This window comes from Melospiza georgiana, chromosome 13, assembly GCF_028018845.1.
Source record: "Melospiza georgiana isolate bMelGeo1 chromosome 13, bMelGeo1.pri, whole genome shotgun sequence".
Taxonomy (NCBI): domain Eukaryota; kingdom Metazoa; phylum Chordata; class Aves; order Passeriformes; family Passerellidae; genus Melospiza; species Melospiza georgiana.
This window is the reverse complement of record NC_080442.1, coordinates 19,835,123-19,904,371: the sequence shown is the minus strand read 5'-3', so window position 1 is coordinate 19,904,371 and position 69,249 is coordinate 19,835,123. Positions and strand designations below refer to the sequence as shown.

The following is a 69,249-nucleotide window of genomic DNA, read 5'->3' as shown; positions in this document are numbered from 1 at the left end:
CCTCCAATTTTGGTTCCCTTCTCCCCCAGTTCTGGATCTCTTTCCCAGTTTTGGGTCCCTTCTTCCCCCATTCCTGAGGCCCCTTCTTCCCCCAGTTTTGGATCCCTTCTCCCCACAGTTCTGGATCCCTTCTTCCCCAGTTCTGGGTCCTTTCTCCCCCACTTTTGGGTCCCTTCTTCCCCCATTCTTGGGGCCCTTCTCCCCCCAATTTTGGATCCCTTTTCCCCTAGTTCTGAATCCCTTCTCCCCCAGTTCCAGATCCCTTCTCCCCACAGTTCTGGATCCCTTCTCCATCCAGTTCTGGATCCCTTCTCCCCCAGTTCTGGATCCTTTCTCCCCCAGTTTTGGGTCCCTTCTCCCCCCATTCCTGGGGCCCTTTTCCACCCAATTTTGGGTCTCTCCTCCCCCAGTTCTGGATCCTTTCTCCTCCAGTTTTGGGTCCCATTTCCCCTCAGTTTTGGATCCCTTCTGCCCCCAGTCCTGGATCACTTCTTCCCCCAGTTTTGAGTCCCTTCTCTTTTGGGTCCCCTCTCCCCCAGTTTTGGGTCCCTTCTCCCCATCCCTCCCAGCCCAGGGAATCTCTTCTCTCTCCCCAATCCATCCCTGCCATTACTGCCACGGAGCTCATTGGGAAAACAAAAGTGCTTTTTCCACTCGCTGGCTGCCCTTTTATTTTTGGAAGCCACACATGCAATCAGAGGCACATGGCCTCAGCAATTAGGGAGAAAAGCACTTTTCTTCTGCAGGCCCAATTACCCATCCTCTAATTGACATAATTATTATCTTGCGCTTTTCTAATAATATTTATTGAACGCCACAAATCCTCGCTGGCAGCGGAGCTCGGCAATTTTCCCTCCTGACAGGGGCCGGGCTGGAAGGGGGGATCGATGGGGTGAGGAACAGGGGAGGAATTCCTCAGGGCCTGGCGCAGGATTTCCATGGAATTGGCTGCTCCTGCATCCCGGGAGCGTCCAAGGGGGTTGGGATGGGGAGAGGCGTCCGTGCCACCTCAGGGCTGGGTCTGGATGGGCTTTGGGCTCCTTTCCAACCCAGCCATTCCCCGATTCCGTGGATGCTCCCGGTGATTCCCAGCAGGCCCAGCCAGGGTGGCCACCACCATCACCATCCCTCACGCTCCCCTGGGGCCTTTGTTTTCGCTCAGTGGTAAATAAAAGTATAAAAGTGGCTGTGATCCCGGCGGGAGGATGGATGGATGGCTGGGAGGAGGCTCGGGGGGAGGCAGCGCTGATTTATTCCCTCCTTGCCGGAGCCGCCGCTGGGGCTGTTTGTGTGAACGTGTTTGCTCCGAGCCCTCCGGAGCCGCCTGGAGCTCGGCACGGCCCCACGGCCCGGGCTGGATCCTGCTGGGAGCCCCCCAGAGCGGGGGCACCGTGCCGGGGTGGGTTTGGGGGGCTCTGCTGATCCCCGCTGTGGTTTTCCCCATGGGATGGAGCCTTTGCCCGGTGCCAGGAGGAGCTGGGGGTGCTCAGCCTGCGGTTCGGGCCGTGGGACGATGCCAGGGCTGGGGACCCTGCCTTGGGCTGCCATGGATCCAGGGTATCCCAGACCTCCAGGACATGGATCCAGGGTACCCCAGACCTCCAGGACATGGATCCAGGGTATCCCAGACCTCCAGGACATGGATCCAGGGTATCCCAGACCTCCAGGACATGGATCCAGGGTGTCCCAGGCCTCCAGGACATGGATCCAGGGTATCCCAGGCCTCCAGGACATGGATCCGGGGTGTCCCAGGCCTCCAGGACATGGATCCGGGGTATCCCAGACCTCCAGGACATGGATCCGGGGTATCCCAGGCCTCCAGGACATGGATCCGGGGTATCCCAGGCCTCCAGGACATGGATCCGGGGTATCCCAGGCCTCCAGGACATGGATCCGGGGTGTCCCAGGCCTCCAGGACATGGATCCGGGGTGTCCCAGGCCTCCAGGACATGGATCCGGGGTATCCCAGACCTCCAGGACAGGGATCCGGGGTACCCCAGACCTCCAGCACACCCCGATATCCTCCCTGGCAGCTCCAGGGCACCCTCAGGCCGCTGAGCCCCCTCAGGGTGCCTGGCAGAGGTGCCCCGGATCTCGGGGACGCCTCCCAAACACCCTCCGGAGCTCCCTATCCCGGTTCCCTTCCCGCATGCAGGGGCACAGCAAGGTTGGCAACCTGAGCTCGGGGCGAGGCCCGGCCCGTGCCGGGGGCTGCAGGGGTGGCACTGAGGGCACAGCACGCCCTGGGGTGCCCAACCCTGCCCGCAGCCATCCCTGGGAGCAGGTCCCGGGGTGTTCTCCAGCTCCCGGGACATGCCCAGCTCCCGGAATGTTCCTCAGCTCCCAGGATGTGCCCGGCTCAGGATGTGCCCGGTTCCCGGGATGTGCCCAGTTCCCGGGATGTGCCCGGCTCAGGATGTGCCCGGTTCCCAGGATGTTCCCATCTCCCGGGATGTGCCCGGTTCCCGGGATGTGCCCGGCTCAGGATGTGCCCGGTTCCCGGGATGTTCCCAGTTCCCGGGATGTTCCCATCCCCCGGGATGTTCCCATCTCCCGGGATGTGCCCTGCTCCCATCCCCTCGCCGCTCCTCTCCCCGAGCCCGTCTGCCGCCGAGCCCATCTGTTTGCCTGGAGAAGGCGAGGTTTATTTTCCTCCCCCTGCACTATAAATAGACATTTCAGCGCCGCTCCCGCTGCCAGCTCTCCGTCGGCACATCCCCATTTCCATAATTACCGCCGCGAATCCCCAGTCCCGGCAGGAGCTGGCGCAGGTTGGAGCGGCGGAGCAGCTCCCGAACGGTGTAATTCGGGTCTTTAGTCAAGTGACAGATCTGCGGGCGAACCGCAGCGGCGAGCCGGGAACCTCCCGCAATTCTCACCCGCCATCGCTCCGGAGCGCGGCGGCGACAGGCGAGGTGGGAACGATGAATTATCCGAGCCACGAATCCCCGGGGAGGGGCGGGATGCGCTGCCGGGAGAGCCGGGCATCAATCTTTCATCTTGCCTGGTTTGTTTGCAAATGGCCCTGAAGGACGGCGCTGGAGCCGCGCCAGGACTGGCACCGGGCTTGTTCCGGAGCCTTTGCCAGCTGCCGGCTCTGACGGCTTTCCGGGGAGCTGCTCATCCTGGGGGTGATGCCCGGGCCTGCCGTGTCCCCAGCATGTGCCACAGCGGCCTTGGCACGGCTCGGCCCTGTCCCCGTGTCACCTCCCTTGGGCTGGAGCCACGGGCACAGCAGCGAAGGCACAGAGAGCCACAGCCCTGCCCTGGATCCGTGGGATGGCACAGAGAGCCACAGCTCTGCCCTGCCCATCCATGGGATGGCACAGAGAGCCACAGCCCTGCCCTGGATCCACGGGATGGCACAGAGAGCCACAGCTCTGCCCTGGATCCACGGGATGGCACAGAGAGCCACAGCTCTGCCCTGGATCCACGGGATGGCACAGAGAGCCACAGCTCTGCCCTGGATCCACGGGATGGCACAGAGAGCCACAGCTCTGCCCTGGATCCATGGGATGGCACAGAGAGCCACATCTGTGCCATGCCATGGGATGGCACAGAGAGCCACAGCTGTGCCCTGGATCCATGGGATGGCACAGAGAGCCACAGCTCTGCCCTGGATCCATGGGATGGCACAGAGAGCCACAGCTGTGCCATGCCATGGGATGGCACAGAGAGCCACAGCTGTGCCCTGGATCCATGGGATGGCACAGAGAGCCACAGCTCTGCCCTGGATCCAAGGGATGGCACAGAGAGCCACAGCTGTGCCCTGGATCCATGGGATGGCACAGAGAGCCACAGCTCTGCCATGCCATGGGATGGCACAGAGAGCCACAGCTCTGCCCTGGATCCATGGGATGGCACAGAGAGCCACAGCTCTGCCCTGGATCCATGGGATGGCACAGAGAGCCACAGCTCTGCCCTGGATCCATGGGATGGCACAGAGAGCCACACTTGGGCACTGCCATGGGATCCATGTGATCAGGCCTGGATCCACGGGATGGCACAGAGAGCCACAGCTCTGCCCTGGATCCATGGGATGGCACAGAGAGCCACCCCTGTGCCCTGCCCATCCATGGGCTGGCACAGCCCTGTGAACATCACTGAGCCCTGCGCTGCCGTGGTCACCCCCAAACCATGTCCCCAGTGCCACATCCCCATGTGTTTCACAATGTGGCACTGCCAAGAGACCCACGTCCCCTTTTCCCAGGGATGGGATGAGGCAAGGTGGAATTGTCCCCATGATGCCCCCAAGGCAGGGAACACCTCAGGGCAGGAGCTCCTCAGTGTCCCTGTCACACCGTGCATGGGGACAGGAGCTCCTCAGTGTCCCTGTCACACCGTGCATGGGGACAGGAGCTCCTCAGTGTCCCTGTCACACTCTGTGTGGGGACAGGAGCTCCTCAGTGTCCCTGTCACCCCTCCCATGGGGACAGGAGCTCCTCAGTGTCCCTGTCACACCTCCCATGGGGACAGGAGCTCCTCAGTGTCCCTGTCACCCCTCCCATGGGGACAGGAGCTCCTCAGTGTCCCTGTCACACCTCCCATGGGGACAGGAGCTCCTCAGTGTCCCTGTCACACCTCCCATGGGGACAGGAGCTCCTCAGTGTCCCTGTCACCCCTCCCATGGGGACAGGAGCTCCTCAGTGTCCCTGTCACACCTCCCATGGGGACAGGAGCTCCTCAGTGTCCCTGTCACACTGTGCATGGGGACAGGAGCTCCTCAGTGTCCCTGTCACACCTCCCATGGGGACAGGAGCTCCTCAGTGTCCCTGTCACACCGTCCATGGGGACAGGAGCTCCTCAGTGTCCCTGTCACACCTCCCATGGGGACAGGAGCTCCTCAGTGTCCCTGTCACACTGTCCATGGGGACAGGAGCTCCTCAGTGTCCCTGTCACACCTCCCATGGGGACAGGAGCTCCTCAGTGTCCCTGTCACACCTCCCATGGGGACAGGAGCTCCTCAGTGTCCCTGTCACACCTCCCATGGGGACAGGAGCTCCTCAGTGTCCCTGTCACACCGTGTGTGGGGACAGGAGCTCCTCAGTGTCCCTGTCACACATCCCATGGGGACAGGAGCTCCTCAGTGTCCCTGTCACACCTCCCATGGGGACAGGAGCTCCTCAGTGTCCCTGTCACACCGTGCATGGGGACAGGAGCTCCTCAGTGTCCCTGTCACACCTCCCATGGGGACAGGAGCTCCTCAGTGTCCCTGTCACACATCCCATGGGGACAGGAGCTCCTCAGTGTCCCTGTCACACCGTGCATGGGGACAGGAGCTCCTCAGTGTCCCTGTCACACCTCCCATGGGGACAGGAGCTCCTCAGTGTCCCTGTCACACCGTCCATGGGGACAGGAGCTCCTCAGTGTCCCTGTCACACCTCCCATGGGGACAGGAGCTCCTCAGTGTCCCTGTCACACATCCCATGGGGACAGGAGCTCCTCAGTGTCCCTGTCACACCTCCCATGGGGACAGGAGCTCCTCAGTGTCCCTGTCACACCGTCCATGGGGACAGGAGCTCCTCAGTGTCCCTGTCACCCCTCCCATGGGGACAGGAGCTCCTCAGTGTCCCTGTCACACCTCCCATGGGGACAGGAGCTCCTCAGTGTCCCTGTCACACTGTGCATGGGGACAGGAGCTCCTCAGTGTCCCTGTCACACCGTGCATGGGGACAGGAGCTCCTCAGTGTCCCTGTCACACATCCCATGGGGACAGGAGCTCCTCAGTGTCCCTGTCACACCGTGTGTGGGGACAGGAGCCCCTCAGTGTCCCTGTCACACATCCCATGGGGACAGGAGCTCCTCAGTGTCCCTGTCACACTGTGCATGGGGACAGGAGCTCCTCAGTGTCCCTGTCACCCCTCCCATGGGGACAGGAGCTCCTGAGTGTCCCTGTCACACCGTCCATGGGGACAGGAGCTCCTCAGTGTCCCTGTCACACTGTCCATGGGGACAGGAGCTCCTCAGTGTCCCTGTCACACCTCCCATGGGGACAGGAGCTCCTCAGTGTCCCTGTCACACTGTGCATGGGGACAGGAGCTCCTCAGTGTCCCTGTCACACCTCCCATGGGGACAGGAGCTCCTCAGTGTCCCTGTCACACCGTGCATGGGGACAGGAGCTCCTCAGTGTCCCTGTCACACCGTCCATGGGGACAGGAGCTCCTCAGTGTCCCTGTCACACATCCCATGGGGACAGGAGCTCCTCAGTGTCCCTGTCACACCGTGTGTGGGGACAGGAGCTCCTCAGTGTCCCTGTCACACTGTGCATGGGGACAGGAGCTCCTCAGTGTCCCTGTCACACCGTCCATGGGGACAGGAGCTCCTCAGTGTCCCTGTCACACCGTCCATGGGGACAGGAGCTCCTCAGTGTCCCTGTCACACCTCCCATGGGGACAGGAGCTCCTCAGTGTCCCTGTCACACTGTGCATGGGGACAGGAGCTCCTCAGTGTCCCTGTCACACCGTGCATGGGGACAGGAGCTCCTCAGTGTCCCTGTCACACCTCCCATGGGGACAGGAGCTCCTCAGTGTCCCTGTCACACTGTGCATGGGGACAGGAGCTCCTCAGTGTCCCTGTCACACCGTGCATGGGGACAGGAGCTCCTCAGTGTCCCTGTCACACCTCCCATGGGGACAGGAGCTCCTCAGTGTCCCTGTCACACCGTGCATGGGGACAGGAGCTCCTCAGTGTCCCTGTCACACCTCCCATGGGGACAGGAGCTCCTCAGTGTCCCTGTCACACATCCCATGGGGACAGGAGCTCCTCAGTGTCCCTGTCACACCGTGTGTGGGGACAGGAGCTCCTCAGTGTCCCTGTCACACTGTGCATGGGGACAGGAGCTCCTCAGTGTCCCTGTCACACTGTCCATGGGGACAGGAGCTCCTCAGTGTCCCTGTCACACCGTGCATGGGGACAGGAGCTCCTCAGTGTCCCTGTCACACTGTCCATGGGTTCAGGAGTCCCTCAGTGTCCCTGTCACACCGTGTGTGGGGACAGGAGCTCCTCAGTGTCCCTGTCACACCTCCCATGGGGACAGGAGCCCCTCAGTGTCCCTGTCACACCGTGCATGGGGACAGGAGCTCCTCAGTGTCCCTGTCACACCTCCCATGGGGACAGGAGCTCCTCAGTGTCCCTGTCACACTGTGCGTGGGGACAGGAGCTCCTCAGTGTCCCTGTCACCCCTCCCATGGGGACAGGAGCTCCTCAGTGTCCCTGTCACACATCCCATGGGGACAGGAGCTCCTCAGTGTCCCTGTCACACCGTGCATGGGGACAGGAGCTCCTCAGTGTCCCTGTCACACCGTCCATGGGGACAGGAGCTCCTCAGTGTCCCTGTCACACATCCCATGGGGACAGGAGCTCCTCAGTGTCCCTGTCACACCTCCCATGGGGACAGGAGCTCCTCAGTGTCCCTGTCACACATCCCATGGGGACAGGAGCTCCTCAGTGTCCCTGTCACACCGTCCATGGGGACAGGAGCTCCTCAGTGTCCCTGTCACACCGTCCATGGGGACAGGAGCTCCTCAGTGTCCCTGTCACACATCCCATGGGGACAGGAGCTCCTCAGTGTCCCTGTCACACCGTCCATGGGGACAGGAGCTCCTCAGTGTCCCTGTCACACCGTGCATGGGGACAGGAGCTCCTCAGTGTCCCTGTCACACATCCCATGGGGACAGGAGCTCCTCAGTGTCCCTGTCACACCGTGCATGGGGACAGGAGCTCCTCAGTGTCCCTGTCACACCTCCCATGGGGACAGGAGCTCCTCAGTGTCCCTGTCACACATCCCATGGGGACAGGAGCTCCTCAGTGTCCCTGTCACACATCCCATGGGGACAGGAGCTCCTCAGTGTCCCTGTCACACATCCCATGGGGACAGGAGCTCCTCAGTGTCCCTGTCACACTGTGCATGGGGACAGGAGCTCCTCAGTGTCCCTGTCACACCGTGCATGGGGACAGGAGCTCCTCAGTGTCCCTGTCACACTGTGCATGGGGACAGGAGCTCCTCAGTGTCCCTGTCACACCGTCCATGGGGACAGGAGCTCCTCAGTGTCCCTGTCACACCATCCATGGGGACAGGAGCTCCTCAGTGTCCCTGTCACACCGTCCATGGGGACAGGAGCTCCTCAGTGTCCCTGTCACACTGTGCATGGGGACAGGAGCTCCTCAGTGTCCCTGTCACACATCCCATGGGGACAGGAGCTCCTCAGTGTCCCTGTCACACCTCCCATGGGGACAGGAGCTCCTCAGTGTCCCTGTCACACATCCCATGGGGACAGGAGCTCCTCAGTGTCCCTGTCACACTGTGCATGGGGACAGGAGCTCCTCAGTGTCCCTGTCACACCGTCCATGGGGACAGGAGCTCCTCAGTGTCCCTGTCACACCGTGCATGGGGACAGGAGCTCCTCAGTGTCCCTGTCACACTGTCCATGGGGACAGGAGCTCCTCAGTGTCCCTGTCACACCTCCCATGGGGACAGGAGCTCCTCAGTGTCCCTGTCACCCCTCCCATGGGTTCAGGAGCTCCTCAGTGTCCCTGTCACACATCCCATGGGGACAGGAGCTCCTCAGTGTCCCTGTCACACCGTGCATGGGGACAGGAGCTCCTCAGTGTCCCTGTCACACCGTGCATGGGGACAGGAGCTCCTCAGTGTCCCTGTCACACTGTCCATGGGGACAGGAGCTCCTCAGTGTCCCTGTCACACCTCCCATGGGGACAGGAGCTCCTCAGTGTCCCTGTCACACTGTGCATGGGGACAGGAGCTCCTCAGTGTCCCTGTCACACCTCCCATGGGGACAGGAGCTCCTCAGTGTCCCTGTCACACTGTGCATGGGGACAGGAGCTCCTCAGTGTCCCTGTCACACTGTGCGTGGGGACAGGAGCTCCTCAGTGTCCCTGTCACACATCCCATGGGGACAGGAGCTCCTCAGTGTCCCTGTCACACCTCCCATGGGGACAGGAGCTCCTCAGTGTCCCTGTCACACCGTGTGTGGGGACAGGAGCTCCTCAGTGTCCCTGTCACACCATCCATGGGGACAGGAGCTCCTCAGTGTCCCTGTCACACCGTGCATGGGGACAGGAGCTCCTCAGTGTCCCTGTCACACCTCCCATGGGGACAGGAGCTCCTCAGTGTCCCTGTCACACCGTGTGTGGGGACAGGAGCTCCTCAGTGTCCCTGTCACACTGTCCATGGGGACAGGAGCTCCTCAGTGTCCCTGTCACCCCTCCCATGGGGACAGGAGCTCCTCAGTGTCCCTGTCACACCGTGCATGGGGACAGGAGCTCCTCAGTGTCCCTGTCACACCGTCCATGGGGACAGGAGCTCCTCAGTGTCCCTGTCACACCGTCCATGGGGACAGGAGCTCCTCAGTGTCCCTGTCACACCTCCCATGGGGACAGGAGCTCCTCAGTGTCCCTGTCACACCGTGCATGGGGACAGGAGCTCCTCAGTGTCCCTGTCACCCCTCCCATGGGGACAGGAGCTCCTCAGTGTCCCTGTCACACCATCCATGGGGACAGGAGCTCCTCAGTGTCCCTGTCACACCGTGCATGGGGACAGGAGCTCCTCAGTGTCCCTGTCACACTGTCCATGGGTTCAGGAGTCCCTCAGTGTCCCTGTCACACCGTGCATGGGGACAGGAGCTCCTCAGTGTCCCTGTCACACCGTCCATGGGGACAGGAGCTCCTCAGTGTCCCTGTCACACCGTCCATGGGGACAGGAGCTCCTCAGTGTCCCTGTCACACCGTGCATGGGGACAGGAGCTCCTCAGTGTCCCTGTCACACTGTGCATGGGGACAGGAGCTCCTCAGTGTCCCTGTCACACATCCCATGGGGACAGGAGCTCCTCAGTGTCCCTGTCACACTGTGCATGGGGACAGGAGCTCCTCAGTGTCCCTGTCACACCGTGCATGGGGACAGGAGCTCCTCAGTGTCCCTGTCACACCTCCCATGGGGACAGGAGCTCCTCAGTGTCCCTGTCACACCTCCCATGGGGACAGGAGCTCCTCAGTGTCCCTGTCACACTGTCCATGGGGACAGGAGCTCCTCAGTGTCCCTGTCACACTGTGCATGGGGACAGGAGCTCCTCAGTGTCCCTGTCACACCGTCCATGGGGACAGGAGCTCCTCAGTGTCCCTGTCACACCTCCCATGGGGACAGGAGCTCCTCAGTGTCCCTGTCACACCGTCCATGGGGACAGGAGCTCCTCAGTGTCCCTGTCACACCGTGTGTGGGGACAGGAGCTCCTCAGTGTCCCTGTCACACCTCCCATGGGGACAGGAGCTCCTCAGTGTCCCTGTCACACCGTGCATGGGGACAGGAGCTCCTCAGTGTCCCTGTCACACTGTGCATGGGGACAGGAGCTCCTCAGTGTCCCTGTCACACCTCCCATGGGTTCAGGAGTCCCTCAGTGTCCCTGTCACACCTCCCATGGGGACAGGAGCTCCTCAGTGTCCCTGTCACACCGTCCATGGGGACAGGAGCTCCTCAGTGTCCCTGGGAGCCACACGAGCCCTCAGCTCCAGCCTTTGCAGGCCTCACAGCCCCATCCCGCTGCAATTCCAGCTGCACCCGCTGGCTCCATGCCTGGGGACCAGGACGGGGCAGAGGGGCTGCAGAGTGTGTGGGGAGGCTGGGCCGGGCTTGGTTTGTTTTCCTGAGGAAGAAGACAGGAGGGAGCCTTCAAAACGCTGCTGGGACGCTCCCTGGGGACGTTCCTGCTCCCAGCATCCCTCCCATCCCTCGCTGTGCCAGCTGTGGTCCCCCTGGCACGCAGGAGCAGCAGGAGCCTTATCTCCTGTCCCCAGCACCCCAAATCCCAGGGGATGGAGCCGGAGCCGCCTTTGCCGCACGTTTGGTGGGGATGCCTGGCACAAACCCGCTCAAAGCTTCATCGCTTTGATTCCCAACAAAGGCAAGGAGCCGGCTGAGCTAAATGCCTTCCCTCTGATGTGCTGTTTAGTTGTTTTGCTTTCAAGAGAACTAAATCCCCCCTCGGCGTGTTTGCAGAGCTGATTTGGGGCCACGAACACGCCGCGATTGGAGGGCGAGAAAGGGGCAGGAAAACAGGGATGGGGAGGGCTCTGGGGGCTGGGATGGGGCAGGAGGGGCCCTGGGGGTTGTTCTTGGGGAGGGAAACCCCAGCTAGGCTTGGAGATCCCTGCGTCCCTCTGTGTCCCCCTGGTGTCCCCCAGTGTCCCCCTGGTGTCCCCCAGGCCCCCCTGCAGCCCTCTGCCTGCCCCAGGCTCCCCATTTGCATTGGTTTCCATCCGCCCTTGGCTCCATTTGGGTTGGGTTTGCATCCAGCCCCGGCTCCCCCCGCGTGTGGCTGCCCCTCCCCGTGCAGATGTGCCAGATGTGCCAGATGTTGGTCCCCAGGGATGGGGCAGGGATGGAGTAAGGATGGGGCAGGGATGGGGCAGGGATGGAGCAGGGATGGGGTAAGGATGGAGCAGGGATGGGGCAGGGAGGGAGCAAAGACAGAACAGGGATGGAGTAAGGATGGAGTAAGGATGGAGTAAGGATGGATTGGGGATGGGGCAGGGATGGAGCAAAGACAGAACAGGGATGGAGTAAGGATGGAGCAGGGATGGAGAAGGAATGGGGCAGGGATGGAGCAGGGATGGAGCAAAGACAGAACAGGGATGGAGCAGAGACACCACAGTGATGACAATCACGGAGCTCTCCGGGGTTTGAGGGTTGTTTTCCTTCCCCAGGGCTCCCGAGGCTGCGCCAGCGGCTCTGACAGCGGAATCTCCTGCCTGGTGTCATCACCGTGGAAAGGAGCTGCAAATCTTCCCTCGGTGCAGCCCCGGGATGCCTCGGGAGCAGCCGCGCTGGGGAACTCCGGGACTGAGACTCTGCAAGGGCTCATTTATGGAAGGAGCTGCCCGGGCCGGGGGCTGCCGACCCCTCATGGTCACCTTTTGTGTTTTTCTATTTCCCCCTCGGCTGCTGGGCGGCGGGAGGAAGGGGATGCGGTCCCCAGGAAAAGCCGCTGTTTGTGTATTTGCAGCGCGGCTCTGCTGACCCGCAGACACCTTCGCTGGCCGCAGCTCCCAGACCTGTCATCTTCCCACCTGCTCCCGTTTAATGCTGCTCGGGGGGAGTGCCCCGAGGCGCCCCTGCTCCCCTCCGCCAGCCCTTTAATCTCGGCGAGGAGGGGAATTTTCCTCTCCCTCCGACATCCCTGCCTCTCCTGTGAAATGCAAATTAATTAGATTCTAATTACTCGCTGCGCGCCGGAGCTGTTTCCCGCTCGTGTTAGGTTTAGCGGAACATCTTTGTTGTCAGCTGCGCCTTGCAGGTACCGAGCCCATGAAAGCCGAGCCTGGCTGGGCGGGCACGGGCAGAGCAGCGGCGCTTCCCCTCCCGCTGTGCCCTGCCCGCTCTGCCAGCGCTGCCCGGGGAAAACTCCCCGCGGTTATTGCTCCCTTCTCCTCCTGGGTCTGGGGAAACGCTGGGGAAACACTGGCGAGACATTGGGGAGACATTGGGGAAACATTGAGGAAACACTGGGGAAACATGGAGGAAATATTGAGGGAACATTGAGGGAACATTGAGGGAACATTGAGGAAACGTTGAGGAAACACAGAGGAAACATTGGGGAAACACTGAGGAAACATTGAGGAAGCATTGGGGAAATATTGAGGAAATGTTGAAGAAATATTGAGGGGAAATATTGGGGAAACATTGAGGGAACATTGAGGGAACATTAAGGAAACATTGAGGAAGCATTGAGGAAACTTTAAGGAAACATTGAGGAAACATTGAGGGAACACTGAGGGAACATTGAGGGAACATTGAGGAAACATTGAGGAAACATTGAGGGAACATTGAGGGAACATTGAGGGAACATTGGGGAAACATTGAGGGAACATTGAGGGAACATTGGGGAAACATTGAGGGAACATTGAGGGAACATTGAGGGAACATTGGGGAAACATTGAGGGAACATTGGGGAAACATTGAGGGAACATTGAGGGAACATTGGGGAAACATTGAGGGAACATTGAGGAAACATTGGGGAGACATTGAGGGAACTTTAAGGAATCATTAAGGAAACATTGAGGGAACATTGAGGGAACACTGAGGGAACATTGAGGGAACATTGAGGAAACATTGAGGGAAGATTGAGGGAACATTAAGGGAACGTTTAGGGAACATTGAGGAAATATTGGGGAGACATTGAGGGAACATTAAGGGAACATTGGGGAAACATTGAGGAAACATTGAGGGAACATTGAGGAAATATTGGGGAGACATTGAGGGAACATTGAGGGAACATTGAGGGAACATTGGGGAAACATTGAGGGAACACTGAGGACCCCCAGCTGGCCCTGCTGGGCTTTGCCCCACACGGGGTCTGTGGGGTCCTGGGCATGGGGAAAGCCCCTGGGACCCCAAAGTGAGACAGGGGCTCCTGCCTGGGACCTGGGACCCCTGACAGGGACCCCAATTCAAGATCTGAGACCCCTGTCCAGGACCTGGAATCCCTGTCCAGAGCCTGGGATCTCTGACACAGAACCCTATTCAGAGCCTGGAATCCCTGTCCAGAGCCTGGGATCCCTGTCCAGGACATGGAGTCTCCACCTGGGATCCTGTTCAGGACCTGGCACCTCTCCATGTGCCCCCATCCCACCCCTGGCCCCCTCCACCTCTGCCCAGGGTGTCTGGGGGTGATGCTGCTGTTTGGGGATGGTGCTGGTGCTGGGGGTGGTGCTGATATTTGGGAATGATGTCAGTGTTTGAGGTGATGCTGATATTTGGGAATGATGTCAGCATTTGGGGGTGATGCTGATATTTGGGAATGATGTCAGTGTTTGAGGTGATGCTGCTGTTTGGGGTGGTGCTGCTGTTTGGGGTCTCGCTGGTATTTAGGGATGGTGCTGGTATTTCAGGGTGTTGGTGGATTTGGAGGATGATGCAGATATTTTGGGATGATGACAGTGCTTGGGAGGGATGATATTTGGGGATGACACTGATGTTTAGAGATGATGCTGGTATTTAGAGATGATGGTGGTGTTTGGGGGTGATGATGATATTTGGGAATGATGCTGATATTTGGGGGTGATACAGATGCTTGGAATGATGCTGATGTTTGGGGATTATGCTGAAATTGGGGAATGATGAAGATGTTTGGGATGATACTGATATTTGGGGGTGATGCTAATATTGGGGGTGATGCTGATATTTGGGGGTGATACAGATGTTGGGGGTGATGCAGATGTTTGGGAATTATTCTGATATTTGGGGATGATGCTGATTTTTGGGGTGATGCTGATATTTGGTGATGATGCTGATATTTGGGGTGATGCTGATATTTGGGATTGATGCTGATATTTGGGAATGACACTGATATTTGGGGTGATGCTGATATTTGGGGTGATGCTGATATTTGGGATTGATGCTGATATTTGGGGTGATGCTGATATTTGGGATTGATGCTGATATTTGGGGATGATGCTGATATTTGGGATTGATGCTGATATTTGGGATTGACGCTGATATTTCAGGATGATGCTGATATTTGGGATTGATGCTGATATTTGGGATTGATGCTGATATTTGGGGGTGACGCTGATGTTTGGGGTGATGCTGATATTTGGGATTGATGCTGATATTTGGGATTGATGCTGATATTTGGGGTGATGCTGCTATTTGGGATTGATGCTGATATTTGGTGGTGATGCTGATATTTGGAGATGATGCTGATATTTGGGATTGATGCTGATATTTCAGGATGATGCTGATATTTGGGAATGACACTGATATTTGGGAAGATGCTGGTGTTTGGGAATGACGCTGATATTTGGTGGTAATGCTGATATTTGGAGATGATGCTGATATTTGGGATTGATGCTGGTATTTGGGAATGACGCTGATATTTGGGGGTGACGCTGACGTTTGGGGGTGACACCGCCGTGGCCACAGCTCTCTGGCAATGCCCACAGCACCCACCACCCCTGGGGGAATTTGGGAACCATCCCAGTGGGAGAAACCTCAGTGGGAAGCTGGGATGAGCCCCCAGAACCAGCATTTATCCCCTGCCCCGGGATCCCTGCTGCTGTGGGAGGGCCGGGGACAGGCAGAGCTCCCTCCTGCCCCACACCTGGCGCCCCACATCCCTCTGTTCCCACAGCTCCGGGTTCTTCCCCGTGATGTGGGGCCGGGCTGGGAGCGCTCCCGTTCCCGCAGCTCCTCCCTCCCTGCCCTCGGCTCGGGAACTCTGCTGAGGATTTGCATGGGGCCGTCATTAGGCTGTAAGTCTCATTTCAGGCAATAGAGGTGCTTAATTTCACAGGGAAAAACTTAATGGAGCCCTCGGTTCCCAGGCGCTGCTCCCCTGACATTTCACAGCCTTTGGAATCGGCGCTTAATGACGGCCGCAATCCCGAATCCCGCGTTCTCCTGACCCTCAGGAAACAAAATAAATCTGCTCGGAGGGGAAAAAACACAACCCAACAACAAAAAACAACGGAGCAGGTGTTGTGGAAAAGTCGGGAGATGCAAATTCCTCCTCCTCATTAATGAGTGTATTTATTCCACGATTCCACCTGTCCGGGTGCCGTCTCTCCCTCCCGGAGCCTTCTCACAGCAGATTAAAGCGCGCTTTTATCACCATCCTGAAAGGCGTTTCAGGAGGGAACATTAGTTCTCCTACATTATTCCCGCATGTTAGAAAAAGTGTCTTTTTAAAATATTAGACAGCGATCGAGGTTAATTTAAACCACATCAAACACGCGCGGCTGCTCTGCCGGAATCCTCCGCCGGCAGCTCCGGGATGCTCCGGCCGCAGGCACCGGGAGGGGCGGGACAGGGGCGGGGGAACCCAAAATCCGCACAGGGGAGTGCGGAGAGGGCCCGGAGCATCGGGGCAAAATCCTTCGGGAGCCGATGGAAAATGCATGCAGCGCCTTGGCAGCTCATCCAGGTGTCTGCTCATCCAGGGGTGCCCTTCATCCAGGTGTCTGCTCATCCAGGTGTCTTTTCATCCAGATGTCCACTCATCCAGGTGTTCCCTCATCCAGGTGTGCCTTCATCCAGGTGTCCCTCAGCCAGGGATGCCTTCATCGAAGTGTCTCTTCATTCAGGTGTCCCCTCATCCAGCTGTCCCCTCATCCAGGTGTTCCCTTGTCCAGGTGTCTCCTCATCCAGGTGTGTCCTCATCCAAGTGTCTCCTCATACAGGTGCCTGCTCACCCAGATGTCCCCTCATCCAGGTGTCCATCCGTCCAGGTGTCCCCTCATCCCGAGGGCAGGGCTGGATGGGATTTTGGGCAGGAATTCCTGCCTGGGAGGGGATGAGGCCCTGGCGCAGGTGCCCAGAGCAGCTGGGGCTGCCCCTGGATCCCTGGCAGTGGCCCAGGCCAGGCTGGAGCAGCCTGGGACAGTGGGAGCTGTCCTTTTCCATGGAACAGGACAAGATTTAATGTCCCGTTCCAGCACAACCCATGTCTCCCATCCCATCCCATCCCATCCCATCCCATCCCATCCCATCCCATCCCACCCCATCCCATCCCATCCATGGGGATGTGAAGCTGCTCCGCCACCAAAGTTTTCAGGGCAGCCCTTTCATCTGGTGAATAATTCCTGGTGGATTTGCATGAGGGCTCAGCTCCTGAGCCGGGCCTGCTTCAAAGGCTCGGAGTGGGAATTGTGCATCCTCGGAGCAGCCCGTAACCAGTCTGCCCTGTTTGGGAATGCCAGCACCTTCCGAGCTGCTTATTTAAGGCTTTAAAAAGCACCCGACTTCCTTGAAGTCATTAAAGCCTAACCTTTAAACTCCAGGAGTCTAATGGTTCAAGCCAAGCATAATGTTGAGGCACATCTGTGATAAATCTGCTTTTAATCTGCACGGAGTGCTTTCCGTGGGTTCCGAGGTGAACGTATGAGGTGTTGGCTGAGCACACTGAGTGCCAGTAAAGCCCCCCCGATCGTAATCTATTACCTTTTACACAAAGCAGCATTTAGTTTTATTAACTACTGAAATATACTGAAAACTGTTAAGAAAGCAGCGTGTAAATCTCGGAGATTCATGCTGCTTGATTTTATGGAGGCCTAATTCCTCGCCGGAGCAGCAGCCAAGCGCTGGGGCCAATGGCTTAATGGTTTGTAGCTGATTAACAGCGACCTCCCGCCTCATCCCGGGGGTGCTGCTGCCTAACCAGGGGTGGAGGGGGCTCTGGTGGGACCCCCCTGCACCCCAAAATCCTCCCTGCAGAGCCCCAGGTGCGGCCGTGCAGGTGGGGACTGGAAATGGGGTGTGCCCGGCTGCAGGCGAGGGCCGGAATTTGGGGTGATGCTGATATTTGGGGTGATGCTGATGTTTGGGGTGATGCTGATATTTGGGGTGATGCTGATGTTTGGGGTGATGCTGATGTTTGAGGTGATGCTGATATTTGGGGTGATGCTGATATTTGGGGTGATGCTGATATTTGGGGTGATGCTGATGTTTGGGGTGATGCTGATATTTGGGATGATGCTGATATTTGGGGTGATGCTGATATTTGGGAGGGCCGGAATCCTGGGATGGTGGGGGTGGGAAGGGACCTGAATGTCACCCAGTGCCACCCCTGGCGTGGCAGGGACACCTCGCAGTGTCCCAGGGTGATGGCAGCAGAGAGGTTTGGGCTGCGGCACTGAGCTCCATCCCTGATCCCTGATTCTCAGCTAATTGTGGGGGAAAACAGGGGAAAAACAGGCAGCAAACCCCAAACATGGGAATAATTAACAGATAGAGAAAGTCAGCACGGGGGTGGGTGATCGGGGGACGTGCCCAGGGCTCTCGCAGGGGCAGGGGGTGCCAGTCCAGGTGCCAGCAGCAGAGCAGGAGCTGCAGAGCCGGGCACGGCCCTGGCAGGAGGAGGCAGCTCTGCACGGATCTTCCAGGGCACGGCTTGATTTTAATAAAAAGCTAAATTGAAAAGGGGTTGTTGGGAAAGCTGCTCCAGATCTAGAGGGAAATAACTCCGGCTCAGGGCTGAGGAAGCCAAAATGTGTTTTGGTTCTTTCCGCTTTTGGAAGAACTGTCGAGCGTTGTTGGGTTTTGGTTTTTTTTTTTCTTTTTTTCTCTTGCTCTCTCCCCGTTCCTCCCCCTCCTGTGATTATTCAATTTGCCATGAAGGCTGGGACCAAACCAAACCCTCGCTGCCAAAACCTCCGCGCTTGGAGAACATTTGGGCCCGGAGCTGGAGCTTCAATTACACCTCGCACATGGCCCCAGCCGCAGCGCTTCCCGTCCCAGACACACGCGGGTCCTGCTTGCTGGAACCTCTGAGGGAGCCGCTCTCTGCCCGGGGGCTCTCTGCCTTCCCAAAGCCAGGGCAAAATTCAAATCTTCTGCATCGAGCTGGGGCTCCCATCTCCCGCAGCCCCAGGGCGTGTCCGGGCACGCTGCGGGCTCCGGGCCCGGCTCTGGGCCAGCAGCGATCCCGGGCCGTGCCAGGCCGGGCCGTGCCAGCCCCGCTCGCCTTTGAACGCGCTCGTCCCAATTATCCCCGATCCCCAGGAGCCAGACAGCTTTGAACCTGCGGGAGCATTTGTGCCGGTTCCAGGCAGGAGCAGCCCCGGCCACATGAGAAAAAAAAAAAAAAAAAAAAAAAGAAATAAGGTATTTCTGGAGCTATTAAAGAAGTGCCTTTTAATGGTTTAATGAAATAACAGCGCGGGAACGAGGCCTCTCTGATGTCCAGAGCGGATTCCTCCAGAGCATCGTCCGGGAAGGATTTTCCAAGCCTGGGATGTCCCTAATGAGGGAGCTGAAAGGGACCCGGGAGGCTCCTCACGGTCACTCTGAGCCCGCCCAGAAGGACGAGGCGAGGGAGCATCCGAAGGTGGAACAGCAGGGCTGTAATCCCATTTATTTTGGGATTTATCTGGTGCCCCTTTGCAGGCCCCCCTGATAAATGCTGGCTCGGGCAGCGTTCATTGCTCTCTCAAAGCAAGAAATAGGAACGTTCATCATCCAAGCAGGAATTTCTCGTGCTCCAGAGGCATCATTTGGTGTTTTATCCTTTCCCTCGGCTTTGGGGGCCATGCAGGTTGGGTTCCAAACCTCCTCAATGAGCTGGAACTGAGGAGACAGAGCTGTTGGAGGGGCTGATGGTGCCACAGCACGAGGGTGATGGCACCTAAAGGGAGGCCCCAAAGAGCCCAGCAGCTGCAGCGAGCCCAGAGCCCTCAGAGGAGCCAGTCTGGCTCTGGCGAGGAGCAGGGCTCCCCCTGGAATCCCAGAACCCCAGAACGGTTTGGGTTGGAAGGGAAACCCAAAGGCCTTCCAGCACACCCAGGGACCCCTTCCCCAGCCCAGGCTGTGACTGCCCACCCTGGAAATGTTCCAGGCCAGGCTGGCCAGGCCTTGGAGCAGCCTGGGACAGCGAGAGGTGTCCCTGCCGTGGCACGGATTGGATGGGATGAGCTTTAATGCCCCTTTCCACCCAAACCATTGGGAATCCCACGGTTCTGTGACTTGACACAGACTGGAGAGCCCTGGCTCCTCAGGAGCTGCTCCCAAACACCGCAGGGAGAGGCAGCTCTGCCCTTCCAGAGGCGGGCACGGCCTCCGTGGCCGGGATGATTCACTGGGAGCTGGGCTGGGCCCCGGGGCCGGGGCAGCTCCGCGGGCTGGGCTCAGCTCCTGCTGCAGCATCACCCGCGGGCCCTGAGCAGCTCCCAGCCCTGCCTCGCCAGGCTGAACGGGGAGCAGGGCTGCCTTACCTGGGCTGTTCCCCTGGGAATTCCCATCCAGGCCGGGCTGGGCCGTGCCAGAGCCCCCATGGAAAGCTCCTGGCGCTGGGCTGGCACGGTGGCTCCCAGGCTCCTCGGGGATGCCACAGCGATTCCTCTGCTCCCAAAGCCGTTCCTAGCAGTGTCCTGTCCTTCCCAAACTCCCCGGCTGGCTGACAAAGCTCTCTGGGACGCAGCACTCGTAAGGATTTGCTGGATATTCCCAGAATGGCCCCACGCAGTCACTGCCCTCAGAGAGAGGGCACAGAGGGGACAGAGGGGAGCACAGAGGGCACAGAGGGGACAGAGGGGAGCACAGAGGGCAGAGCAGGCTGCTCCCTCCCTCAGCTGACAAGTGCCAGCCGTGCTGCCAAATCCCCAGGCCTGGCATTCCCCGCAGTGCTGGTCACACACTGAAATCCATTCATTTGCCCAAAAACAACCCCGCAGGGCTCTCCTCGTCCCACAAGGGGACAAAGCCACTCCCTGTCTGCTCCCGGTGCTCTGCCCACGGCGACAGCGGGCACAGCCCCCTGCCAGCCCCACAGATGGCACTGGGGGATGTTGTGCTGCCCACCTGGAGGGATGGGTGGATGGATGGATGGATGGATGGATGGATGGATGGATGGATGGATGGATGGATGATGGATGGATGGATGGATGGATGGATGGATGGATGGATGGATGATGGATGGATGGATGGATGGATGGATGGATGGATGGATGGATGATGGATGGATGGATGGATGATGGATGGATGGATGGATGGATGATGGAGGGATGGGTGGATGGATGGATGGATGGATGGATGATGGATGGATGGATGGATGGATGGATGGATGGATGGATGGATGGATGATGGAGGGATGGATGGATGGATGGATGGATGGATGGATGATGGATGGATGGATGGATGGATGGATGAGGGATGGATGGATGGATGGATGGATGGATGGATGGATGGATGATGGATGGATGGATGGATGGATGGATGGATGATGGATGGATGGATGGATGGATGGATGCCCCAATCCCAGCAGTGCTGGCTTTGGATGAGCCATGGGATCAGTGCTACCAGCTCCACAGTAGCAATCCCCCAACAGAGAGATTCCCAAGGAGCCCAGCGGGTCCCGGGAGCAGGAACAGAGACCCCAAGGAGCCTAGCGGGTCCCCGGAGCAGGAACAGAGACCCCAAGGAGCCCAGCGGGTCCCTGGAGCAGGAACAGAGACCCCAAGGAGCCCAGCGGGTCCCGGGAGCAGCGCTGAGCCCGGGCCGCTCCCGCTGCCGGCACTCTCGTGTCTCGGCGGTGAAAGTCTTCCTGCTTAAAAGCTCTCCAAATCGCAGGGGCAGCTTGTTTTGACATTTGATTAGCCACAGAGCACAACTCGAGAGTGCTTGAGCGGCGGAGGGAGGGAGCGGAGCGCCCCGGGAGCGGCACCGGGCAGGGGCGGCGGGCACCGCTCCAGGCCGGGATCAGCGCGGCGGCCGGGAGAGGCGAGGGCGACGAGAGGAAGTGGTGAGTGAAGGCAGCTGAAAACAGCTTCTTCTGCTCGCTCTGACTCAGAAATTTCATTAATAGCCAGGCAGCAGCAGCAGCAGCATCCCCCCAGCCTTGCACACAGCCGGAGCGGGATCCGGGATGGAAACCCCGCTAAGCCGAGGGGCGACATCCCTGTCCCGACCCCCTGTCCCGATCCCCCTGTCCCGATCCCCTGTCCCGACCCCCTGTCCCGATCCCCCTGTCCCGATCCCCTGTCCGACCCCCTGTCCCGATCCCCTGTCCCGATCCCCCTGTCCCGACCCTCCTGTCCCGACCCCCTGTCCCGACCCCCTGTCCCGATCCCCCTGTCCCGACCTCCCGTTGGCCTCACAGGTCCCTGAGCGTGCCCACCTCGTGTCCACCTCGTGCCCACCTCGTGTCCGGCCGGCCCTGGGCCGGGAGGGCTTTGGGACCGTCCCCGCGGTGCCGGAGCCTGGGCCGGGGGGGTTTTGGGACCGTCCCCCCTCCCCGCAGCCCCGGGGTTTGTTTTCCTTCTCTGCCCAGACGAACAACGAGTCGTGTCAGGCCCGCGGTGACACTGCGGGGCTGTTTTGCTTTCCCTCGCTATCATCGCTATCAAGTAGGAGTTAACAGCTCTTGTTTATACAATGCCTATCTGGCCAGGGGCTGATTTAATACCTCCCACTTCTTTTAAGTGCAAATAGACTCTAATGTGTGTATTAGGCTACTTGAGCGGCTGTTCTGCTGAAATACTCGCTTTCCAAATAACTTATCTGCAGTTAATGCCGGCCGGAGGAGGAGAGCAAACTCCTTAAGAATTTAGCAATAAGAAAAAGAAAACAATCGCTTCAATATTGCCCCCGGCCCCGGGCTCAGCCTTTGGCCGCACGGAGCTCGCTGGGATTTCTCGGGCGGGGTCCTGGGATGGTTCGGGGGTCACAGCCCCGCTGCGGCTCCTCCCGAGCATCCCGAAGCCGCTCGGGGACGCGGAGCTGGGGCTGCGGTCCCGGTGCCGGTGCCGGTGCCGGCCCCGCCGTCCCGCGGCCCTGCCCGCCGCTCAGGCAGCGTCCGCAGCCACGCTTGGCAGGAGAGACACAGAGAAACCTCATCCCTGAGCGAAACTGCGGAGTTTCTGCTGAGTCACAGCCACCGGGGAACGGGGAGAGCAATTACAGCCGAAAACTGGGAAGGCATCCCAAACAAATTGGTGATAATTAACAAGTAGAAGAATAACACCAGTAATACCATTAGCAGGCCCAAAAGCCATTTGCAATATAATATCTATAATTAGACAGAGCTCAGCAAAAGCCGGGGCTGAGCTGTTTGCCCCGGCAGGGGAGGGAGGGAGGGAGGGAGGGAGGACAGGTGAGCCCGAGGCACCGCGGGCCGGGATCCGGGGGCGGCGGGCACGGGACAGCACCCAGGAGCGGCCAGGAACAGCCAGGAGGATCCAGGAGCACCCAGGGGCAGCCAGGAGCATTCGGGACCATCCAGGTGCTCCCAGGAACATCCAGGGGCAGCCAGGAGGATCCAGGAACATCCGAGAGTACCCAGGAGGATCCAGGAACATCCAGGAGCAGCCAGGAACATCCCGGCCCACCCAGGAGGATCCAGGAGCACCCAGGAGTGTCTAGGAACACCCAGGAGGTTTCAGGAACACCCAGGAGCTCCCAGGAGCATCCATGAGGATCCCAGAGAGTCCTGGCTCCAGCCACAGGGCATGAGTGGGATGTGCAGGGCACAGCTGAACCTGCCTTCTCTCCCACATCCTCAAGAGGATTTAGCATTCCCATCCCTGGAATGTCCCAGGCCAAGCTGCCCGAGGCTCGGGACACCCTGGGACACTGGGAGGTGTCCCTGCCATGGTGGCGCTGGATGGGCTCTCCAGCCCAAACGGGAGCTGCTGGGATGGGATGGGGCCCGGGCTGCAGTGTGAGTCCCGGGCAGATCCCGCTCCCTGTGAGTCCCGGGCAGATCCCCCTCCCTGCTGTCCCCCATCCTGGGCAGAACTTTGCAATTCCCGCTCCTTGGAGCTGCAATATCCAGGCAGAGAAGTGTCGGGTGTGGTGCCGGGGGCTCGGGGGGTTCCGGGGGGTCCCGGGCCGGGGTGCTGCCCCCAGGGCCCCCCCGGGCCGGGCTCTGGCCTTGCTCAAGCAAACCCGCGGCTGAGGGCGAGCTCCGGGCAGCCGGGCTTGTGAAGGCAATCGGGGCCTGTTGTGGCAACAGCGGCACCCGCCTGGACACCTCGGCATGCTCCGGGGGGAAAGGGACCCCAAAGGGCTCGGCCAGCTCCCCGCAAAGCCAACTATCCAAATACCCAAATACCCAAATATGCGAATACCCAAATATCCCAATATCCAAATATCCAAATATCCGAATATCCAAATACCCCAATATCCAAATAAATACCCAAATAAATATCCAAATAAATATCCAAATATCCAAATAAATATCCAAATCTCCGGGCTCGCAGGCTCCCGAGCGCCGCGCTGCCTGCCCGCTCCGAGCTCGCTGTTTAGATAACCGTGCGAGCTGAAGGGAGTTTGGCAGGCAGGGTCCTGCCCTGCGCGGAGGGCACAGAGTGTCACCTGCAGTGTAAACACACACCGGTGACCGGGGCTGCCACCGCCTTGTCAGCGATAAAGGCACCTCTGGGGCGGCTCCCGTCACGCCGGGCTGCGCCTCGGGGAGGAGGGGACACCGGGGGACACCGGGGACACACGTGGGAGCGGCTGGCAGCGGTGTCTGTGCGCGCACGTGTGCGCCGGCCAGCGCCTCCGGGCCCGCAGCGCAACGGGGAGAGGCAGCTCCTTCCTGAGCCGGGGGGACATCCCGGGGGTCCCGGGGGACAGGGACATTCCGGGGGTCCTGTGAGACAGGGACATTCCGGGGGTCCTGTATCACAGGGACATCCCGGGGGTCCTGTGAGACAGGGACATTCCGGGGGTCCTGTGACACAGGGACATTCCGGGGGTCCTGTGACACGGGGACATTCCGGGGGTCCTGTATCACAGGGACATTTCGGGGGTCCTGTGACACGGGGACATTCCGGGGGTCCTGTATCACAGGGACATTCCGGGGGTCCTGTGAGACAGGGACATTTCGGGGGTCCCGTGGCACGGGGACATTCCGGGGGTCCTGTATGACAGGGACATTCCGGGGGTCCTGTATCACAGGGACATCCCGGGGGTCCTGTGACACGGGGACATTTCAGGGGTCCTGTGACACGGGGACATTTCGGGGGTCCTGTGACACGGGGACATTTCAGGGGTCCTGTGACACGGGGACATTTCGGGGGTCCTGTATGACGGGGACATTCCGGGGGTCCTGTGACACAGGGACATTTCGGGGGTCCCGTCCTGCCCCGTGTCCCGCAGGATGAGGGGGTGGCGGTGGCTGTGCGGATGTTCGGACCCTTCCCAAAGTCCCTGCCCTCATCCCGAGGGATCCTCCCTCCCTTGTGTCCCTCCTGGGTTTTGGGGGGCTGTGACACCCCCGGGGGTGGCAGTGGCAGTGGCAGGGAGGATGGGGACGGTGGCCGGTCCCACAGAGGGGTTTCGGGAAGGGGAAGGAAGGGGAAGGAAGGGCAGCTCGGGCGGTTTCCCCGAAAGGCTGCTGGGGACAGGACGGCGTCACCAAGTGTCACAACACCCCGTGCCCAGCAGCTGAGCCCGAGGTTTCTCCCCGGATGTGGAGAGGGAACATCTCCAGCTTCCTTTCCCGGCCGTGCCACCTCACAGGGCCACCCTCGGAGCTGTGACATCCCCACATCGTCCCCAAAGCCCCAATCCTGCCCTCCATGGGGACAGCATCCCATGGGGAGCTGCTCCTTGCACAGCGAGGGGATGGTGACACTGAGCACCACTCAAAGCCTTCATCCTCATCCTCATCCCCACCTGGAGGGGCTCCATCCTCCAGACAGGGGGACACCATGTCCCCACTGATGTCCCCACTGATGTCCCCACTCGAGGCCAGCTGGGAGAGGACACGGCACCTTCTCCCTCTGAGGCTTCTCCCAAGCTCCTTCCTAAGCAAAAGAAAACCCAACTCGGAAAAAGAGAAATAAGTTCTGGGAAAAGATCACGGGTTTCTAATTGGGATGTGCAAATATCAATTTAAGCAGACCTTAAATCAATATGAACCAGAACGTTTCCTTTCACCCCTAATCGTTCTTTTGATTTTTTTCTTTCCCCCAACCAGGTGAGTTTTAATAAGCTAAAATAAAACATCTCCTCCTTCAGTGCAGTCCCAGCATGAGGAATATCAATTAACAGAGCCATCCTCGGCCCTTGGAGTTCACCACAACAGCGCTGGAGCTGCGGCTCGATGGGAATGGGAAGAAAATTACAACCTTTTCAGGGAAACCATTAAGTAAAAATCAGAATTTGTCCATAAGTACCACAGGGGGAGGGGCACAGCCCAGCTAATGGCTTCTATTTTGAGCAATAAAGTGAATTTTCAGTGCAAAATCGCCGCTTTCTGTTCCTCTCCCAGTGGCCTCGCGTCCCCTGAGTCTGGCCCCGGAAAGTCCCTGGGACAGCGAGTCTGGCTCAGACCCACCACGGGAATCGCCCCCTTTTCCACATCTTCCAGCTCAGGGGGCACAGAGTGAGGACTGGGCAGAATTCCAGCCCAGCCAGGAATTCCTAATTCCCAATATCCCAATATCCATCCCTGCCCTGTGGCAGTGGGAGCCATTCCCTGTGTCCTGTCCCTCCATCCCTGTCCCCTCTGCAGCTCTCCTGGAGCCCCTCCAGGCCCTGAGCTCTGCCCGGATCCCTCCCTTCCCCAGGGGAACATCCCCATCTCTCCCAGTTGGGCTCCCAAGAAGCTCCAGCCCTGCAGCAGCTCCGTGGCCTCCTCAGGAAGTGCTGCAGCAGCTCCAGATCCCTCGGATGTGGGGGATCCAGTGAGGTCTCAGGGGGACAATCCCCCCTTTCCTGCCAGGAATGAGCTGGGAGAAGGGCAGAGTGCTGAGGAAGGGCAGTGTGCCCCAATCCCGGGCCTGTCCAAGGAGAGGATTCGCAGCTGCTGTTCCCTTTGGGATGTCCTGGGAGCGATGGCAGTGTGTGACACCAGGAGCTCGGCCACGTCCCCCCACTAAACCCCTGTCACCTCGGGCCCCCTCGGAAAGGGCACTGTGCAGCGGGAATGACCATGAAGGTTTCCAGGCTTGCTCCTCGCCAGTAATTTCTGTTGTTTCTCCAGCACCTCCAGGAGCTGCTCCTGCTCCGCGTGCTTCGGGGAGCTGTGCACCCACACTGTCCCAGCCCCAGCATCTGCCTGACGGGGGGATTTCCTCCACGATGGGGTCCTGATGGGTCATTCGAAGGACACCAGTGGACATCCTGGTGGAAACCACAATGGACACTCAATGTCCATCCTGAGGGGTGCTCTAATGGACACCCCAAGGGATGGACAACCTTATGTCCATTCTGACGGGTGTTCCAATGGATACCCCAAGGGATGGAACCCCAATGGACGCCCCAATGTCCGTCCTGATGGGTGCCCCTGTGGATACTTGAAAGGATGGACACCCCAATGTCCGTTCAGATGGGTCATCCAATGGATAGCCCAAGGGATGGACACCCCAACGGACACCTACTGACCACCCCGATGGGTGATCCTGTGGATACCCCAATGGATCCCCCAACATCACCCCGATGTACCCCGTGCAGTGCAGGGGATTCACAAGGAGCCCCTGCCTGGACAGAGGAAAAGCCCTCCAAAAAAGCCGAAAAGCGGCAAAACGAGGGAATTGGGAAGAGCTGGGAACGGCAGAGGCGGCGGGAAGGTTGCGGGGGCAGCGGCCGCACGGTGACTCCGCTCCGCGCTCGATCCGCTCCGCGTTTTGCGGCGCTCCGGCCGCGCCCCACGTGGGGCAGGGGCGTGGCCGGGCGGCAGCAGCCAATGGGCAGCGCCGGGCGCTGACAGCGCTCGTCACGTCAACAACCGGAACGCGCCCAATTAGCGGTGGGCGGGGGGGGGTGAGGGGGGGGGGCCGGGGCACCCCCGTTCCGCACCCGGGGGTCAGCGGGGCGCTCGCACCCCCGCGCCGGGGAGCGAGGAGCGGGGCGGCGTTCGGGGCGCTTTGCCCGTTGCTGTTTGTTATTTAAGCGGCGGCGTTTCATTCTTGTCGGGAGCGCGGCGAGGCGCGGCGTTGCCGCAGAGATCGCGGCGGTGCCGCGGCCCGCCCGGCTCGGCGGTGACAGATTGTTTGAGCTGGAGGAAGCGCCGGCCCGGGCTAATTACGCCGCCATGGCGGGCGGGCGGCGGGCGGGGGCTGCGCGCCGGCGGCCCCGCGTGGCTTTGATTGACAGCGCCGCTCCCCCCGGCCAATAGCGTTGGAGCGGCGGCCCGCTCCGCGCCCTGATTGGAGGAGAGCCGCTGAGCGACGCGCGGCCCCACGTGGGGCGGAGGCTCCGTCTGACGCGCGGGCGAGCGGCCATTTTGTGCGCTGGGCCGGGCCCGGCCCGCCCGTGGGGCCGCCGGTGCTGCGGCCCCGCTCCCTCCGGCCCGCCGGGACCGGGGCTGCTCCCACTCCGCTGCGGCGGCCGCGGAGTCCCCCCCGGCGGCGCAGCCGGGTGTCCCGCGGGCGCGGCGGGAGAGTCTGACGTTAACGCCATTACCCGTGTTCCTCGTTAAAGCCCCTCAGGCGCGAGGGGAGGCGCGGAGGGGGAGCAGCGCGGCCCTCACGACACATCAAAGGGGCCGCGCGGCCGCCGGGGGTGGCTGGGCGGCCTTGCCGCCGCCCGCCGGTTCGGGGGGCTCGTAGCGAGCGCTTTCCCGGTGCGGAGCGGAGGCGCTCCGCTGCCAAAGCGCCCGTGTTTGTTTTACCGCCCGAACCGGGCCGCCAGGGTTACGGCAGCGCCGGGCCCGAGTCACGGCCGGGCCGGGGGGCGCGGGGCGGGGCGGGGCCTGCGCGGGGCGGGGCCCGCGGTGGGCGTGGCTGGCGGCCGCCCCTCCGTCAGACACAAGCTGCCATTGTGACGTTACGCCACCGCCGCCCAATCAGCACCCGCCGGCGGCGGCCCCACGTGGGCGAGGCGCTCTCCGATTGGCTGTCGGCGGCGAGGCCGCCCGGGTTTTGTCCCCCGCCCGCCGCCCCGCTCCGCCCGGGCGCTGTGGCGGCACCGCGTGCTCGGGCGCCGCTGCCCCGCTCCGCGCCCGCTCCGCGATGGCTCCCGGAGTTACGGCGATCCCGGCTGGACGCAGCTGAACGGCCGCCCCCGGGCGGGGGACCCGCTCGCACCTCGCATGTCCGCGGCGCCCGGGAAGTCGGATGTGTACGGCCTTCCTCCCCCTCCTCCTCTCCTCCATGGCCGTCGTGCTCCGGCGTTAGTTCCTGGCTTTGCTTCCCCTTCTCCCGGCCGCAGGAATACCGCGGGACCCTCCTCCCGCCGCCGCGTTGTTGTTGTTGTCGCTGTGGCTTTTTGATCTATTTTTTTTTCCTTTTTTTTTTTTTTTTTCCTCCGGGGAGGGGGGGGGGGGTTGATTTTTCTCCTTTTTTTTTTTTTTTATTTTTTTATTTTCCGCCAGCGAGTGCCGGAAGGAGGGGGGGGTGAGGAAGCGGAGGCCCGCGGAGCGCGGCGGCCGGGGGGGTCGGCACCTGGCCCCGGCGCTGCGGGGCTGGGCTCGGCTCCGCGGGCGCCTCCCCGGCGGTGCGGGGCCGGGCTGGGGGGGGGGAACGTGCGGGGGGGAACCGGCCGGGCCCGCTCCCCCCCCACCCCTCCGCCCTCCCTCCTCCGCCCCCCGCACGGACTTTCCTCTCGTCCCTTTGTTCAGTTCTCGGCCTCTCCGGGAGCGCTCCGAGGCCGGCGGGCAGCAGCGGCAGCTCCGCACGTCGCGATCGCCGTAGCGAGGCTCGGCGCGGCTGCTTCCAGTGACCGCGCCCCAGCCCGGCCATGTACCCCCAGGGCCGGCACCCGGTGAGTCCCGGTACCCCCCGGTCTGCGCCCCCCCCCCTCGTGGTAACCCCCCCGGTAACCCCCGCGGCCGCTCCCCGCAGGCTCCGCACCAGCCGGGCCAACCGGGCTTCAAATTCACCGTGGCCGAGTCCTGCGACCGGATCAAGGACGAGTTCCAGTTCCTGCAGGCCCAGTACCACAGGTGAGCCCGGGGGCACCCCCGGCCGCCCCCCTCCCCGCCCCGAGCCCCCCCGGTTCCGCGGGGTCTCACCGTGCGCTCTCATCCCCCCCCAGCCTCAAAGTGGAGTATGACAAGCTGGCGAACGAGAAGACCGAAATGCAGCGCCATTACGTTATGGTGAGAGACTTTAATCAGATTTCGGATCAGCCTGCAAATGTCATTAGCTGCGAGCCGGCGAACGGGGGGGACCGGGGGAACCCCCCCCCGGCACGGGCACCGCCTGCCCGGGGACCCCCGGGCCGGGGGGGCGGCGGTGCCCGGCGCTCCGAGCCCCAGAGGCTGCGAGCGCCATCCCGAGTTTCCTGTTAACCCCTTTGGAGCGGGGCTGCGGCCGCGGGGGGGGCTGCCGCGGTGACCCCGAGCTCGGGGGGGGATCCCCGGTGCCGGTGGGGGTCCCCCCCTTGCTCGCCCCGAGGCCACCCGGGAGCCGCGGCAGCTCCTCCCCCGCTCCTGTTCATCCTTCCCGAGGGAAACGGGCACTTTTGTTGCCACAAAACGCTCTGTTTAAAGCTAAATTAGCATGGCGGGCCCCCGGGTGGGCTCCTTGGCGGTTCTGGGGGGTTTGGCCGGGCCCTGCACCCCCTTTCCCGGCCGCTCCCCAGCTCCCTGGAGGGGGAACAAATCACCAAATCACCCTCCCCCGGTGAGAAGCTGGGTTTTTGGCCAGACTCCGGGCTGTACCTGTTCTGCCAGGGCTGAGCAGACGCCTGTCACCCAGCTCTGCGCCTCTTTGTTTTTCTAAGTAGCTTAGGAGGAGAAAACAGGAGTCAAAAGGAGTGTCCCCTCGTTAAGTGCCTGCCAGTTAAACCCATAAACATCTGCTTATTATAAGGTGTAATTTCCTTGGCTACCCGTGCTTTAAGCCCAGTTTTGCCCAGGATGCTTTTTGGTAATGACCTTATGCAAATGCCTTCTGTGAATTGAATTCAAATTCTCCTTGGCTCTGGTGTTTAATTGAATTTTTTTCTATTTTTTTCTCTCCTTCCCCAGTACTACGAAATGTCGTACGGTTTGAATATTGAAATGCACAAACAGGTGAGTAATTTCGAGGGGGGAAGTTGTGATTGATTGATCTCCTGTTGCCCTTTTCCTCCACCTGAGGTAAAATCGGCCCTGATTGCACTAAATAGGGAATAAGTGCTGGAGGCAGGGATGTGACTCCAGGTGGGATCCCGCGGCCCGGCTGTTAAATTGGCAGCCGCAGGTTGATGGCACTCGGTGGGGTTATTTCGTCGATATTCACGAGGAATTTCGGTTTGAGGCAGAGTGTTTGTGCAGGGAGGTGAGAACAGCCTCGCCTCCCGTGCGGGGAGGTCAATACCTGGAATAGCGCGTTCCCAAGGCTCGGAAAACACTGATAGGGGCTGCTGCGCCGGCCTCTGCTCGTGTTGTGGGTACAGCAGGGCTGTTTGTAAGGTCGTCCCCTGCTCCCGGCCCTGCCGGAGCGTGAGACCGGGCCGGGAATTATCTCCAGAGCTCACCGTGTGTTGCTCAATGGCACGGACTTGTCTTTGCATCTGGGAAGTGAAGCAATGTTTGGGGCTGGTTGGGGTTTTGGTTTTGTTGGTTGTTTTTTTTTTTTTTTTTTTTTTTTTACCCCTCCCTTCCAGTCTTCTCTAATGTGTAACTTGCCTGAAGGAAAAAATAGAGAAGGCCCCAGCAGAATGTGGTGTGCTACCTTGATAAGATTATCGGTAAAGAGCCTAAAGGCTGCGCACATGATGGTAAAACTTAAAGGAATAAAGTTATTATTGAGATTAGACCTGATTATTTGTGCTGCTGCTGCTTACTGGTTTTAGAAGGAGTTCTAATTAAGAACTTAGGGCAGATAGAAGTTGACATCAACCTTGCCGCTCGCAAATCAGCCCCATTCAACTCCAAAGTGGTTTGGCTTAATAGTGGCATCGCCCTCCTCCTCCTCGGAGGCTCGCAGGGCGCTGATGAGATGCAAAGCAGCGTCTCTGAATGCGCCTCTCTCTTCCTCCCCTCGCCTTGCTGCGCCGTAGTCACGGGGCAGCGAAAATAATTCCTGCTTAGTCTTCAGTTTTATATAAATATCTCCTTCCACGCAGATAATCCCGACTCTGCGCTCGGGGGCCGCTGTGCAGGGGCTGTGGGACCCCCGAGCTCGGGGCAGCTTTGAGCTGGGGTGCTGGGGAGCACCCCAAAATTGGGGATTGGGGGGCTAGGCCCGGCCTCCTGCCCGGAGGGGACGGCGTTGGTGTGGCCGCAGGGACACGGAGCCCACGGCCACCTCAGCAGCACCTGGGGGACTCTGGGGTCACCTGGAGGGACCCCAGCCCAGGCTCCTGGGGCAGAGGGTCTCCTGTGCCCACCCTCCTCCTACCTGGGTGCTGGGAGATGCTGGAATGATGGCCTGGGAGATGCTGGGTTGGTTCTGTCACTGGGAGATGCTGGAATGACACCCAGAGATACTGGGTTGGTTCCCTCACCAGGAGATACTGGGTTGGTTCCCTCTGTGGAAGATCCTGGAATGATGGCCTGGGACATGCTGGGTTGGTTCCCTCGCTGGGAGATCCTGGTGTGATGGCCTGGGATGCTAGGGGAGATGCTGGAATGACCCTCCAAGATACTGGGTTGGTTCCCTCACCAGGAGATGCTGGAATGACGCTCTGGGATGCTGTGTTGGTTTCCTCGCTGGGAGGTGCTGGAGTTATGGCCTGGGAGGTGCTGGGTTGGTTTCCTCAGCAGGAGATGCTGGGTTGGTTCCTTCCCTGGGAGATGCTGGAATGATGCTCTGGGATGCCGTGTTGGTTCCCTCACTGGGAGATGCTGGGTTGGTTCCTTCCCTGGGAGATGCTGGAATGATGTTCTGGGATGCTGTGTTGGTTCCCTCGCTGGGAGATGCTGGAGTTATGGCCTGGGAGATGCTGGGTTGGTTTCCTCACCAGGAGATGATGGGTTGGTTTCCTCACCAGGAGATGCTGTGTTGGTTCCCTTGCTGGGAGGTGCTGGAGTTATGGCCTGGGAGATGCTGGGTTGGTTTCCTCAGCAGGAGATGCTGGGTTGGTTTCCTCAGCAGGAGATGCTGGAATGGGATGCCGTGTTGGTTCCCTCGCTGGCAGGTGCCATTCCCAGGACGTTCCCCGGCGTTCTCCCCGGGTGCATCCCGAGGTTTGGCAGCGCTGGGAGGTGCGGGTGGAGCAGCCCCTCCTCCGTGTGCCGCGGGGGTCTCGGGGCTGCCCCGGGGGCCGCAGAACTCCCGGCGTGGCTCGGTCCCCGGTGGTTCCCGGTGCCCGCTCTGCCGGCAGCCGTGCGAGCCGTGCCCGCCCGGGCCGTGCTGCCCGGTGCCATCTGCTGCGTGCCCGCTGCCGGGGGAAGCCGGAGCCGTCTCCCTCTCTAATTGACGGCAAACAAACAAAGCGGCCCGGGCTGCGGGCGCAAACGGGGCGAGGGGGAGCCCGGGCAGGGCTTTCCCCCCTCCGCGGGCCGCAGCATCCCCCGAAAGGCATCCCTGGGCAGCATCCCCCCGGCGGGCATCCCGCAAGGCATCCCGCTAATTGCGGCGTGGTCCTGCCGGCATCTGGCTGGGGGTGGCTGGTCCTGAACAAACAAGTTTATCAGCTGACCTGTTTAGCGGTTGACTTGTGTTTATCTGCACACAATCAAGTAGACTGAAGTGCTTGAATTATTCATGCAGTGTCCTGCCCTCCAGACTTGACTGCTTGTGATTACATCTGCTCCAGACAAACATTGATGGATACTTCATCTTTAAGCAAAAGGGGATTGTCTGTCTGTGGGCTTATATAACAGATTATCTCTTCCACGCTGAATATTAAGTGTGTGCATATGTGGCTGCGTGTGGGGTTGGTTTTTTTTTTTTTTTGGCCTTCCTCCCCCCCCCTCTTTCTTCTCGTTTTTGTTTCTCGTTAGGAAAAAAAACGGAGTTTCATAAACAACTCCATATGCAAGGAAATATTTAGGAAGTGATTCCCCAGTCGGTTGCAGAGAATTGCTCCTTACATCAGTCTTCCTGCTGAACTCAACTCCTTGCCCGGGCTCAGCTTTCCTAAACCCGGCTCCAATCAGGAGTTTTCTTTTGAAACCCCGACAAAACTTTTTTTCTTTTTTTTTTCCCTTTTTTTTTTTTTTTTTTCGGTCGGGTTAATTGATTTTTCCAAAAGAAACTTCCCTTCCCCTGTCGGCCGCGCATTGTTTCTGTGCAGATCCCCGTGGATAATCGCCGAGGGCAATAACCATTCCAAAAGGAAAACTCATTTTGCGTGGGGAAACGGGACACCTCGGAGGACAGAACCTTTGTGCTGCCTTTGATTCCTTGTTATGGCTGAGAACGCTCCACAGAAGCGCTTCTTGTTCCCCTGCCTAATGCTTGCAGCGAGCCTGAACCCCCCAACACTTCCAGGGGAGAGAGGCGGCTTTTTGTGTGTGTGTGTGCGTTTCTAGAATATTCCGGGAACACAATATCCTTTCTGTCGTGCTCGTTAGCAAGGAGTGCCAGGTAATAATTTGCTAAATACTTCAGAAGCCGGGTAATTTGTGAGCTGTGCTCTCAGCACTCCCAAGGCAGAGGGGAATTCTTTCTTCCCTGGTTGAGTTTTGGGGGTTCCTGGGTGAATTTTGGGGGCTCCCGGCTGAGTTTTGGGGGTCTGCGAGCTTTACCCCATGGCTGGTGGTAATTCCCTAATGAGGGGCTGTGTCCTGCCCCTCCACACCCCCGCCCTGAATTTAATTCTCATCAGCCAGGCTCTCCACTTTGCTAATAACGATAGCAGCCACAAATAGCTTTCAACATGCCATTGACAGCCCGCTTGGAGAGAGCACTTGAAATAGTGGTAGACAGCTGAAAGTACCCATAATTGTGCGCCCGAGTGAGAACCACACTGCTCAAGGGCCTGATTTTCATGTGCTTAAAGAGACAATATCCTGGTTTTCAACAAATGCTGCTGGTGCTTCACGCCTCGTGTGATTTACTCCTCCTCCTGCCGGGGGAGGGGGCTCTGGGGGGGTCTGCAGGGGGCTGTGGGGTGCAGAGCCTCTGGGCAATCACCGCGGGCTGTGTGTGCTGTGGGGATGGGGAGAAGGCTGGGGCTTTGTGCATGGGAGCTGTGCTCCTGCAGGGGTTTAGGGTTCCCCAAAGGTGGATTTGTCATTTCCCAGGGAATGGTTGCATTCCCAAGGCTGCCAGAGCTCCAGGAGCGTTTGCACAACGCTCTGGGGCACAGGGTGGGATTGGTGGGGTGTCCGTGCAGGGCCTTGGATAATCCTGGTGTTCCCTCCCACCTATGGAGAGTCCTGGATTTGAGGCTATAAGTCTGTTATACGTGTTTTGGGGTGTTTTGGGGTGTTCTGTGTTCAGCACCCACCTCTGGAGATTCTGGGATTTGAGGATATAAGTATATTATATATGTTTTGGGGTGTTCTGTGTTCAGCACCCACCTCTGGAGATTCCTGGATTTGAGGATATAAGTATATTATGTGTGTTTTGGGGTGTTGTGCAGTGTTCTGTGTCCAGCACCTTCTCCCCATCCTTCATCCCACAGCATAAACCCAGCAGCAAGGGCAGGCTGGGCTTGGGGCTGGCACGGCCCAAAAGCTCCACCTGCCATGGCCTGGTGGGATTCCCTTCCCCACGGAGAATATTTTCCATTTGGGGGAGAGCTTGAGGGCTGTGTGATGTGTGCAGGGGCTTTTGGGGTTGTCTTGTGCAGGGTGTTTTGGGGTGTGGTCTGCAGGTTTGGGGGTTTTTTGGGGTTGTCCTGTGCAGGGTGTTTTGAGGTTGTCCTGTGCAGGTTTTTTTTGGGGGTGTTCTCTGCTGTTTAGGGTTTTTTTGAGGTGTCCTGTGCAGGTTTTTTTTTTTTTTGGGGGTGTTCTCTGCTGTTTAGGGTTTTTTTTGGGTTGTCCTGTGCAGGTTTTTTTTGGGGGTGTTCTCTGCTGTTTAGGGTTTTTTTGGGGTGTCCTGTGCAAGGTTTTTTGGGATGCTGAGCCATGCCTGTGGGGCTGGTTCCTGCTCTATCCTCCCAGGAGCAGGGAGCCGGGAGGGATCTGTGTCCTGTCCTGTGCCATGGGGGGGATGCTGGGACCTGTCTGGGGGGGTCACCCCGGGTCTGGCACATCCCTGCAGCTCCCATTTGCCTCCTGGACATCCCAAGCTGAGACAGTTTGGCACCAGGAGTGTCCCCAGTGCCCAGAGCCCTGTCTGGGGTGTCCCCCCCACACCCTGGATCCAGCCTGGAGCTCTGCACTCGCAGCTTTTGGGTCAGTTTTGAGGCTGCTCTGCCTCTGCCATGACTGACATCCGGGGGGGTTATTTTTGAACTCCCTCTGCCCCATCCAGGTGTAGGGGTGGGAGTGCAGGAGCTGCGGGGCCCAGCCAGCCCCAGCTATTTAACACCGAGCTGCCGCCTCTCCCAGGCGGTGCCAGCAGCAGCTCCCCGTGTCCCCGAGTGCCTGGGATGCTGCTGGTGGCTCTGGCCGCTTGGAGAGCAGGTGACAGGAGCCTCCTTTGGGGCTGAGCGGTGCCGTGTTGATTTATCACCGGTGCAGATGTTTTCTCTGGTTTCGCTGACGCCCCACGCCGGGAGGCTCCGGGCAGGGAGCAGGGCACATTCCTGGCAGGGGCACGCGGCGAGGGAGGGGGATTAGCTGGGATTGCGGCTCCTCCCGGCTCCTTGCCCTTTTTAACAGCCAGGAGGTGTTTGGGAGCCTCTCCCGTGCCCCCTCCTCGCTCTGGCCCGCCCTGGTCCAGGGAGGATGCAGGGCAGCCAGTGGAAGGGGATGCGGAGCTGGGATTGCCATGGCAACCCGCGGCGGGGATGGAGCTTTCCTTGGCAGGAGCAGCTGAGGTGGGGCTCGGGGCTCTGGGCAAGGTGATGGGTGAGCCCTCGGAAGGGGAAGCCCTGCCCTGTTCCCAGTGTTCCAGAGAATCCCCTTCCCTCCCAGTTCAAGTTTTAATGGGGACAACTGGAGTTTAATGTGCCAGGGAATGGGAAGAGGGAAAGTCAGCAAATATTTGAAGATGATTGAATCTCGTGTTCACAGGAAACCTGACGGTTGTAAACATAATGTTTTGGACATCCAATATCTCTGTGCCCGATCCCACGTGGGGAAGTCTCTTTCTGTGTGGAACGGGGAGTTTGGCTTCACGTCTCGCTTGGAAATTTTGCATTTAGAGGTGGAAGCATCACGTGTGCTGCTGGTGTGGGGAAAACCCAGCTCCTTCCCTTCCTGCTCCATGGAATCAGCCTGGCTGGATGCTGTGTTGTTCCAGGGTGCAGCCGAGGGAGGCTGGCTGGTGTTGTCCCCTGGAACATGGATCAGATTTGTTCTAGAACCCGGGAGCTGCCAGGGCAGAGCTCCTGGAGCTGCACTCGCTGCATCCCAATCCAAGGGCTGGAGCTGGAGGAATAAATCTTTAATGCAGCTGCAGCTAAATATAATCTGATCAAAGTGCCAGTGCCAAAGAGCCTGGAAGGAGCTTTTCCCATGGCAGGGCACGGCGGTGGCACCGCGGGGGCTGGTGGCACTCGTGGTGCCAGCCTGGCTGCTCAGCCACGGCGCCAGGGCTGGGCTGGGTTTGGCACTTGGAGCTTGCAGCCCGGGTGTTGTGGGAGTGTTGGGTGCTGCCAACGCTGTGCTGGCCCGAGCCTGGGGATGGGGTCACCGTGGCAGTGTCCCTGCAGTGATGGGACACAGGGAGTGGCCTCTCTGTGCCAAGGGCAGGGACAGGCAGGATCCTGGGAAGGGGGCTGGGACACTGGTGCCTGTGACTGCCCCGTTCCTGGAAGAGTCCAAAGCCAGGTCCGAGCAGTCTGGGCTCCTAGAAGGTGCAGGGAGTGGAACTGGATGAGCTTTGAAGTCCCATCTGAGCAAACTGTTCCCGGGGACCATGATCCCTGGCTGCCTGCTGGATCCGTGCATCCTCACGCTCGGGGCCACGATGATCCCACTGACTGGTGGCTGTGGCCAGGGTACCTGAGTCCAAGCCGTGGTCACTTCCAGCCGTCCCTGCCTTGGCACGGTGTGCCAGCACGCTCCCTGCCTCTGGAATTGCTAAGAAAAGCATCAGGTGTAACCCAATCACCGGGAGTGCTTCTGGAGAACAGGATGGCCAGGAGCGTTCCTGTGGCTTTGCAGCCCACGGGGAGCTCTCTGGGGACCCCTTGGAGCAGGACCCGGGGTCTGTGGGGCTGTTCCCTCTCTGGGGGTGGCTCCAGGCTGGGGCAGGTCAGGATTTTCCTGGTGTCTCCTTGCTTACGGTGCTGCTGGGAACGTTGATGGTGCTTGTTGTGCTGCTCGTGCGGCAGGAGCAGTGACACCCAGCAAGGACTTGGTGTCCATTGGGATTTCACCCCCAAATTAGCATATTTGGAGCGCTCAAGAGCAGGTGGAGCTGAGCGCTCCTTTGGTTTGGCTGGGCTTAGACCCCAGAGGTTCTGTAGGAGCTGAGCTGTGTGATCCGCAGGGTGGATTTGGGGTGATGTGGGGAGCACAGGGCTTTGGGAGCGGGGCTGGCTGTCCTGGGAAGGAGCTCCCTGCCAGCAGGAGGCCGGAGCTCTCCCGGCTAATCGCTCGTGCTGTTGATAAGGAGCTGCCGGGGCTGGCGGAAGGAATTTCGGGGCGTTTGATTCCCCGCCAGCGCTCGGCCCCGGCCATTGTTGTGGCGCTGCATCCTCGCGGCCGCTGCGCCGTGTTTGACTTGGAGCTGGAGCTGTTTTCACAGCTGCCTCGGCCAGGAGCAGCCTGGGTTAACCCCTGGGAGCCAGGACACGGCCGTCCTGCTGGGAACGTCCCTGGGCTGGGACACGGCCATCCCACTGGGAACATCCATGGGCTGGGACACGGCCATCCCACTGGGAGCATCCCTGGAGAGGGACACGGCCATCCCACTGGGAGCATCCCTGGAGAGGGACACGGCCATCCCACTGGGAGCATCCCTGGGCTGGGACACGGCCATCCCACTGGGAGCATCCCTGGAGAGGGACACGGCCATCCCACTGGGAGCATCCCTGGAGAGGGACACGGCCATCCCACTGGGAGCATCCCTGGAGAGGGACACGGCCATCCCACTGGGAGCATCCCTGGGCTGGGACACGGCCATCCCGCTGGGAGCATCCCTGGGCTGGGACACAGCCGTCCCACTGGGAGCATCCCTGGAAGCTCCCACAGAGATAATTCCTAAGAAAGCATCGGGTGCACCCCAATCTCCAGAAGTGTTTCTGGAGAACAGGATGGCCAGGAACATTCTTGTGGCTTTGCAGCCCATGGGGAGCTCTCTAGGGACCCCTTGGAGCAGGACCCAGAGCTCTGGAGTCTGTGGGGCTGTTCCCTCCATGCTGGGGCAGATCAGGATTTTCCTGGTGTCTCCATTCCCTGGTGCCACCGGGGATGTTGGTGGTGCTTGTTGTGTTGTTTGTGTAGCAGGAGCAGCGTGTCCCAGCCGTCCCCAGCAAGGGCTGGGTGTCCTTTGGGGTTTTTCCCCCAGTTTAGCCCCATCAGGGTGCAGCTGGCAGGCGTTGGTGCATCCAGGGCTGTTTCCAGAGCAGGATGTGAGGCTGGCAGAGGGAATGCCACCCATGGGCAGGGAGCAGAGCCAAGCGGGAGGACAAGGAGGGGCCACCAAACCCTGGATTTCCTGGGATGCAGCAGCTGCTCCCAGAGGGACCCTGGCTGTTGACTCAAAGCCAGGGCAGGCCAGGCTGGTGTGACACTGCCAGGACACTCGTCCTGTGATGGGAAGGGCATGGAGGTGTCCCTGGGCTGGGGAGCTTGAGGGGACAGGGAGAGGGGACAGAAAAGGGGTTTTGGAAAGGGACAGGGAGAGGATCAGTGGCAGGGGACAGAGAGAGGGGATTTTGGGAGGGGCTTTTTGGGAAGGGACAGGCAGGGGACACAGCTCTGCTGCCAGGAAGCCTCGTGGCACCCGTGGGAGGCTGCTGCCGGGTGCTGACTGCTGCTTTTCCTTCTTCCCTTTTTTCAGACAGAAATTGCTAAAAGACTGAACACGATTTTAGCCCAGATCATGCCTTTTCTGTCACAAGAGGTAAGTGAGGACTTTTTCCACACCCTCTTTGAGGGGGTGCAGCTTCTCCCAGGGGTTTTCCCTCCCTCGCAGGCAGTGCTGGGTGGGGGTTGGATGTGAGAAATGGGATTTAAATCCTGCCTGAATGCTGGAGAACCTTTGGGATGGGCAGAGCTGGGCCCTGCAGGGGCTCTGCTCAGCCTGGGGGCCTGCACTGAGCCCAAAAGGCTGCGAGGGGCTTCTCCTTTTCCCTGAGGAACTGGGAGATGCTCCTGGGCTGCTGCACACAAAATGGGGCAAAAAATGAGGGGGAAATGGGGCAAAAAATTAGGGGAAAACGGGCAAAAAAATTAGGATAAAAATGGGAAAAATAGGGCCCAAAAGCAGGTGAACCATGCCGGGGAGTCCTGCCCCTGGGCTGTGGCTGACCCAGGCCCTGTGTCCCCGCAGCACCAACAGCAGGTGGCCCAGGCTGTTGAACGTGCCAAGCAAGTGACAATGACGGAGTTGAATGCTATCATCGGGGTACGTGGACTTCCCAATCTGCCTCTCACCGTGTGTATTCCCCTTTTATTCCTATCATTTACCATATCCAGAGGCAACCCTGCGCTCAGGAGGGCACCCGGGGCGGCTCCCAGACCCCAGCCATCCCAGAACCCCAAAAGTGCCCCAATCCCAGAGCTCCTGGCTGTCCCAGAACCCCAAAAGTGCCCCAATCCCAGAGCTCCTGGCTGTCCCAAAACCCCAAAAGTGCCCCAGTCCCAGAGCTTCTGGCTGTCCCAGAGCCCCAAAACTGCCCCGATCTGGCCCCCATCAGGACAGCTGCTCCCTGGCAGCTCCAGATTGCAGGGGGATGTTCCTGGGGGGATTTGGGGTGGGAGCCTCCCCAGCCCCTGAGGCCAGGCTTGTCTCTGCAGGGCTGTTGGTGTGCAATGTGCTGTGCCCTCGGCAGAGTTGTTGTTCCATGCATTGACCCTTTCCCCGCACAGATTGAGGGGTTCTGATTGAGAATTAACAATTCTGATCGTTTCTGTACCTGCTGTCACTGCCTTGGTCCTGCAGCAAACCCCGGGACATCGAATTCCCCATCCACGTCCTGGGCAGGTGGCTCCAGAGCTCATCTGGCTTTGTTTCCCAGGAAATACTGATTTATAATTATTTGTATTTTTTGATAACGATTTACACTTTGTAGGCTTCAAGGATCTTTGTAATTCTCTGTGTCTAACTTGCTCTTCCATCCATTTTCCTGTGTTGTATGGGTGTCACCCGCTGCGGGATCGTGCCCTGGGCTCCTGCAGTTTTTGGGAATGAGGAAGCAGCTGGAGCCCTCATGGTGGGGCTGGTGCCACTTGGGAAGTGCCCCAGGGATGGCAGCTGAGTTTTGGGGTGACACTGCACCCTCGTGCTGCTGCTCACCCAGTCAGGGTGGGCTGGGGATGGAGAGGAGCTGCTGCAAGTGGCAGATACTGGAGTTCAGTTAAGGTGGATGAGGAGCCTGTGACCCCCATTCCCTGGATAATTGCTTGCCCGGGTCACAGCGAGGCCCTGCTGTCATTAACAGCCAGCCCAGCCCTGTAATCACCTCCCTGACGAGGAATCACTGGCATCTCCCCTGGGCTGGCCCAGCAGGGAGGGACACGCTGCTGCTCACCGGTCCCACGGCCTCCCCTGGCTTGGCCAGACATGGGGAGTGGGTTTGGGTGCTGGCTCTGTGCTCCTGCACCTGCTGCAGGGCAGAAAACCCAGAGGATTTTGCCATTTTGCCTCCCCTCTGTGCAGGCAGTGGTTGGTAGCTGTAGGGTTGCTGCTGGCAGGAGGGGATGGTGACTCCCTGGCTTTCAGAGATGGTTCCAGGCTCATCCCAGAGCATGGCACTGGTTCGGGTGGAGGATTTGTGCCCACAAAGACACAAAATCCACAGGATTTGGGGTTTTTCCCCTCCCCTCTGTGCATGGAGTGGTTTGTTACTGCAGGGTTGCTGCAGGCAGGAGGGGATGGTGATTCCACAGTTTGAGGGGATGGTGATTCCTTGGCCTCCCATGGTTTTTGGAGATGGTTCCAGGCTCCTCCTGGAGCATGGGGCTGATTTGGGTGGCAGCTCCAGCCCAAATCCCCAAAATGCAGAGGATTTGGTGTTTTGCCCTGCCCTCAGCAGGTTGTTTTTGTAGGGCTGCCCACATGGACACATCCCTGGCTCGGATTGCTCAGCACTGGGGTGTCCCGGTGTCCCCACTGTCCCCAGCCTGCCCCAACACCCCAGTGCAGATGCTACAGCACCCAAACTCCCCCCCAAACGGTGCAAAGCTCCTTTTTTGCCCCTTTTGAGGTCAAGATCTGTTAATTTTATGCATCTGGGCCATTGTCTCTCAGCTCCTGCGCTCGAGGCTGGGCTGAAATGGAGCCTTGATTTGGTTGTAGCCCTGGAAATGATTAAACTCCGTCACTAAATTTAACGCCGGCGCTGAACTGAAGTGCTGAACCATTAAATCGGGAACAAAGGCATGGAGCGTGATGGACATAATCCAATTAAAGCCACTCCACCAGCAGACACTCCCTGCCAGCCTTGCTCCCAAATTTGGAGCCTCTTCCCATGTCCCCATCTCTGCGTGACACCGCTGAGGAGCTCCGAGGGCGCTGCCCCGGGCTGGGTGTGCAGGGATTGCTATCTGGGATTGATATCTGGGATTGCTGTCCCTCCCCATCCCCTGTTTCCTGGGACTCTGGGGACATCACTCCCTGCTGGGGTCCTGCCAGCACAGGAGGAGCCCAAACTGCTGCTGGAATTCAGCTGGAGCCCCAGGGCAGCACCCTGAGGGATCTGATTGTGGATGGGCTCAGTGACTCCATGGTCCTGGAATGCTGCTCCAAACCTTGTCCTTGTGTGTCCAGCAGGACCTCATCCCTGGGCAGGGGGATTTGGGGTTCCCAAAGAGCCTCCCCATGCCTGGGATGCTGCAGGAAGCCCTCACCCCGTGGTGCTGTTGGAACCCAGCATTTCCAGTGATGGGATAAGGGATGGGATGGGCCCTTTCCAGCAGGGGACACTGGGGACAGGCAGGAGCTCTGTGCCACCGGTGCCAGGTGGGCTGTGTGCCCCCTCTGGGAGCCTCCAGGACGTGGTTCCAGAGGGATGTGCAGGAAGGATGGTGCACTGGGAGCCTGGAATTCTGCAGCACCACCCCAGGATGAACCCCAGGCTGCTTGGCTCCTCGCCCTGCTCTCCTTGCCATGGAATGACGTGCCTGGGACACGGATGGAGCTCTGCAGCCCTGCTTTGGGACCTTGGCTAGCCCAGGACACGGGGATGAGGCTTCAGGACATCCCACAGGGATTCTGCTCTCGCTGCCAGAGGGGAGGAAACCAAACCCACCTGGAGATGTTGCTGTGTCCAGCGAGGGGCTGTTCCTCACCGAGCCCGTGGATGGATTTACCTGTGAAGAAATCCCAGTTTGTTCTTCTCTGCTGGAGCAGCTCCAGGTGCTGATTCTTGTCCCCACGGTGCTGCTGCCTCGCTCCTGGTGGGGCTGTGCTGTGCCCTGGGCTGCTCCAGGGCTGGAATTGCCATCCACACCTTGGGAATTGGAGTGCTGCTGTTCCACCAGGCCGCGTCCCTTTTTTTGGGTGGAAAGCTGCTGGGATGAGTTACAGCCTGCAGATGTTTGTGGAAGCTGGAGATGGCTGAGGATAAACCAGTGGATCTTGGTGTGTTCCAGGGATGGGATATGGAAATACCAATGGAGAGCTCCCAGGAGAGCAGTGTGGGAATGTTGGAGGTGCTGGAAAACCACCCGGGGCCGTTCTCTGGGATGCTGCTCTGCTACAATGGCCCTGCCTCTCCCTCAGATGGGTGGAAATGCTGTGAAATGGGGATTGGGAAGAGCCCCAGGGATCTGTTCCGTTTGTTTTGGTGCCAGAGGATTGATCCTGGCACTGAGGGACCGACCTCGTGCCCCTCATGCCCAGCTCTGCTCCGTGTTTGGGGACACTGTGGAATGTCCGTCCTGAGGATGCTTCCCATCCTGCTGGCAGAACCAGTCCTGCTTTGGAAGGCTCAGGGATTTATGGATTTCTGCAGCAGAGGCCAGTGGCCTTCTCCGTGTGGCTCCTGCTGCAGCTGGGATATCAGAGCTGCTTCCGTGGATCTGCTGTGCCTGGGGCTGCCCTCAGCTCCCACCTGGAGTCTTCTTCTGCATGGGGATTTCCCTCTCCATCCCAGAGCAGCTCTGGAAGGGGTGGGTGACCCAGCCAGGGCCTGCTCCATCTGCTGTGTCCATGGAGTGGGACAGGACGTCACCTTCTGCTGCCCAAAATGGGTCCTTGCATCGGGAACGGGTCAGGGCTGTTCCCCCAAAACTTGGAGTTAATGTGGGGATACTTACCATGGAATCATGGAATGGTTTGGGGTTAAAGCCCCCCCAGTGCCACCCCTGCCGTGGCAGGGACACCTCCCACTGTCCCAGGCTGCTCCAAGCCCCAGTGTCCAACGTGGCCTGGGGCACTGCCAGGGATCCAGGGGCACCTGGGTGCACCTTCTGCAGCTCTGGGCAAGATGTGCTGGAAATTTCCTTGATGGAATTGGTGGGAACACGGATGGAGCCCTGCATCCCTGGGGTGTTGTTTTGGGGATCCCTCCATCCCCGGAGGTGTTTTTGGTGTTCCTGGGGGTGTCCATTGGGCTGGCCCTTGTGCCAGCAGGTCCTGCTGTCCATCCCTGCCCCTCAGAGTGCCCTGGGACAAATCCTGATCCAGGCTGGTTGTGGGCACCTGGGGGGGCTCTGCTGCAGCCCGGGTGTCCCCTCACTCTGGGTGTCCCCAGCCCGTGATTCCCGTTGTGCTCAGATGCCCAAATGCGATTTCCCTGGGATGCTGCAGGAGGGGCTGTGGGTGCAGGCAGGAGGGTCCCAGGCAGGAGCAGCAGCTCCAGGACCCTCCTGGCTGCACCAGGGCAGGCCTGGGGGCTCTCTGAAGTGGCTCCTTGGATCCCAGCTGGTTTTCCTCCAGGACTGTGTGTGAAGCAGGGAGTGTGTCTGGTTTTCCCTTCTCTCCCCAGAGCTGCAGTTCAGCTTTTCCCAGCTCAGCTGCAGCAGGCAGTGGATCTCCATGGCTGGGGGAGTGCTGGGATGGACGGGATTCACTCCCAAAAATCCCCTGGGAGCAGCTGGGAGCCCTGAGCCATCCTGGCTGGGCTGCAGCTCCAGGGAATGTGGGGGGTTATATCCAACCCCACTGTGGGAATGGGGGATCCCTGCAGGATTTCTGGTTTCAGAAGGGGCTGGGAGCAGCAGGGTCCTGGGATGGGACCAGGCCATTGTGTGGAGTTCTGCTCCTGACCAAATGGGCAGAACTTCCCTGTGCTGAGCTGCCTGGGAGGCTCCTGCCTGCTGGAATTTCCTCCCTCTGACTGGTTTAGCTGCTGCCCTCCAGCCATGGTGTATCTCTGCCTTTTGGGTGGGATCCCTGGGGGGGGGTTCTATCCTTTTTACTGCTGGAGTAGCCAAACTAACCATGTCCTTGGGGATGAGCATTCCGGGAACGCAGGATTGTCCTGGGAAGAGGGCTGTGTGTGCTCTGCCACGGGCTGTGCTGTGTCCTGGGGACATCCCTGGGCACCTCTGCCCTCTTGCTAAGCCCTGGGGACATCCCTGGGTGGCTCTGCCCTCCTGCTAACCACATGGATCATCCCTGGGCACCTGTGCCTCCTGCTAAGGCCTGGGGACACCCCTGGGCACCTCTGTCCCCCTGCTAAGGCCTGGGTACATCCCTGGGCCCCTGTGCCCTCCTGCTAAGGCCTGGGTACATCCCTGTGCCCTCCTGGTAAGGCCTGGGTACATCCCTGGGCACCTGTGCCTCCTGCTGAGGCCTGGGGACACCCCTGTGCCCTCCTGGTAAGGCCTGGGTACATCCCTGGGCACCTGTGCCCTCCTGGTAAGGCCTGGGTACATCCCTGGGCACCTGTGCCCTCCTGGTAAGGCCTGGGTACATCCCTGTGCCCTCCTGGTAAGGCCTGGGTACATCCCTGGGCCCCCGTGCCCTCCTGCTAAGGCCTGGGGACATCCCTGGGCCCCTGTGCCCTCCTGCTAAGGCCTGGGGATACCCCTGGGCCCCTGTGCCCTCCTGCTAAGGCCTGGGTACATCCCTGTGCCCTCCTGGTAAGGCCTGGGGATACCCCTGGGCCCCTGTGCCCTCCTGCTGAGGCCTGGGTACATCCCTGGGCCCCCGTGCCCTCCTGCTAACGGGGCTTCTCCTTGCAGGCATGCGGCGGGGCGGCTCCCGGTGCGTCCCATCGCGGAGCACCCCTTCCATCCCCCCCGTCCCGTTCCCCCCCAGCTCACCGGTGCTCTCGTTGCAGCAGCAGCAGCTCCAGGCCCAGCACCTGTCCCACGCCGCCCACGGCCCCCCGGTGCAGCTGCCGCCGCACCCGTCGGGGCTGCAGCCGCCCGGCATCCCGCCCGTCACCGGCACCAGCTCGGGGCTGCTGGCCCTCGGCGCCCTGGGCAGCCAGGCACACCTGGCCGTCAAGGACGAGAAGAACCACCACGACCTGGACCACAGAGGTGAGGAGGGGGATGCTGTTCCTGCAGTCACAGCCATGGGGTGAGGGGGTTGGAAGGGAGGGGAAGGTTAAACGTGACACCGGGGGGGCTCCGAGCTGGGTTGAGGCAAAGGGAAAATTTTCCAGAGTAGAAATCCGTTTTGATTTAGGTGAAATCTTTGAGTCTGTACTTAAAAAACGTAGCTGTGTAGCCTGAGTGCAAGGCCTAGGCTCAGGGATGCTGATTCAGTGAAGGACAGAGATGGAGGAGGGGGAGACAGAGGGTGATAGAGACAGAGGGACCGCTGTGAGAGCAGGCCAGCCTGACCCAGGAATTCTTTCTGATAAAGAACTAGCAGCAAATGTCACGCAAAATTCATAAAAATGAATATGTATGACCCCATTGTGAAATTGCATGTATATGTATTTGAGAGGGGGATAAAAAGGGGCCTGAAGTTCCCAGGGGTACACGTGTCATTTTAGGGGAACGATTCCCACATGCCTCCAGCACTGTAGTAAACATACCGGCTTTACAACTTCCACAAAGCTGTGGAGTTTTGGTTATCTCCACAAAACAGGGTTTGGACACTCAGGGATCCAGCTGCTCTGGGCACCCTGTGCCAGGGTCTCACCACCCTCACAAGGGACAATTAATTCCCAATATCCCACCCAAATCTCCACTTCTCCACTATGAAGCCATTTCTGGTCTCCTGTCCCTTGTCCCAGTCCTATTGTTGAGAATAGGGCTGTAGAGATGAGGTGAATGAGAAGGTGGCCCTGCTGTGAGGTTGGCTTGTCCCAGTCCCTCTCCAGCTCTCCTGGAGCCCCTTTAGGCCCTGCAAGGGGCTCTGAGCTCTCCGTGGAGCCTTCTCTTCTCCAGGTGAACATTCCCAGCTCTCCTAGCCCTTGGAGTAGCTCTGTGCCCTCCTCAGGAGTTGCTCCAGTTCCCTCAGATGTTGGGGGATCACCTAGGTCATGTCGTGACTCATTTCCCACCACCCCATCCCTCGGGTCAGCTGCCTTCAGATCATGGGATTGCCCTCTTAGGGATGCAGAATTCCCTTAAAATGATGCTCAGCCTTTGGTGGAGCCCAGCTGCAATTCCTGTGCTGTGCCTTGATGGGAAAGCAGCCTTCACCGTCCTCCTCTTCCTCCTCCTCTCCCTCACGGTGAGGGATCCAGCTCTGTGCAGCAGGAGCTTGGTGCTTTTTCCCATTATTTGGGATCTGAGCATTTGTTAGCAGATGGAAGGATCTGTGGATCCGGCTGCAAACCAGGATTGTCCTGGCAGATCCCCCTGCCCACCAGCACAGGAGGGGTTGGGATATTTCCACTCTCCCATTGCAGGGCAGGTTCCCACAGCCCCTCCGAGCTGTTGGGCTCTGCTGGGGGATTCGGGGTGGAAAAAGAGCAGTGAGACAGAGCTGTGGGTAGCAGTGCTCCCGCTCCATTCCTTCTCCTGCACGGGTTCAGAGTGCAGAGATCCCAGGGGAAATGGGCAGTTTGGGTACAGAGGAAGGGCTGAACCACCTCCTGCCTGTGGAGCTGTGACTCCAGGGACAGACACCTGGGGCTGCTGCCTTTCCCTCTGCATCCAGGGCATTTCCAGCTGTGTTTGGCCAGATAAATCACATGGACAAAAAGGGCAGGAGTTGGTTGGGAGAGATGGATGGAGGGTGATTCTAAAGCTGGAGAGAGCCCAGACAGGGCTGGAGTTTAAGGGTTTAAGAGCACGAGGAGGTTCTAGGTTTATTTTTCTGGTTTAAGGCTTATCCTAACTTGCTTTATTTTCCTGTCTCTGTTTTGGCTGTGCCCTCCCCCGTGCCCTGGCATCTCCTGAAGAGCGAGACTCAAGTGCAGTAAGTGCCATTCCTTCCTTTTGCTCCCACTTTCTGCTGGCTGAGTTTTATTTATCCCTTAAAAACCCACCTGGTGGCTGGGAGCTGCAGGGCTGCCTTTGGCACAGGTCTTATTAAATAATAAACCAGGCAATAAAATCCCTCATCCTGCCTGGAAGAGCTGTGCTGGGGTGAGAGGAGTCACCTTCTCCGTGGTGGCGGTTTGGAAATGTGATTTAAATCCCTTTGCTTGTGGCAAAGAACATCAGGAAATTCCATCATTTAGGCTGAGTGAGTGTGGTCAGACCAGATCCCTTGGGTGGTCAGGGGAGCTGCTTCATTCCTGATCATTCCCCCATAACCTGGGATGAGGTTGGTTATTTCTCCAAACTATGCAGGACTTGGAAGCTCAAGCAGCTCCCAACCAGGGAAATCCCTGGATTTTGGAGCCACCTCGGAGGCTGCCCTTGGGATGGGTTCCCTGGGAGCAGGGAGTGCTGCTCTTGGGATGGAGAGGATGTGGAGGGAGGCAGGAGCCAGGTGGAAGCCGCCCTGCTCCTGGAATGGGGCTGAGCCAGCACCTCCCAGCCCAGTGTCAGGGAAAATGGGACATCGGGAGGAATTCCTCCATGGAAAGGGCTGTGAAACGTGGGAAGGGGCAGCACAGGGAGGCTCTGCAGGTGTCCAAGCAGGGCCTGGCCGTGTCCCTGAGCTCTCTGTGCTGCTGGTGAGGTGGGGCCGGGTCCAGGTGGGGCTGGGCCGTGCCGGAGCTCGTTCCCCAGCGCAGCGTTCCGTGTGAAAAGCTGCCAGGACACAAAGGGCGGCCGAGCTGCGGCTTGGCAGTGATTTCCTGCCAGCCCCGAGCCCACAAACGGCCCTTTGGAGAGCGGGGAAGGGAAGTGCTCTGCAAGGGGGGAGGCAGAGGGGAATTGGGCATCATTAACCCGCTCCTGGGGCGGGCAGGGGGCCGTCGGAGCCGGGCAGCTTCCCAATCCATAAACGGCGAGCCGGGGTATTCCCCGTGGAGGTTTAATGTGTGCGATAATCAGCGTTAGTCATTCATATTTTCCCCAGCCTTTGCCTGTGCAATAAAAAATATTTAGTTCCTTGGCGGCGGGCCAGGAGCGGGGCTGAATGGATCGATGCCTCTAAATGCCTGACATGATTCTCTGGGAGCTGCGAGGGTTTTCAGCATGACTGCCTGGGAAGAAAGAGCTCCGTGTTATCCAAAGCTGCTTAGTGGGGACCGAGGAGAAACATGAACTGCTTTGGTTCTCCCTTTCAGCAGGGGAAGAAAGGCGGGCACGGCTCGGGAGCGGCGGGGCTGGCAGGCTGGGGGAGCAGGGAATGTGCAGGGAGAGAGCAGGGATGGAGCAGGGAATGAGCAGGGATGGAGCAGGGAATGTGCAGGGAGAGAGCAGGGATGGAGCAGGCAATGTGCAGGGAGAGAGGAGGGATGGATCCTACTGATCCCAGGGACTGAGGGGAGAGGGAGAGAATGGGGATGGATCCTGCTGCTCCCAGGGACTGGGGAGAGGGAATGTGCAGGATCAGGGCCAGGCATCCTCCTTGTTGTGCTGCTGTGTTTTCCTTCATTGTTCCCTGGGAATGCTGGCGTCTCCCAGGCTTCTATAAACAACCTTCTCCTGCATTTTCCTGCTATTGCAGCAAAGGAGCTCAGGTGTCCCTGGGCATCCTCACAGCATTCCCAGTGCTCCCAGCAAGGCTGATGTTGAGCTGTCCCCTGTGGATCTGGATCCTGTGGCATGGGGGGACCAGGGGGTCTCATCCCTGCCGGGACAGGGCTGTGCTGCTGGTGGAGCCTCGTTTCCTTCTGTTCCCCTTCAAAGCTTCTCCCATCCCCACAGAATAATTCCGTGTCCCCCTCGGAGAGCCTGCGGGCCAGCGAGAAGCACCGGAGCTCCACAGACTACAGCATCGACTCCAAGAAGAGGAAAGCGGAGGAGAAGGACAGCATGAGCCGATATGTGAGTGACAGGGACAGCTCTGAGGCCACGGGGACACCTGGGGCAGCACCTGGGGGCAGAAAGCGGGATTGGGGTGGTGCTTTCCTGCTGTGATGTGGGTCAGCTGGGACAGAGAACCGTGGCATCATTCAGGCTGTAAAAGGCCTTGGAGACCATGGTGTCCTACCGCCCCCCAGCATTGTCAAGGCCATCATAATCCACGTCCCCAAGTGCCACATCCACTCCCCTGGCTGACTGCACCCTGCCTGGGGCAGCCCCTTCCAACACCTGACCACCTTTTCCACGGAAGAATTTCCCCTGATCCCCAGCCCAAGTGTCCTGCTGCTGTTGGGGGTGGTTTGGCTCCTCAGGGCAGTAGTTCTTGGAGCTCTCTGCAGGGTGTGACACACTTTGTGTTCCAGGACAGCGATGGTGACAAGAGCGATGACCTGGTGGTCGATGTCTCCAATGAGGTGAGCTCTGGGTTTGGCATGCGGGAGGTGACCGGCCTCAAGGGGAAGCCAGGAGGGAAGGAGGGAGCCCTTCCTTCCCCCTGTGGCAATTCCAAGGCTTTTCCCCCCTCCCAGGACCCTGCCACCCCCCGGGTGAGCCCGGCCCATTCGCCCCCGGAGAACGGCCTGGACAAAGCGCGCGGGCTGAAGAAGGGCGACGCTCCCAACAGCCCGGCCTCGGTGGCCTCCTCCAGCAGCACTCCCTCCTCCAAGACCAAGGACCTGGGCCACGTACGTCCCCTCTGGGGTGCCGGGGGCAGGCTGTGGCTCCCAGCAGCTGGAGCTCACCCCTCCTTCTCCGTCCCTTCTCCCCGCAGAACGACAAATCCTCCACGCCCGGCCTCAAGTCCAACACTCCGACGCCCAGGAACGACGCTCCCACCCCGGGCACCAGCAGCACCCCGGGGCTGCGGCCCATGCCCGGCAAACCCAGCGGCATGGACCCCCTGGGTGGGTACCAGTGTCACTGCAGTGTCACCAGTGTCCCCAGCACAGCTTGGGCTTGTCCCTGTCCACAGAGAGCAGCAGCTCTGGGGGGGATTGCATTTATGGGGAGTCAGGTTTATGGGGGACCTAATCCAATGGGGTGGGGAGGGAGGTCTGGTCATGGAGTGAGCAGTGTTGGGATGAGGGGACACAGCCTCAAGCTGTGCTAGAGGAAGTTCAGGTTGGACATCAGGAGGAATTTCTTTGAGAAAGAGGTGCCCAGGAAGAGGTGGTGGAGAGCCCATCCCTGGAGGTGTCAAGGGAATCCTGGGATGTGGCGCTCAGTGCTCTGGGATGGGAGGAAGGTGGCGTTGGGCCAGGGATTGGGCTCGGCGGTGTTGGGTTTTTCTGTGGCTGTGCTCTGTTCCCTGCCCCTGTCCCCAGCCCTGACCGTGTCCCCGCTCTCACAGCCTCGGCCCTGCGGACGCCCATCTCCATCGCGGGCTCGTACGCGGCGCCCTTTGCCATGATGGGGCACCACGAGATGAACGGGTCCCTGACGAGCCCCGGCGCCTACGCGGGGCTGCACAACCTCCCCCCGCAGATGAGCGCGGCCGCCGCCGCCGCCGCTGCCTACGGCCGGTCGCCAATGGTGAGCTTTGGAGCTGTACGTAGCACTTTTAGCTCCTTTCTCGCTGGGGGGAGGCCTGGGGGGGCTCCTGGGGGCTGGGAGGCTGGGGCTGCTCCTCAGAGCCAGCTGTGATTTGGATTGAAGGGTGGGGATGGAGATGCTTCTTCATGGGGTGATGTGCATGTGCCCTTGGTTGGGGTTTCTCCTTCCCCTTCCTTGGCCCCTTATCCCATTCCTCAACCCCCTTCCCATTCCTCTCACTAAACTCCTCTTTTAAGGCAGAACAAGGAGTCAAACATTGCCATTAAAGCAGAGACTGGGGTCTCTGCCATTAAAGCAGTGATTGGGGTTTCTACCCTCAGGGTGCCAGGCACAAGGTGGTTGATCCCATCCCCAGGGGCTTGGGAACAACACAGGGAGGAGGAAGCGTGTCTCACCTGGTTCTTGCAGACCCCTTTGGCTGGTTCCCCTTCCTGCCAGGGGGAAATGCCAATCAGCTTTGAGCAGCAGGGGAAGAGCAGGAGCTGCCCAGCGTCCCCAGGGGTCATGGATGGGAAGCTGTGTGGCATTCCCGGCCTCACCTGTGTCCGTGCATCTCTTGGCAGGTCGGGTTTGACCCTCACCCACCCATGCGAGCCCCAGGCCTGCCCTCCAGCCTGGCGTCCATCCCCGGAGGGAAACCGTAAGTCCCGCTTGGATTTCTGTGGGCTCGGAGGGGACGAGCGGCCGGGAGGGAGACGAGGGCAGCCTTCACCCGGGGCTGGCACCGTGAGCACGGCGTGACAGCCCCAGGAGCCCCGTCCCTGGCGCTGAGCCCCTCTCCCACCCCGGCAGGGCGTACTCGTTCCACGTGAGCGCGGACGGGCAGATGCAGCCGGTGCCGTTCCCGCACGACGCGCTGGCGGGGCCGGGCATCCCGCGGCACGCGCGGCAGATCAACACGCTGAGCCACGGCGAGGTGGTGTGCGCCGTCACCATCAGCAACCCCACCCGCCACGTCTACACCGGCGGCAAGGGCTGCGTCAAGATCTGGGACATCAGCCAGCCCGGCAGCAAGAGCCCCATCTCACAGCTGGACTGCCTGGTGAGGGCTGCAGCCCCCGTCACCACTGTGTACCCTGTCCCCACTCACCTCTGATGCTGTTAATCATCTTTGCCCCAGTAACACCAACAGCTCTTCCCCACATTGCCATCTATGTTTCCTTTTTACCCCCACTGCCCTCCCTTTCTTCTTCCCCACTTAACATCCTGTTGCTCTTTCCCATTGCCAACTCCTTGTCTTCTGTTATTGTCTTATTCCTCTTCTCGTTATCTCTCTTTCTACCTTTAAATTTCGCTTTTCCTCTTTCCCCATCAACGTCCCTTTTCCTCTTTCCCCATCAGCATCCCTGCTCTTCTCCCCATCAATGTCCCTTTTTCTCTCTCCACATCAGCATCCCTTTTATGCTTTCCCCATCAAACGTCCCTTTTCCTCAAATGTCCCTTTTCCTCTTTCCTCATCAACAACGTCCCTTTTCCTCTTTCCCCATCAGCATCCCTGTTCCTCTTCTCCCTATCAACGTCCCTTTTCCCCTTCTCCCCATCAACGTCCCTTTTCCTCTTAGCTAATGAAATATGCCTTTTCCTCTTTCCCCATCAAACGTCCCTTTTCCTCTTTCCCCACCAACATCCCTTTTGCTCTTTTCCCACCGCCTTGCGCTCCCTTTCCTCTTCCCTCTCCACACCCCTTTTCCTCTTCCTTTTGTCCCTGACGGTCCCTTGTGTCCCCAGAACAGGGATAACTACATCCGCTCCTGCAAGCTGCTGCCGGACGGCCGCACGCTGATCGTGGGGGGCGAGGCCAGCACGCTGACCATCTGGGACCTGGCGTCGCCCACGCCGCGCATCAAGGCCGAGCTGACGTCCTCGGCGCCCGCCTGCTACGCGCTGGCCATCAGCCCCGACGCCAAGGTGTGCTTCTCGTGCTGCAGCGACGGCAACATCGCCGTCTGGGACCTGCACAACCAGACCCTCGTCAGGTGAGCCCCGGCGGGTCCTGCTGCTCGGGGTCCGGGGGTAGGATGGGGTGGGAAGGACCTTGAAGGTTGTTTTTATCCCGTCACGCTCCTTTTTGTCTTCTGTCGGTGTTCCTGTTCCCTTTCCTCTTTCCCTGCAATGCTCCTTTTCTTCTGTTTTTGCCAGTGTTCCTTTACCCCTTCCTCCAGAACGTCCCTTTTCCTCTTCCTTTTGTCAGTGTCCCTTTTCCTCTTCCTTCCATCAATGTCTCTTTCCCTCTTCTTTTTCTCAACATCTCTTTTCCTTTTGTCAGTTTTCCCTTTGTCAGTGTCCCTTTTCCTCTTCCATCAACGTCCCTTTTCCCTTTGTCAGTGTCCCGCTTCCTTTTCTTTTGTCAACATCCCTTTTCCTCTACCTTCCATCAGTGTCTCTTTTCCTCTTTCCCCACCCCATTGCCCTCTCTTTCCTCTTCTTTCCGTCACGGTCCCTTTCCCTTTTCCCCCCCATCAATGTCCCTTTCCTCTTTTTCTTGGGCAAAACCACTTTCCACTATCCCAGGTTGCTCCAAGCCCCGTCCAACCTGGCCTTAAACTTCCAGGGACAGGGAGTCCCCCACCCTCTCAGGGTGGAAGCCAGGAACACCCTCTGGTGATGCTGCACCATCTCCTGCTGCTCATCCCTAAACCAGCCCAGTCCTTGGCCAGGCTGGTGCTCCTCAGCTCACCATGTTCCTGGATGGATTTTCAGAAATACTTGTTGTGGACGAGCCACAAAAACATCATCTGAGCACCTTAAATGCAGCTCTGTGCCCTTTCTAGCACTGCCCTTGCAGGATTCCATGATTTTTTTCTGCTCCCAAGGCAATTCCAAGGGCACACGGACGGGGCCAGCTGCATAGACATCTCGCACGATGGTACGAAGCTGTGGACAGGGGGCCTGGACAACACGGTGCGCTCCTGGGACCTGCGGGAAGGGCGGCAGCTGCAGCAGCACGACTTCACCTCCCAGGTGGGCAGGGGAAGGGGGTACAGGGGTACAGGGGGCAGGGATCCGTCCCCATGGGAAACAGAGGGTCCTGGAAGAGCCTTTTCCTGCTGGCAAAACGGCCCTGGGAGCTCCGAGCGTGGCTGTTCCCACTGGTTTCGGGGTGGCCCGGGAATGCTGGGGCTGCCTGGATCTGGTGCCAGCTCCTCTTTTCCATCCTTGCAGGATGAGGCTGCTTTTGAGGAAGCAGCTGTTTTCATGGGATACCTGTGGGTGTAACAGGGTTCTCTGGGTGCCCTTGGGTGGGATGAGAGCAGGGATCAGAGATCAGGATCCTGCCTCCTCCCAGCAGAGCCTGATCCAGAGGGGCGGAGCTGGGACCTCGTGTCCCATTGGCAAGGGCAGCAGTATCCATGGGGATGGAGCCGTCCCAGCCCAGGGATCTGCCTCTCCCCACCTGCTCCATCCGTCTGGGGCTGGCCAGCAGCTCCAGCAGATCCCAGAATGGTTGGGCTGGGAGAGGCACCTTGAGGATCTCTCATCCCACCCTTCTGTAGGGGGCCAGGAATTCCCGCTGATCTCCCCATATCCCACTTCCACCCGCAGATCTTCTCCCTGGGATACTGCCCGACGGGCGAGTGGCTGGCGGTGGGCATGGAGAGCAGCAACGTGGAGGTGCTGCACCACACCAAGCCCGACAAGTACCAGCTGCACCTGCACGAGAGCTGCGTGCTCTCCCTCAAATTCGCCTACTGCGGTGAGCAGCAGGGCAGGGACGGGCGCCCTGCAGTCCTGGGCTGGGCTGGGCTGGGTTGGGAGAGACCTTAAAGCTCATCCCTGGGGCACCTCCCACCTGACCCCACCCCACGACATCCTCATGGATGGGGATCGTGGAATCATGGAATGTTTGTGGTTGGAAGGAACCTTAAATTGGGACACCTCTCACCATCCCAGGGTGCTCCAAGCCCCATCCAGCCTGGCCATGGACACTTCCAGGGATGGGGAACAGGGATGGCCATGAACTGCAGGAAGGGACCATGCTCAATGCAGCTAGAGGGGCTGAGCATGAATGTTTCCAGCAGGATCCATCCCATGGATGCTGCACTTGGGGTTTATTCCCATAAACCCATCCCAGCTGTGGTGGGGGTTATTCCTATAAACCCATCCTGGTTTTGGCAGGGCTTATTCCCTGGGTTATTCCCATAAACCCATCCTTGCTGTGGTGGGGGTTATTCCTGTAAACTCATCTTAGTTTTGGCAGGGTCTATTCTCATAAACCCATCCTGGTTTTGGCAGGGTTATTCCCACGATCCCATCCTGGTTTTGGCAGGGTTTATTCCAATAAACCCATCCTGGTTTTGGCAGGGTTATTCCCATAAACCCACTCTGGTTTTGGCTGCAGCCAGCCATGGAGCACCACTGGAGGTGGGAAGCAGCACTTGGATTGTCCCAGCAGAGTAGGGCTGGGCAGGGAACCTCCAGGTTTCCCTATTTCTCCCAAATCTCTGGGCTCAGACAGACTTGAGGGGGCAGGGCAGGGTTGGGGAGGTGGCACCAGCAGGGTTCAGCTGCTGATCCCAAATTCCCAACGCAGGGAAGTGGTTTGTGAGCACTGGGAAGGACAACCTGCTCAACGCCTGGAGGACGCCCTACGGAGCCAGCATCTTCCAGGTGGGAGAGCCTGGGAAGGGCACAGGGTGGGGGCTGCTCCCAGGTTCCCGTTCCTGGAGAGGGAATGGGGCTCCTTTGGCATGGCCAGGTTGGTGTCAGGGTGCGGGGTGATGGTGGGATGCTGCTGGGAGCATGGAGCATCCATCCCACCCTCCTGGGTTGTTTCTCTCCCCAACCCTGCTGGGTTCTCTCTCTGTCCCACCCTGCTGGGTTCTCTCTCTGTCCCATCCTGCTGGGTTCTGTCTGTCCCACCCTCCTGGGTTCTCTCTGTCTGTCCCACCCTGCTGGGTTCTCTCTGTCCCCAACCCTGCTGGGTTTTCTCTCCTACCCTGATGGGTTTTCTGTCTCCCATCCTGCTGGGTTTTCTCTCTCTCACCCTCCTGGGTTTTCTCTCTCTATCCCACCTTGCTGGATGCTCTGTTCCACCCTGCTGGGCTCTGTCTCCCACCCTGATGGTTTCTCTCCTGCTGTTCCCAGTCCAAGGAATCCTCGTCCGTGCTGAGCTGTGACATCTCAGCGGATGACAAGTACATCGTCACGGGCTCTGGGGACAAGAAGGCCACGGTGTACGAGGTCATCTACTGATGCTGGGACGTGCAGCCCTCGGAAAGCTCCGGGAACGCCCAGGGGAGGCCCCGGGCCGGCCCAGCTCCGCCCGGCACCACCCGCCACACTCGGATTTATTTGGAGATCTGCAACAACTCTGGCACACATGGAAGCCCTAAACGGATTTTTATTTGGTTTTAAGGTTTTGGGGTTCCTTTTGATGATTTTTTTTTTTTTTTTTTTTTTTTTTTTTTGGTTTTCCGGTTCTTTCCGTCTGGCTTTGGTGGCACTATAAAGGACTCCTTTTTTTTATTGGGACTTTTTTTTTGTGCATCCTGCATAAGACTTGTGAAAAATGTAAATACTGGACTAGGAAATAGCGTGGGAAGGGGGGACCCTCCCAGTACACTTAGTTGTGTATTTTTGTCTGCTGTAATTGTATTCCACTGATGGTTTTTGGTGGTGGCAATTTTATTCTGGGGGTTTTTTTGGTTGGTTTTTTTTTTTTTTTGTTTTTTTTTTTTGTTTTGTTTTTTGGGGGTTTTTCCCCCCTTTTCCTTCCCCCCTCCGGAAGCGTCCGTGGGGACTTTGCCATCCAGGCTGAGCAGAGATGTCCACTGGTGAAAAGTTGTTCCTCCTGTCGTGCGTCGTGTGTTAGTGATGGTGGGGAATCGCTCGGATCCTCAGCTACTGACGGGACATCAACACAATCACCTTGGGGTTTGTTTTTTATAGATGGATTTATGGATTTATCCTTTTTTTTTTTTTTTTTTTTTCCGTGCTTGGATGTTTGAAGAAAAGGGGAAGCCCACGCAAGCCCTTCTTGGTCTTCGGACAGAAGCAAATGAGGAGTGATTTCAAAGAAAGCTTAGAAAATTCAGCTCAGGGAGCCACGAAAGATAATAGCAAACTTATGTGTTTTGTATTCAAATGAAAGTAAAGAATTAGAATTGATAACCTTGAAAAAAAAAAAAGACAAAAAAAAATACAGTTTTTTTTAAAAGCGAAAAGTTTACTAACAAGTAGGGTTTGTGTGTGGTGGGGGGCTGTTTGTGGTCCTTGTGGGCTTTATGGTCTTGTGTCTTCTGGTTTTATGGAGCAACTCCCTCCCCCCACAGGCCTTTTGTACTAAAGGGTTCCAAAAAGGACAAAAAAAAAACAAAAAAAAGACAAAAAAAAGCAAAACGAAGACCTAACGGGAAAATAAAAGTATTTGTGTAGCAGAAGTGCTCACCTGTATCGTAGCACACGGCAGAGGATTTTTATACCACATTTTTATGGATTATTTTTGGCGAGTTGGATCTGGTCCAAAAGGTAAAAGAAAACAAATGTGTTTTTTTTGTTGAGGGGTTGAGGGGAGAATGGTTTGGAGAGGGGGGAGAGGAGGATGGAGAGGTGGGACCTGGAACTGCAGCCCTCCCAGGAGCCCCCATCCCTTCCCATCCCTCCGGCGCTCCCAGGGCGGGCAGAGGAGCTGGGGAGGAGGAGCAGAGCTCTCCTGCTGTTCCTCTCTGGTGTTCCCATCACCGTGAGAGGGTTCCCAGCTGACCTGGGGGAATGTTCCAGACCGGGGGTGGCTGCGTGAGAGAGGGTGGGATCAGTTTGGGGCACTGGTGATCCAAGAAGGGAAACGTTCTCTAAAGCTGCTTTTAGGGAAAGGCATTTTAGGGTGATTTGGCTGAGATTAACCACTCCCCTGGGACCAGCAGAGCCTTGGAGGGGTCCAGGGGTGTTTTGGGGTCGGTTTTTGGGATTGTGGGGGCAGCTCTGCCCCTCTCTGCCCCCTGGCCCTGGGCACGGCATTCCCGGCTCCGCACGGATGGGGCTGTGCTGGGAAGGGCTGGGGGGCTCTGCCCTGTGCCCAGGGCCCCCCTGGCATGGGCCACCCCCAGCTCGTGTCCCCCAGGCTCCCTTTAGGGCCCTGCAGCTCGGATTTTCCCCCCCGGAATGGCAGGAGTGAAATGCAGGAATTGCGTGTCCGGAGCCGCCCGGAGCCAGGCTCTCAACTTCACACCAAAGTATGTAGCAGAATCTGTACAGCTGTTAATAACTACCACTGGTTTTTGTAAAAAAGGGCCAAAAAGAGAAAAAAAAAAAAAAAAAAGAATAAAAAGTCAATGTACTGAAGCTCTACCGCAAGCAAAGTGTCTCTAAACCCTCTGATCCATGGAATTTCACTGAGGGGTGGGAAAGGCAGGAGAGGGGAGGGTTGGGGGGCACAGGACAGCCCTGACAGGCCCCCCTGAGTTTGGGGGTGATGCTGGAGGTGGGATGGAGCCCAGGATGGATGGGAGGAATTCCCAGCCCTCGGCATCTCCCCCGTGCCATGGGATCCCAAAGCCCATCCCTCCCTTTCTGGCCCTTTGCTCCTGCCGGGATTTTGGGATGCAGGAGAGGGCTGGCACCGGGGATGCTGCCTCGGGCAGTGCCATTCCCAGCGGCATTCCCCAGCCCCCTGCTGCAGACAAAGCCCTGCCCTGAGCGGGGCTCCCGTGCAGGATCCGAGCTGGCAGCGCCTGCTGCGGGAGAGGCAGGGAGGGATGGAGGGATGGAGGCAGGAGCAGCCTCTGCCCGCCCCGTGGATAATGGGCAGGGAAGTGCTCCCGAGTGCATTTCCACATCTCCATCCCGCTGCAGGCTGGGGCTGCCACGGGCACCATTCACAGGTCGGAATGGCGAGGAATGCTTTGTTGGGAGATGGGGAGGGAGCTCTGGCTTTGCTTCCAGCCCTGCCCAGCAAAGGGCAGGAAGGGATTCCCATCCCTCCCCAGCTGCCCTGGGCATGCCGTGGGGTGGATTCTGCTGGGGAGGAGCTGCTGGGCTCTCCCGCTCAGCTCCCAAATTTTATAATTCAATCATTCCCACCCATGCTGGAATTTTACATTATCAATCCATGAGGGCTTTTTAGAGGTGCTCTCAGGTCAGGCTTGGCCCACGCTGCCAGGAAGGCAGAGCTGGAAATGGCCACAAAACCACGTGGGAATGGATTCCCCAGGATCCTGAGGATGTGAAGGTGGCAGCCTGGCACGCGGCAATTTTGGGTGGCATTTTGTGATTTCCTTGTGTGAGCGTGGGATTCCTGCACGGAAGGGCTCCCGTGGAGGCAGACAGGGATTTGGGCCTGGAGTGACAAAATGGCTTTTCCCAGGCTGGGGCTGTGTCCCTGAAGGGGAACATTGGGGAAAGGGTGGGGGCAGCAGAGCCGTGCTGGGCCATGCCACATTCTGTGTCCTGTGCCACTTTCCATGTCGGTGCCATGCTCTGTGTCCCATCCCGTGCCACGTTCTGTGTTCCATGCCATGTTCCATGTCCTGTGCCATGCTGTGTTCCCCCATGCCATGCTCTGTGTCCCATGCCATGTTCTTTGTCCCATGCCATGCTCTGTGTCCCACCCCATGCCTCATTCCATGTCCCATTCCATGCCCTGTGTCCCATGCCACATTCTGTGTCCCATGCCATGTTCTGTGTCCGTCCCATTCTGTGACATGTTCCGTGTCCCATGCCATGTTCTGTGTCCCATTCCATGCTGTGTGTCCCGTGCCAGGTTCTGTGCCCTGTTCCACGCTGAGCCATGCCCACCTCAGCAACAAAGCAGAGCACAACCAGCTGTACCCAAGCACATCCACACAATCTGCCCACCAAGGAATCCAGGATAATGGGATCCCCTTTCCATTCCTTCCGTCCCCTTCCCATTCCCTTCCAAACCTTTCCCATTGCTCCCCAACCCTTCCATCCCCTCCTCATCCCCTTCCCATTCTTTCCATCCCTACCAATCCCTTTCCCATCCCTCCCCATCCCTCCCCATCCCTTCCACTCTTTCCACATCCCCTCCCCATCCCTTTCCCATCCCTCCCCTCCGTCCCCAGCCCGGTTTCCCGGGTGCCACCCCGTGTTGGGGACAGATGGTGGCGGCGCTCGGGGACCCCCTCAGCTGCTGCTGGCACCGCTCCCCTCGGCGGCTCTGCCTCTGCAGCTTTAATTACAGTAATTGAGCCGTAATGAGCGATTGTGCGGGGCCGCGCCGCTTTGTTCGGGCGCCGGGGGTGGCATCATCGCCTGCAGGGGCTCCCCCGGCCCTGCCCTCGCATCCTCACCGCGCTGCTCTGCCCGGGATCCCGCTGGAACGCGGCGGGGAAGGGGCAAAACCCCTTTGGCTTCTTCCAAAATGGAAAATATGAAAACATCAACAAGCAGAGCCGGGGGGGAAAGCGAAACAGCAGGAAAAAAAAAAAAAACAGGAAAAATCCCAACCCTGCTGGAAAAATCCGAACTGGGGCTGGCACGGAGGGCTGGTGGCACTGGGGACACGGGATGGGACACAGGGAATGGATCCCACTCCGAAAGGCAGGAGGGATGGGATTTTGGGAATTAGGGATGATTCCCTGGCAGAGTGGGAAGGGCTGGGATGGCATTCCCAGAGGAGCTGTGGCTGCCCCCGGGTCCCTGGCAGTGCCCAGGAGACACCCTGGCACAGTGGGAGCTGTGCCTGCCATGGGCCTGGATGTCCTTCCATGTCCAGGATTCCATGATGCACCCACCAAAACCCCCTTTTCCCTGGATTCCTGTCCCTGGCATCGCCCCTCCTGTCCCCAGGGCTGTCCCCTGACATTCCAGGCTCTTGTCCCGTGTCCCACCCTGCTCAGGGGGTTGGATTTGCCCTAAATCCTCTCTCCTGTCCCCAGCCCATGTGGGACGAGCCTCCCTCATCCTGCTGAGCCCGGAGCACCCCAGGTTTGTGCCTGGCACTGCCCATGCAGGGTTTGGGAATGCTGATAAGATTGGGATGGGTTTGGGGGCACCTCTTGGAGAGCCCCAAGTGCAGCCCTGCTCTCACCCCTGGGGGATTTAATTTTGGGGTTTTTTGGCTTTTCTGGGCAACAATAAAAACTTTCATTGGAGCAGAACCTCACTTGGCCAGGAGGAGCCTCGTTAATTCCAGGGAATTGTTTCATCTCGGCTCAACAGGAATAGTGAATCAATGAATCTTTTTTTTTTTTACTATTATTATTTTTATATTTTTTTTACAAGACAAGTTGGTGAACAGCCAACTTCCTCCGGGGGAATTCCTGGGGAGTGTTGATCCCAGCTGGAATTCACCTCGGGGAGGGAAAAAAAAAATATTAAAAAAATGAGAAAAAAAGAGGGGAAAAAAAAACAAAAAGCGAAGGTTTTAAAGGCTCAAACGCTGCTATTCATAACAACGTGTGATTGAGCTCAGCCTTTTCCTGACAGCTCCCAGATGGAGCCAAGGCTTTTCCACAACACCCTCACACAACACTTCCCTCCGGAGCCAGCCCCAGCCCCGAACACAAACCGGGAGCACACAGAGGCCTCGCTATCCTCGGGAAAACCAGGGAGCCCCAGAGGCTGCAGGGACAGCCCCGAGCTGGGAAACCCAGCCCGGGTGCCTCTGTCACCCTATGGGGTGAGCCCAGGGCGTTTGGGGCGTCCCCAGGGCTGAGCAGTTCAGTGTTCATCAAAAAGATCAAAAAATGGCATTAAAACACTGCTGAGGCTGCGGGGGCAGCTGGGCCTTAATGAGATCTGGGAGATTTTTATGATTTAATGGAACTCTGTGCGTTTCCAGGCCGGGAGAGCACCCAGGGCAGGGGCTGGTGGCACCTGGCTGGCACCGCGTCGCCTCTGCTTCCCCTGGCATGTGCAGGGATGGACGTGGGATATTCCAGATGGGAAGGAGCAGCAGATCCATGGGTTTGGGGAATGCAGGGTGGAAGGGCAGAGTGAACGGAGAATCCCAGCCCTGCATCCCCATCCCTGTCCCTGCCCAGCTCTCCTGGAGCCCTGCAGGCCCTGGAAGGGCTCTGAGCTCCCCCTGGATCCATTCCCAGCTCTCCCATCCCGGCTCCAGAGCAGCTCCAGGGCCTCTGGAATGGCTCCAGGGGCTCCTGCTGGTGGCAATGCCACCCAAGCCCCGTTAAAGCTGGGGCTGGGGACGGGGACACTGAGGGACAGCCCAGGAGCTGCTCCGAGGGCCCGGGCACACCTGGGATGCTGCAGGAGGAGAATGGGGGCTGATGGATGACTGGGAATTCCTGGGCTGCATCCACAGCACCTGCTGGGCATGGCACTCCCGGTATGGCATTCCCAGAATGGAATTCCCAGGCACAGCATCCCCAACGGGATCAGGAGCACAGGGATGGGTTTGGGGACAATCCCGGGAGCGGATCCCCGGCAGCCCAGGGACCTCTCCTGTTGCATCACTTGTGGAAAGATCACATTGTGAGTACCTGATGTGAAAAGATGCAATAAATTATACATATTTGAATAAAGAAATAAAACAAGAAAAAATAAGAAATAAATAGGAAATAAAATGCTGTAGGATTCAGAGTAAAAATCTGTAGGTTTGGACATTAAAAAAAAAAAAAAAAAAAAAAAAAAACCAAAACTCAAAAAAAAACCTAAAAAAAACCCCAAAAACAAACAAAACCCCTCCAAATAAATAGCTACTGAGTGCCATGCAGGGCTCTCCAGCCCTCCCCGAACCCGCCGCTCTCCCCTCCCCTTTCCCAAGGCTTCACCCCGGATCCTCCCCCTGAGGGCGGCGGCTCTGGCAGCGCTCCCCGGACCACCCTGGGAAGCAAATCCCGGTAATTTATGGGGAGGCTCAGCTGGAGCCTGCCTTGGTTTGGTTTCTGTTTTTTTCTTTCCTTCCCCTTTTTTCCTTTCTGTCCCGACCATAAATTTTTCATGCAATTTACAGAGCACCAGCAAATCTCCAGGGAAGCCGCTGGCACCAGGGGCACTCCCGGAACCTTAATGGGACTCGGAGAATCCAAGGATGTGCCCAGAGGTGCAGGGGGGACAGCGGCATTTCCCTGGGAATTCCCGTGGATCTGGGAATGCAGAATCCTCCTGGAGCTGGGAATGCAGCAGCATTTCCCTGGGAATATTCCCGTGGATCTGGGAATGCAGAATCCACCTGGGAATCCCCCTGGAGCTGGGAATGCAGCATCCTCTGCCTCACCAGGGGCACACCCAGGAGGACACAGCGTCCCACAGCCAGCCCAGCTTTGGGGACACACGGGGACAGAGCAGCTCCAGGCTGGGACGAGCCAGGCCCTGCCTGTCCCCATCCCAAACATCCCCAAATCCCCATTTCCCAGATCCTCCCGGCCCGGGAAAAAGAAAGGAGAGGAGAGAAAAAAAACCCCCCAAAACAACCAAAACCCACCCCAAATCTTATTTTTGATTCCTGGAAACGAAGGGGAGAGCTCGGGGCTCTGCCCTGCCTGCCTGGCCGGCTCATCCCTCGCTCCAGGAGCCGGGGATGCTCCTCCGTTCGCAGCTGGGGCAGGAGCGGAGCGTTCGGTGCCCGCATTGCCCGGGGGGATCGGGCTGGAGAGCAGGGACAGCACCCGGGGTGCCCCCCCTGAGGCCTGGGGGATGCCAGCATTGCCAGGGGAGGTGCCAGAGGCGTTGGGAGGACGCTGGAGCAGCTGGGGGAGGTGCTGGGATACCCAGATAGGATGCCAGGGTACCCAGGGAGTGCCAGGGTACCCAGGGAGGATGCCAGGGTACCAGGGGCAGGCGCTGGGGCTGCAGGGGAGGATGCCAGGGCTGGAGAGGATGCCAGGGCTGCCAGGAGGATGCCAGGGCTGCCTGGAGAAGATGCTGTGGCTGCCGAAGAAGATGCGGAGCGCCCGTGGAAGGCGCTGGCGCCGCTGGGGCGGGTGTTGGGGTACCCAGGGAAGGATGCCGAGGTACCCGGGCAGATCCGGGGCCGGTGCCAGGGATTTTGGGGCTGCCGGGGCTCCAGGAACGCTGCCAGCTCCGGCGGGGAGGATGCCGGGGCTGCGGCTCGGAGCCATCCATTGTGGCTGCCGAAAAAAATGTTTCGGAATCAGCCGTTTAACGAGAACAAAAGAAATTAATTGGTGGTTTAGGCCTAATGAGACCGCCGCGCAAATTAACAGCCCTCATCAGCAGAAACAAACAGAGCCCTTAAAGGCATCGCTGCCGTGGTGCCGGGGGGGCCGCGGCACCATCTGCGCCCCCGGGCGAGCCCCCGCGGCCCCGGGCGGCCATCGCAGCTTGGCGGCGGCGGCTCGGAGCGGGATAAAGGCGAGCCCCGCGATTTGCATGAGAAAGGGGCGAGACGCGGCCCCGGGCTCGCGTTTAGCCCCCATTGAGGCCGCACAAAGGGGCCCCCCCGCGCCCTCACACTGCCCGTTTGTTCCCGCTGTTTACTTAAGACGTTCCTCAATTCCCAGCGAGGATTTGGATTTCGGGGCTTGGTTTACTTTCTGCCGGCCGAAAAAAAAAAAAAAAAATAGGAGAAGGAGGAGGAGGAGGAGGAGGGGAAAGAAAGAAAGAAAAAAAAAATCTGTCTGATCTTTAATAATCAAAGTAATTAGAATAATCCTTTCAGGGCTGAATGGGGGATTATTTCTTCGTGTCATTTTAGTTTCATCCTCATTTTGGGCTCCTAAAACGTGGAAAAAGCACTTCAAAAGGCCCACTGTAGTCGCGGGCCCTCTCGGCGCTCCTGGAAATTCCCAGCCAGGCGCCCGTTCTCAGGCGAAAGCGCCTGTTCGGCTGCGGCCGATTTATTTATTTCGGGCCTGGTCAAATAAACAGCGGGGCCGGCGAGATTTGGGGCTCGTTTGTTGTTCGGCTGTCTCGGGCAGATAAGGAAGCCTTTGATGGAGAGCAGGGACTTTGTGTGTCTAATCTGAGCCCGGCAGCGCCGCCGAAACGCGGCCGAGCCTGCGGGGAGCAGTAATTACATCGGGGGATTAAAAGGTCCGAAACCTCACCTATATTTCACTTTTGTAAACCAGCGAGGAACAAAGAATCCTTGGCTCGCCCCGAGGAAAGAATAATTGACACAATTCGCAGGCTCGGGATGATTATAATGTAAATAAACGCGGCGAGGAGGAGGAGGAGGAGGAGGAGGAGGAGGAGGAGGAGGAGGACGGGGCTCGTTTAGCGCTGAAAGTTTTCAGCTGGGTTTTAACGAGGGGATAAACACGGCTTCAAAAACAGCGCCCAAAAAAGGCCCCAAAATCCCTCCTTTTCCCCCCATTTCCCGCTCGGGGGGCAGCAGGGGGAGGAATCCCACCGGGAGCATCGCCTGTGGCTGTTCCAGGAGGGAAATGGCCGGGAACTGCGGCAGGCAGCGAGCAGCAGGTACCCGACCTGTAAGGAATGGTTAAGATCGTGGAATTCGGGAATTATTCCTCTGAGAGCCTCCATTCCAAGGTTCCCCCAGCGCTGCCAAGGCGCGTCCCCTGTGCCACATTCCTGCTGCTGGAATTAGACAGCAACAGGGCCGGGAAAACCCCTAAAATATAAATAATAATTATAAATTTTTTTTTTTATTTATTTCTTGGGCCAGCTTGACTCCTGATTTCAGGTAGGAAAAGGGAGCAAGCTGCCATTGGAAGCTGAAAGGCAGGAAGGGTTTAAGGGGTGCAGGGATGATCCCAAATCCAGTCTGGGAAGGGTTTGAGGGGTGCAGGGATGATCCCAAATCCATCCCAGGAAGGGTTTAAGGGGTGCAGGGATGATCCCAAATCCATCCCAGGAAGAGTTTGAGGGGTGTAGGGATGATCCCGACTCCATCCCAGGAAGCGTTTAAGGGGTGCAGGGATATCCCAAATCCATCCCAGGAAGGGTTTGAGGGGTGCAGGGATATCCCAAATCCATCCCAGGAGGTTTTTAAGGGGTGCAGGGATATCCCAAATCCATCCCAGGAGGTTTTTAAGGGCTGCAGGGATGATCCCAAATCCATCCCAGGAAGGGTTTGAGGGGTGCAGGGATGATCCCAAATCCATCCCAGGAAGGGTTTGAGGGGTGCAGGGATGATCCCAAATCCATCCCAGGAGGTTTTTAAGGGCTGCAGGGATGATCCCAAATCCATCCCAGGAAGGGTTTAAGGGGTGCAGGGATATCCCAAATCCATCCCAGGAGGTTTTTAAGGGGTGCAGGGATGATCCCAAATCCATCCCAGGAAGGGTTTGAGGGGTGTAGGGATGATCCCAAATCCATCCCAGGAAGGGTTTGAGGGGTGCAGGGATATCCCGCCTCCATCCCAGGAGGTTTTTAAGGGGTGCAGGGATGATCCTGACTCCTCTGGGTTCTCGGAGCCCGGGATGAATTTCCCAAGCTCTCATCCCCCTCCATGGAGCTCGGGCTCTTTCCCCTTGGAAAACCCGGGCTGGAAAAGCAGGGGGCTGTGAGGATCCTGGTGTTTCTCCCGGGTTTTCCAGGCACGGGGACACACTCCGGGTTCGGGGCTTGGAACCACCCCGAGTTATCGGCGGGGAAAGGGCAGGAACGGGAAATGGAGGCGGGGGCCAAATGCCGGCCATAAATGCATTCCCATTAGGAAGTCAATACCCGGCTGGCAGCTCCTGTCTGTGCCGATCCCTCATTAGACAAAGCCTTGACCTTGACCTCATTGTCCCGTTCTGCCGGCAGCCAGAATCCCGGGACAACTCGCATTGGCGCGCTAATCCATAAATATTGATTCATTGTTTGCAGTGTAATTTAAATGTCAGTTATAAGCCCGGGGCAGATAAAGATCTGTATCAACAATAAACTGGAGAGGCCATAAATCCCTCGGGCTTCCAATGGAGCTGCAGCGCCGGCGGCCCGCGAGGGGAAAGGCAAAAACAAAGGGAAAAGCCTCCCCAAAGCCCCGGTTCCTGCGGGTCGGAAGGAGGGAGGACATCGATTATCCGGGGGCAGCCCCGAGCTGGGTGGCCCCGTGGCCATTCCCGGTGTCCGAGGGGAAATTCCAGATCCCAAATTCTGCTGAGCCCAAATTCTGCTGATCCCAAATTCTGTTGATCCAAAATTCTGCTGAGCTCTTGTCCCTCCTCCTCCTCGTTTTTGTCCCCTTCCTTCCCCTTCCTTCCCCTTCCTTCCTCTTGCCCTTCTTGCCCTTCTTCTTCCTCCTCTTCCTCCTTCCCCTTCCTCTTTCTCCTTCCCCTTCCTCTTCTACTTCTCCTCCTCCTCCTCCTCCTCCTCCAATTCCTTCTTCTTCTCCCACAAACACCCTAAATCTCATTTATTTTCTGTCCCCTCTCAGGAGGATGGGGATAAACCTCCACCCATAATTTGGGATCTGCCCCAAACCCGGAGAACCCCAAGGTTTTGCCAGCAATGCAGTTTTTGGGGTTATTTTCCCTTTCAGTAACAACCCCTGGGATGTTTGTTCTGCTCCCCTATCTCCTGGAAGCAGCCCCGCAGCTCGTTGTGTTTGAGCTCTGTCGGTGACTTTAGAGGGAATCTTTTCCATCAGATTTGCAGTGGGATAATCTCCTTACTCTGCTTGACAGGAGGAAAAACCACAGCTCGGAGACTTCACTGCTGCTGGGGCCAAAAAATGACATTTTTCCAGGGCTGGAGGGGAAAATCCTGGAGATTGGAGGGAATGGTGGGGCCAGGGGTTTATTCCCACCTTCCCAAGGGATGGGGAATTGGGATAGCCAGGATATTGGGAAGGAATCCTTCCCTGGGAGGGGCTGGGGTGGAATTCCCGGAGAAACCGTGGCTGCTCCATCCCTGGGATGGTGGGAGGTGTCCCTGCATCCATGGGCAGATTCCAGCCACGTTTTATGGGGAGTCTGAAAGGATTTGGGTCCTGGAAGGGCAAAACCAGCCCCAAATCCAACCCCAAATCCAACCCCATCCCCGTGTGAGCGCTTTGGTGGGATCAGGGAATCCAAAGGGGGTTTGCTGATCCCGTTGGGGTTTGGAATCCCAAAATTGCTCTGAGCACCTCGGGATAGGCCTGGCTGGTGGGAATTCCCCCTCTGGAGTGGCCACGGGAAAAGTTTCCAGTTCCCAAAGTTTTAACCCTGATTCCCAGGGGAAAATCAGATCTGGGCTGGAATTTGTGTCTCGTGATTTCGTTTAATCCTCACGGGATTAAATTCTCTTAGGGAGAAGGACAGCAGGAATTATCCCAGGACAGCAGGAATTATCCCAGGACAGCAGGAATTATCCCAGGACAGCAGGAATTATCCTGGGACAGCAGGAATTATCCTGGGACAGCAGGAATTATCCCGGGACAGCAGGAATTATCCTGGGACAGTGGGAATTATCCCGGGACAGCAGGAATTATCCTGGGACAGTTGGAATTATCCCGGGACAGCAGGAATTATCCCGGGACAGCAGGAATTATCCCAGGACAGCAGTAGTTATCCCAGACAAGAGGATCCTCAGGATCCGCAATTCCCCCCTCCAGCAAATCCCAAACCTGGAATTAGTCCCCTTCCTGCCAGATCCCATCACCAGGACAGGATGAAGAGGGTGCAGCTCCAAACTCCCTGGAGCAGCAAGAATCCCTAGGATTCGAGTCCTTTCCTTGCTTTCTGGCCTATCCCAAATCCATTGGGAATTTCACCCCCTCCTGAAGGACATTCCCAGGGAGGTGCTCAGCTCCCCATGCTTTCCAGGATGGATCAATCCCAAAATTCCCTCGGAGCAGGGAAGCCAGGCAGGGCTCTTTGTCCATTAGTGGAGCATTCCCAAGGCCTCAAGGCTCCCTCCTGGATGTGTCCCTATAATTACAGGCAAAACTCCTCCTTTATAACGATCACATCCAGATCAATCCATGACCTATTTTCCAATCAGCCCTCCACAAAAAAAAAAAAAAACAAAACCCCAAACCAAATCCACAAAAACACTTTAAAAATGATTTGTTGTGATCGCCTGGCTCTCCCAAATCCCCCCAAGTATTCCAATCCCTCCTTCCCAATCCTTTATCCCTTAAGGTTCTTTCTGTTTCCGTGGCCAGGATTCC

General features: G+C 58.6%; 1 protein-coding gene across 7 annotated transcripts; it reads left to right on the top strand.

Annotated features, from left to right (window-relative positions):
* The first annotated feature begins 28,356 nt into the window (after positions 1-28,356).
* Positions 28,357-57,697, top strand: TLE3 (TLE family member 3, transcriptional corepressor). Of its 7 annotated transcripts, none has more exons than XM_058033188.1 (21): positions 28,357-28,561; positions 29,010-29,152; positions 29,233-29,333; positions 29,426-29,489; positions 30,363-30,407; positions 39,331-39,393; positions 39,823-39,897; positions 45,725-45,926; positions 47,747-47,763; positions 49,611-49,730; positions 50,132-50,182; positions 50,297-50,452; positions 50,539-50,671; positions 51,118-51,299; positions 51,884-51,960; positions 52,113-52,362; positions 53,049-53,296; positions 54,134-54,281; positions 54,864-55,014; positions 55,852-55,928; positions 56,406-57,697. In XM_058033188.1, exons 2-21 carry the CDS (start codon positions 29,129-29,131, stop codon positions 56,511-56,513), a joined length of 2,292 nt encoding a protein of 763 aa, XP_057889171.1. In that variant the 5' UTR covers positions 28,357-28,561; positions 29,010-29,128; the 3' UTR covers positions 56,514-57,697. The 7 variants fall into 7 exon arrangements, with proteins under 7 accessions (XP_057889171.1, XP_057889169.1, XP_057889170.1 ...); XM_058033186.1 differs by having other exon boundaries at positions 51,118-51,314; XM_058033187.1 differs by having other exon boundaries at positions 45,722-45,926.
* Positions 57,698-69,249: the final 11,552 nt, after the last annotated feature.

Bases quoted from the DNA above. Each gene is read 5' to 3' on its own strand.
- TLE3 (XM_058033182.1), top strand. From the start codon at position 29,129: ATGTACCCCCAGGGCCGGCACCCG. The intron at 53,297-54,133 runs GTGAGCCCCGGC...TCTGCTCCCAAG, and splicing joins CACAACCAGACCCTCGTCAG to GCAATTCCAAGGGCACACGG. The intron at 55,929-56,405 runs GTGGGAGAGCCT...TGCTGTTCCCAG, and splicing joins ACGGAGCCAGCATCTTCCAG to TCCAAGGAATCCTCGTCCGT.